The following is a 60,948-nucleotide window of genomic DNA, read 5'->3' as shown; positions in this document are numbered from 1 at the left end:
TTACAAAAATACTATCACATGGGGGTGTGGGGGGAGGAGATGGGAAGGGATGGGAAGGGGAAACCAAGGAGGAGGCAACAATGCTTGATGAGAAATGTACTCATTACCTTGCTCAGGCAATTGTAACCCCTCTGTACGGTATTTTCACAATTAAAATAAAATACTATCACAGAACAGGAAAAAGAACCAAAATAACGTATCACACAAATAATTCTGCATGAACAGCTATTTCCCTCTCCTCTCTTAGTGCCTCAGAAATACACACTACAGAAAGTGGATGCACAAAAAGAGAACTTTTGAACAAAAAATTAGTTTGTGGACTTTCGTGTTGGCTTCAGCAATTCCTCCTTACCTTTCCCAAGTGAGATCAACACAGCCAGTATGAGCTGTCAATATGCCTCTAGAGCATATCATTAATGCAGATCATTTCCTAAAATGCTACAAAGATACGTTTAACACACAAATGCCAATATAACATGTCCAACATATGTATCTTTACCAAGAATAATGTGGGTGTGACTATGGGGGGGCAGGTAACATCAGCCATCATTCTTTAATACTGACACAACAAGAAGCTCACAAGCTAACATTTTACAACAACTATTATCATCTAAACCTTAGGACAGCCACTACAAAACACAAAACAAAATATGAAATATTTTAATGCAGATATACTCCTATACCAAGATGCTTTGGGGTATTAATCTTTTTTTTTAATGAATGACCATTTCAATGTAATATTCAGCTAGTATATGACATATTACAATTAACAGTAGGATCTATGTCACTGTTTTCTATGCCCTCAAGTAACCATACATCCACTAAGGAAATTAGAATAAAATGACTGCACCCCACTCTCAGATACTGGGCAATCTCCCAGCAAATATGTAAAGTTCTGCCTTGTGGATTCCCTTTCAAAATGCCCAATGAGACACAATATCATTTAGGAGGTGTTCAACAGGTATACAACCTGGGGCAGAGCCAGTGAACTAGTCACAAAAACAAAAGCTGTCAGCATGAAGAATGAGGTATCAACACAGTTACACACCATGAGAGGTGATAACCAGCTCTTCCAAAATAAAGGTTAAAAATAAAAAACTCTGATTAACAAAATAAACTGGCTTTGCATTTCACTTCTGTACAAAGCTGGGAACACTAAACAAGATTGGTTAATCCATATCTGTTCCCTAGTAAACAGTCCAAAGTTCAGTCAGACAAACGTGGAAAGCTGGCAAGAGTCATTCCGACCCGTTCAGCAGGTGTTCTTGCCTGCTGTTTTTTTGTTTTTTAAGTATCCAATACCTTGGAGGGCTTATCACTGAACTATTATTTGTGAAGACCAACTGTTTCTCCAGAACGCATTCCTGGGGCATGAAGTCCTCACATACAAAAGGAGTGACCAGACTTAAGTCTTCCTAAAGCAGTAGATAATATTACTAACACTAAAGTTACGACACCTCAAATCCTGAACAGCTTGCCCCCAAAATGTATTTCAGAGAAGGTAGCTACTTTAACATTATTACCAGGGATAGAATTCAGTTCCCCAATAAATAACTGCTACCTTGAAAAGAAAAATAAACTTACAAACTATCATGTTTTACCTAATCTAAGAGGCAATTCATTGTTAAGATGCACCATTGTACATTGCTAAGAAAAAATGCTGCCTGTTAACTACAACACATGCCTTGTATCACAGAAATTGTTTCTTTGATACTTATTGAAAGGGTGCTCCTAAAGTTAAACAGATGCTCACCACATCAATTTTGTGTATACCTAAAGAAAAGGGAAAAGCAATTGGTTAAGTTATAACTTCATATTCTGAGTCCAACTCTTCTGAATCACTTTTTAAATGCAGTGGCTGCTTTTCCCACACATAGTCCTTGGTGTCAAGAGTACTGAGACGCAGCATTTCCTGAAGAAGGGCTCCAACCCTGTCTTCCACTGAATGGAAGCAAGAAGCTTTGGATAAAATACTAATACCGTAATGGCAATCCTGCTTGATGCTGCATTGGTCACACCAGCTTTCTGTTGCTTTCAATTTTGCTTCATGGATTCCAAGGGCTTTGGCAATTTCTCCTGCCTTCAGTTGCACCATTTGGCCTGTGACGGGCATTCCTTTTATACCTGCCTCATTGCCAAAACATGGTACAATTTCATTTATTTGTGGGGATCTTCCTTTTAGGTCCTGTAATGCATTTTCTTGTTGTTGCCTCGTAAGAAAATAAGGAATGCTGGTCATTCCTTCAACGATGAATATTTGCTTCGCTAATATCAAATGTACACCCTGCTGTTGCATTTGTATGCATTCCCATGCTGAATCATAGTGTAGGCATTTCTAAACGCCTTTGATGACAAGCACACACACACAGGTGAAGGCGATGACAATGGGACGAGCTGTGACTTCACGCATGCATGGCTAGGAAATAACATGAACCACCACTGATAGTCATGAAATGCATCCCAAATTCAGACACATTACAATGTCAGCCAAACAGTACATTTTCTGTCCAATAAAATGTTTCTTCAAGCTTGAAATGTTTACCAGATTCATATCAGTGCAAAAATAAAAAAGATAGCCCAAGAGATAAGGAACAACTGCGTTAAGTAGAGAGCTAGGGAAGCAAAATATTCTTAAGATGAAATTTTCAGGGTCTAACTTGTTTCAATTCCCTTTATTTCGATATGGCTTATGTGTAAATCTGTTTTTGAACTGGACACAAAATCCAAGTAGAAATGCTGTTCGGTCATTTAGTAAATTTCAAAGTCACATCACTGAAGACAGAGGCTTATAACTGCCTTTTACCATTTACTCAGGAATAGAGCCCATGTCTGGGGTCAGTGGCCTTCATCAGCAGGTGCCCGGCGCTGACGAGCAGATCGTAACCTGTGTGCAGTGGCTGATGGGTCTTCTTCCGTTTCAGACCCTGAAGGCTCATGATCTCCCTCCTGGGATCCAGTATCTCCCACCAGTTCTCGAAGAAACTTGAATTTAGATAAAAATAGATGCCATACAAAATACCAACCTAGAAAAAAAAAAAAGACAAAAACATTAAGTAAAAGTATTGTACAGTGTTATCCATTCGGAACAATTTTGCTAAATGGACAGTAGGTGACAAAATAGTGCATGTAAAAGATATAAATGACTATAATTTATTTATATAACAAACATTGAGAAATTATGATATGCAAGGCATAAGCTTAGGATAAACTCTGAGATTATATAGTAAGGACAAAAATAACCTATTTCTTGGAATTCAAATATCCAAGCTTGGTGTTTCCACATTAAAATTATTCTGAAGGGCTGGGAAGGTGGCTCAGTGGTAGAGCGCTTGCCTTGCATGCCTGAGGCCCTGGGTTCGATTCCTCAGCACCACATAAGCAAAAAGAAAAAAAGCCGGAAGTGGCGCTGTGGCTCAGGTGGTAGAGCGCTAGCCTTGAGCTGAAGAGCTGAGGGACAGCGCCCAGGCCCAGAGTTCAGGCCCCACGACCAGACCCAAAAATAAATAAATAAAATAAAATAAAATTATTCTGAAATACAGCTTAGCAACCATGTACTACTATCAAGTACTGCAAGACTCTTGTCTCAAAAGAAAAAAAACTCAAAAAAAATCAAACAAGATTATGATACCTGAGTAAAAATAATTACTATATTAAAGTTGAATTTTGAGAGCATTTTTCTGGGGAAGAAAAAATAAATACTTGATTTGGACATTCATACTTCAGTGCTACCGAGAACTGAACCAGAACGGCTTTTCAGCCAAGGCCAAGATACAAGAATCTTCATTGGAAATTAATAAGTTTTCTTTAATTATATGATAAAAGAATACAACCAGAAAATAAATACCTCAAGATGAAGATTTTTAAAAACATTTCATTTTCACATTTGAGTCATTAAGAAACAAACACCAGGGCTGGGAAGGTGGCTCAGTGGTAGAGTGCTTGCTTTGCATGCATGAGGCCCTGGGTTCGATTCCTCAGCACCACATAAACAGAAAAAGCCAGAAGTGGTGCTGTGGCTCAGGTATTAGAGCGCCAGCCTTGAGCTGCAGAGCTGAGGGACAACACCCAGGCACAGAGTTCAAGCCCCATGATGGGAGGAAAAAAAAAAAAAACAGAAAGAAACACCAATAAAGGAACAAATAGGATAAAACCTCTAAACTTATGCTCTCCTGCTTTGAAATGTGAAGAGGTAAACAGCAAATCTAGCCATTATAAGGTATTTTCCAGGCTGATGTTTTACTGTATACACTAGATTTGTTGGGTATCAATGGACCATGGCATCATGTGACAAAAGCAGTTGCACTTTTTATTGTCCAGTTCTTTTTTTTTTTTTTGGTCAGTCTTGGGGCTTGAACTCTGGGCCTGGACACTGTCCCTCCCTCAGCTGTTAAGCTGAGGGACACCTAGGCTCTAACACTTGTGCCAGAGTGCCACTTCTGGCCCTTTCTGTTTATGTGGTACTGAAGAATCAAATCCAGGGACTCATGCATGCGAGGCAAGCATTCTACCACTGAGCCACCTTCCCAGCCCTATCGTCCAGTTCTTTTGTGTGTGTTTGGGGGAAGGGGCAGCATGAAGAAGTAGTACTAAAGTTTGAACTCAGAGCTTTGTGTTTGCTAGACAGGCCCTCTTTCATAAGCCACAGCCAAGCCCTTTTTTGCTTTATTTTTCAAGTACAGTTTCCAATGTTGGCTTGGGGCTGGCCATGGCCAGATTCTACCTACTCTCTTCCACATAGCTGGGATCACAGGAGTGCACCCATCTGGCTTATTCACTGATCTACTGCTAACTTCTTTGTTTTTGGTCAGTCATGGGGCTTCAATTCAGGGCCTGGGTGCTGTTCTTGAGCTCTTCTTGCTCAAGTATAGCACTCTACCACTTTAACCCAAAACTCCACTTCCAGTTTTTTGGTGGTTAATTGGAGATAAGAGTCTCAAGGACTTTCCTGCCCATGCTGGCTTAGAACTATGATCCTCAGATCTCATCCTCCTGAGTGGCTAGAATTACAAGTGTGACCACCAGCAACTGGCTATTGCTAACTTTTTATGCCCAACTTTAACTACCGTGGGATCTTGCTAAGTTTTTGCCCACGCTGGCCTGGAACCACAATCCTCGCAATCTCTGCCACTTAAGTAACTGGAATTACAGGTATGAGCCACCATGCCTGGCTTATTACAGTCAACATCAGGAAGGAAATGGTATGTCATCAAGACTTCTATTATTTTTATTATCTTTAAATTGTTGTTCAAGGGGTTTCAATTCAACTTGACAGTTATACTTACAATGCATCTTGATCAACATCACCCTTCCATCCTTCTCCCCCATTGTGATTTTTATTTGCATTGGCCTCATAATAATGCTGACAAGCTTTTTATGTATTTGCCATTTTTGTATACTTTCTTTGGCAAACTGTTCAGTTCCTTACTCATTTTAAAAATGATATTGTCTTCTTACTATAGTTACAAGAGTTCTTTATATGCTCTTATTACTGGATACTTAGCAGATATGCTTTACAAAATATTCTCACCCATTTTTGAGTTGTCCTTCACTGTTTTAATAATTTAATCTTGAGGAAGCTTTTTGAGCTTTTGGTATTTTAAAAAAAAAAAAAAAAAACAAAAAAACACAGAGGCTGGGAAGGTGGCTCAGTGGTAGAGTGCTTGCCTTGCATGCATGAGGCCCTGGGTTTGATTCCTTAGCATCACATAAGCAGAAAAGGCTGGAAGTGGTGTCATACCTCAATGGTAGAGTGCCAGCCTTGAGCTGAAGAGCTGAGGAACAACACCCAGGCCCAGAGTTCAGACCCCATGCCCCCTCTCCCCACACACTCACAAAACTGTCCCAGATCATTTGCTGATGACTATTCTTTCCTCCAGTATGCTCTCTTGACACATTTGTTTAAATCAATCATAAATAGTAATTTATTTCTAGATTTTTCAATTCTATTTCACTGTTTGCCTAGGCTAACACTATCCGTCTACAGTAGCTGTAACGAAGTCATATGTGTCCATTAGCTTTTTCTTTTCAAGATTATTGGACTAGTTTGTCTCTTGCATTTCTAGGTGAGTTTTAAAATCACCTTGGCAGTCTGAACTTGGGGCCTCAAACTCACTCTCTCTCAGCCTTTTCACTCACAGCTGCTACTCTTAACACTTGAGCCGTGCCTTCAAGTCCTGCTTTTTGCTGATTAATTAGAAATAAGTCTATTGGATTTATCTGACCCAGACTCGCTTTAAACCATATTCAGCAATACTCAGATCTTCGCCTCCTGAGTAGCTAGCATTACAGGCATGAGCCATCAGTATCAGATTCAACTTGTCAATTTTTACAGAGAAGGTAGCAGTATTGTGATAGTGATTGCACTGATTCTGTAGGTCAATGTGGGAACCAATTCTGTTTTGTTTTTGTTTTTTAATTTTATTTTATTTTATTTGAGAACATACTGTACAGAGGGGTTACAATTACATGGGCAGGATAATGCATACATTTCTTATCAAGCACTGCAGCCTCCTCCTTTGTTTACCCTTCACCTCCCTTCCCAGCCTCCCCCCTCCCCCCGACCCCAATTCTGTTTTTTCATAACTCTCTGAACTCACAAAATTTTCCTACCATGAATACATGTTGAGATAAGGAAATGAGAAAAAATAAAAAATGAAAAGAAGATCATAAATACTATGTAGAATCACATGTATTTAAAACATTTCTCCAATGCCATTAATTGGCCTAAATTAACAAGGCCAGGTAATTTCAACATATACTTAGGAAAATTTTTCCTCTTAGGTTTTGAGAATATAAAAGCTGAACCAGGGCTGGGAAGGTGGCTCAGTGGTAGAGCGCTTGCCTTGCATGCTCAAGGCCCTGGGTTCGATTCCTCAGCACCACATAAGAAAAAAGCCGGAAGTGGCGCTGTGGCTCAAGTGGTAGAGCACTAGCCTTGAGCTGAAGAGCTGAGGGACAGTGCCCAGGCCCTGAGTTCAGGCCCCACGACTGGACCCCAAAAAAAAAAAAGCTGAACCAACTCTTTTGACCAAGCTATCATGTTAATCAGAGATTTTAGGTGTATTTACTATCAGGAAATTGTATTATTCAGTTAGTTATTCAGGAAATTAATTGCTTTAACTTTGATAAGACCAAAGGCTCTAAGAGTGTCTACACGGTATAAAGGTTATAAAGGGGGGTAGTTGTGGAGGTGGAAGGGAAGCATAGTAGGGAGAAAACAAAGGAGGCAGCAACAATGCTCAATAGGAAATGTACTCATTACCTTGCTCATGTAACTGTAACCCCTCTGTACAGCATTTTTACAATAAAAAAAAATACAAAAAAAAAAATGACAGGCTGGGCGCTGGTGGCTCACGCCTGTAATCCTAGCTACTCAGGAGGCTGAGATCTGAGGATCGCAGTTCAGCCCGGGCAGGAAAGACTGTGAGACTCCTATCTCCAATAAACCACCAGAAAACTGGAAGTGGCGCTGTAGCTCAAGTGATAGAGCGCTCACCTTGAGCTGAAGAGCTGAGGGACAGCACTCAGGCCCAGAGTTCAAGCCCCACGACCGACAAAAAAAAAAAAAAAAAATGAGTTATAAAGAAGCTGGGTGTCAGTGGCTCATGCATGTAATCCTGACATCCAAAGGAACGTGGTTCCCAGCCAGTCCAGGCAAAGTCCAAAAGACTCCATCTCCAAAGTAATTAGTGAAAACCTGGGCTAGGGGCATGGTTCAAATGTTCCAGCTGAGCAAGCGCAAGGCCATGAGTTCAAATTCTGGGACTAGCCAAAAAATGAGTGTGTGTCTGTGTGTCTGTGTGTGTGTGTCTGTGTGTCTGTGTGTGTGTCTGTGTCTGTACAAACCATAAAGAAGACTGACTGGAAAGAGACTATAATACAGGCCATCACCACTAGGGTTCCCATCATACAATATTCCCATCATACAGGATGATTAGCAGAACGCAGGCTGTCAGCACAAATCTGTAACATACAGAACTGAGGGGAGTGCAGTAGTCAGAGGCTTGGGATAGGAGAACATATTGCTAGATTACATCTTTTCTCCAATTTTATTTGGCTTAGTCTGTCTGTTTTTGAGAGAAGATCTCATTATGTCCTCAAAATGACCCTGAACTTATTTTGTAGCCCCCAACTGATCTCAAACTCAAGACCCTCCCCTCCTGCTTTGTGGCCTCCCGAGTGCTGAGATTACAGACACGCAACACTTTACCCAACTCTCTTCTTCAATTTTATTAACATGAACCTCCTTAATTTTTTTTAGTCACTGTCAGTTACCAAACAGTGAAAGACACTCAATCCCAAGTCAAAATTCCAGAAGTGGTGCCAAAGAGAAAACACCAGGTTTGAGAGCAGCAGGCCATGGCTGTGCCCACATTCACCATCCCCTCCCTGAAACACCAGCTGAACTACTCAGCCTTCATGGTCCTATGATTTTTATCCAGATTCTGGAAATAAGCAAACTTAAATAGTATACTTCTCCCTATTCTGTGTGGAGGCGATGTAAGACTTTCAGGAAGGATGTGGACAGTCACACTGCTTCCTATAAAAACACTGTAAGGCAGAGAATTCTCCTGATATAAATACGAAGTTCATCTGCTGGGCAGCCAAAAAGAACAAACAATCCACCATGCCTGTTTTTTCACAGTGACTCCTATAATGATAGGGTAGGAAGTGCAAAGGGAAGGGAGAAATTGTAGTGTTACTATGAAATGTAATGGTATTCACTAAAGCAAGGGTAGTTCAACAAGCTGTCCTCAAGTAAAGTGACAAGTTCTTACCAACCTGTCATTTGGGGAGAGTGTCTGGAATAGGCTTGGCACAGGGTGTCTTTTACATTATAGTATTGAGGTAAGATCTCACCTTGGCAAGATCTGATCCTCCTACATAAAAGACAGTTTAGCAAAGAATTGAACAAAGGAATGGGACTATAAAATGCCAAGAAGTTTAAGGAAAAACTACCACCTAAGACATTTTTTTTGAAAATAAGAACAAATTATAAAATCCCAATAGGTATATACCAAGAAAATCATAACTTAGCAAAGACACTGAGAGATCCTACAATACCAGATAAAACTGCTAGTAACCTATTTAAGAGTTATGTTGCCAGGTGCCAGTGGCTCACACCTGTAATCCTAGCTACTCAAGAAGCTGAGATTTGAGGATCATGGTTCAGAGCCATTCCTGGCAGGAAAGTAAAAGTCCGTGAGACTCTTATCTCCAATAAACCACCAGAAAACTGGAAGTGGTGCTGTGGCTCAAGTGGTAGAGCACTAGCCTTGAGCTGAAGAGCTGAGAGACAGTGCCTAGGCCCAGAGTTCAAGCCCCATGACCGACAAAAAAAAGAGTTGTGTTAATCGGAAACAAAAATAGCTAATACTTTTTTAAAACTTTTAGGACAAGTATTCTGGAGAAAAGGTTTGCACATATCACCTAACAGCCAAATAGTTCAAATCAATTAAACTGTCATATTCCTGGTATGTCACACTTCTTATGGCTCATAGGGCTCTGGTCTATTCATCTGTAATATTTCATTTGTACTGAATTCAGGAAAAATATAATACAAAATAGAAAACCATATATACAGTTAATCTGTTTTTTTTTTGGGGGGGGGGTCCGGTCGTGGGGCCTGAACTCTGGGCCTGGGCGCTGTCCCTCAGCTCTTCAGCTCAAGGCTAGCGCTCTACCACTTGAGCCACAGCGCCACTTCCAGCTTTTTTCTTTTTGCTTATATGGTGCTGAGGAATCGAACCCAGAGCCTCATGCATGCAAGGCAAGCGCTCTACCACTGAGCCACCTTCCCAGCCCCTAATCTGCTATTTTTAACAAAGTAGTTATTAGTTCATGTAACAGAAACTCTTTATATCACTTGGCTAAGCCCAGAATGGGGGTTCTGTTAGAAGCCTACAAGGATGGCTCACAGTCCATGGGAGGAAGCACCCTGACCAGGGACAGAAGACAATTGTCCTGAATGAAGGCCATTCTCCGTCTTCTCTCTGCATACTTACTTCACTCTTCTGTGCCTCTCTGTGCCCACTGCTGCTCCTTCCCCAGCTTTGTATGACTTCTCAGCTCACACCCTAACAGCCTAGAAACTCTGCTCCAGGTCTGATAACACATCTGCCAACAGGATCTGAGTGCATCACCTTGGGGTAGGGGAAGTATTGTGAAGACAGCTATAAGCTCACCCCTAAGAAGGCAAGGGTGGTTTCAGACATAAGAGGGGAGTGGATAGGATCCTCAGTAAAAGGTCTCTCTACCTTTAGTAGGTAATATATTCTCCCCTACCCCCCACCCCCGCCACCCTCTGGTTCTAGGGCCTGAACTCAGAGCCCTGTCCTGAGCTTCAGTGTATAAGGCTAGCACTTCAGCACTCTACCACTTGAGCCACAGTTCCACTTCGGCTTTATAAGGATCTCATGGTCTTTCCTGCCAGGCTGGCTTTGAACCATGATCCTCAGATTCCAGCCTCCTGAGTAGTTTGGATTACAGGCATGAGCCACCAGTGTGTGGTTGGCAATATACTCACTCTTAGAACATGGTATCTGCTGTACAAACCACCCAAAACACCCAACAAGCAATTATTTTGCTAAAATCTAACCAACTCTTCCAATCCAGGATAAGAATGAGAGGAGGTATGATACTGGTCAAGATGCATTATGCTCATAAGTTAACATGTTGAAGTGACATTCCTTTGCACAACTATTTTGCACAACTACTTAAGAATTTTTTTTAATCTTCCATTCCTTTAGTGAATGTCCATACTTCAAGGAAGTTCTCAACTTTTGGAGCAAAGGAACCACTTGGGATAAGGACAAGGGGGAGCTTAGATATAACATAATCTCCCTTTCAGGAAAAAGCACAGCTTTAGAATTAACTTCAAAAGCATCCATTACTCAATAGAACTGGCCACAGTTTAAAAGTATGTGATTACCCTACTGCAGTCATCCAAAAAAAGGATCAAAGTGGCTACTCTTCAAAACCTACAAAGTTCTTAGAATTCTGCTTCCCAAGGGTATATCCAGGTGTCTGTTATCAATCCCCAGGGTTTCTGTTTAATGTTTTTAAGCTCCTTAAATGATTCTAATGCACATGCAGGTTTGGAAAAGAAATGGAAATGAAGATGTGTGCTTCTCTTACTTATCAATAATGGAGATAGGCTAAGAAAAAGGAGAAAGGTGTTTACAGTAGAGTGCTCATGAGGAAGAGACAGAATGAATCACCAGAGGACCGACTTGAGGAGTCTCCATTTAAATTCTTGTTAAGGCCACGCACCCAAGGCTCAAGCCTGTAATCCTAGCTACTCAGGAGGCTGAGATCTGAGGATCATGATTCAAAGCCAGCTGGAAAGGAAAGTCCGTGAGACTCATCTCCAATTAACCACCGAAAGTGGCACTGTGGCTCAAGTGGTAGAGTGATAGCCTTGAGCTGAGGGACAGCGTCCAGGCCCCAGAGTTCAAGCCCCGTGACCAAAAAAAAAAAAAAAAAGTCATGTTATAATCAATCAGCCAGGTGCCAGTGGCTCATGCCTATAATCCTAGCTACTCAGGCAGCTGACATTTAAGGATTGCGATCTGAAGCAAGCCCAAGCAGGAAAGTCCTGTGAGACTCATCTCCAATTAACCACCAGAAAATGGGAAGTTGGAGTTATGGCTCAAAGTGGTAGAGCACTATCCTTGAGGGAAAAAGCTCAGGAATAGTACCCATTCCCTGAGTTCAAGCCCCACAACCAACAAAAAAAAACAAAAAGGTCACATTAGAGACTTTCTAGATGTCACTAATGTGACACCACAGGAGGCCATAAATCTGAAGCATGATGTAATGGGCAGTGCAATGTTTAAATATCCCTCCAAAACTCATGTTGAAATTTAATTGCCATTTAACAGTGTTAAGAAATGACAAGGCTGATGGCTCACTCCTGTAATCCTAGCTACTCAGAAGGTTGAGCTGGCTCAAAGCCAGCCCAGGCAGGAAAGTCCATGAGACTCATCTCCAATTAACTACCAGAAAACCAGAAGGAGTGCTGGGCACAAGTACTAGCCTTAAGCAGCAAAGCTCAGGGACAGCACCCAGTCTCTGAGTTCAAGCCCCATGACCAACCAAAAAGCCCAAGAAGTGATTAAATCATGAAAACTCTGTCCTCAACTATGAATCAATGATGTTGTGTTACAATAGGTTTGGGGCTGGGAATGTGGCTTAGTGGTAGAGTGCTTGCCTTATATGCATGAAGCCCTGGGTTCAATTCCTCAGTACCACATGAACAGAAAAAGCTGGAAGTGGTGCTGTGGCTCAAGTGGGCAAAAGAAGGTTAGGGACAGTGCCCAGACCTTGAGTTCAAGCACCAGGACTGAGGGGAAAGAAAAAGGATGGGTTTGTTATAAGCTCACCCCTAGGTCTCACGCAGGTTTGCTGCTCTGCATCACAGAGGACTTCCACATGCCATGGAATGGACTTCCCAGCTTCTACAAATGTGAGCCACACAAATTTTTTTCTTCTGTTTTTAGGATTAAAAGTATGCACCATTCTACTTGACTATTGTTTATTATTTACTCAGTCTGTTATTCTGTTTTAATAGGAAAAAATGGAATAAGGCTAATAATCAGAAGTTAGACATAAGGAATGATTATGTCAGCCTGGTGCTGTGGCTCACCTGTAATCCCAACTACTTGTGAAACAGAGATTAAAGCCAGCCTATGTAAAAAATTAGGGAGAAGACCCATCTCTATTAATAAAAACTGGGCAAGGTCTAGCGCTTGAATTTTTGCAATGTAAGACCCTATATGAAAAGCACTAAAACAATAAGGGACTAGATGTATGGTTCAAGTGGACAAATGGAAGAGCACCTTCCTAGCAATCCCACAGTCCTAAGTTCAAGCCCCAATACTGTCTAAAACATAAAAATAAAAATAAAAGATTTTTGTCTTTGCTCTAAATAGAACTGTATCATTAATACAACAACTTATGTGGTTAATAGAATGATTTATATAGCCTTTATATATTCAGAACCCAGTGTATTGTAAGAGAAAACAAATTACCAATATAAACTAGATTATCACTCTTTACATATTATTGGCTATAGGAGAGAAGCAAGTAACAGAAGAGTGGTGTAGATGTGGGTGTGTGAGATTCAGAGAAAGCACCACAGACAAGAGGGACAGAATTATAGCTGAGATTTGTAACTTCAGCTTACCACTAGAATAGCCAATTTGGACTCCAAGCCCTAGAGTAACACACTCCTCCCATGGGGGAGGAGAGAAGAAATACCAATGAAACCCAGCAAAAAGGACTTAGCCCCTTGCCAGAGTGCCTGCAGCAAAAGGGCCTCTTACAGAAGCACAGTTCACGAGATCTCCCCCAAAACGTGATACTCACACAATGAAATTTCTTATTCCATTTGCTTGGGTCTTGTACCAGGAACAGCATAATCACAAATTCTTATCTTTGTAAGCTATGGCATCTTCTCCGTAGAGTTGCATAATCCATCTTTGTGACAGTAGTGGCTCATTTCAAACCTCGTATTTGCTTAAAGCTCTTTTTCATTTTTCAATACAATTATCTTATTTCTGAAGCCATCAGGCTTCAGAAAATATAAGAAAATATGGGCAAGTCCATCAGTGAAGGCTATATCAAAGAGAACCAAGTGCTTCCACCCCTACCAGGAGGATTCCTTGGAAAAAGTCAAAAGCCCCTGGAATTACCACTACTGAATCAACATATTCAAAAGTTTCACCAAGAAATAAGACTTTTTTTTTAAGCTGCCTTCTTTTTTTGGTCAGTCATGGGGCTTGAATACATGGGTCTGAATATATGTGCTGTTCCTGAGCTCTTACTCAAAGCTAGCCCTGTACTACTTTGACCCACAGCACCACTTCCTGTTTCTAACTGGTTAATTGGAGATAAGAGTCTCCTGGGACTTTTCTGCTCGGGTTGGCTTCAAACTATGATCCTCAGATCTCAGCCTCCTGAGTAGCTAGCATGAGCCCCTGGCACCTGACTTCTCTACCTTTTTTAAACCCCTGGAGAAAAATTCTACATGGTTAGCTTGACATCTCAGAGAGAGAGAGAGAGAGAGGGATAGAGAGAGAGAGAGTCCAAAAGCTCCTTAAGGGAACATATCTTCTTCTGCAATGTATCTTCCTCTCCCTCACCTTCTAGAAATGTTACAAATTTTACCTTAATATTCCCTTGCTTTCTCCTCTACATTCCTAGCACCACTCTATCTGAGACCAAACTGTATTACTTATCAGCTAGATTCTCACCACTCTCTCATGTCTCTCCTATGTCTCTGAAGCATGTACTAGCACACTACTCAGCAATCTCCTTGCACCTTGGGCTTTTTAAATCTTTCTATATTATTTCTCCAATGTAAGCTTTCTTGGACAATTACTTCAGCACCTCAAACACACTTCCATTTACTCTATTAATATTGTCTTCTACATGAGATACAAGCTTCTTAAAGGAAAATGTAGGGTTCAACCATGTTTCACTGTGTTCTCTATGTCTTAAAATATACCACAAAATTCAACCAACTTCCATCTTCCCCAAACAAAAATGACCTGGGAATTTAAGGATTTAGGGATGTTTACCTCCTCACCATCTCAGAAAAGAATGTTGGATTTGAATGAAAATGAAGAAGGCAGGTAAAATCCAGAAGGTTCTGTGCACTAAACTGACAAGAAGGACAGCTTGTAGGTGATGATTCTGAGACAGCCAGAAAAAGTAGCAGAAGCCTCTAAAAGAAGCAGAAGTTTCCTATTGCATGAGTGTCTTCCTACTGGAGTACAAGGTCCTCAAAGGCACAGACTATACATTATAAATCTTAGGATATTCATGCCCAACATTTACAGCAAATGTATATGAAGATTTATTAAGTGTATTTTACTCAATAAAGAAAAGGCCATTCATCTTAAAGCAGCCCTGCTTTGAACCACACTATGTTTAAGAGTAATTTATAATTTATACTAAAGAATTATTCTTCATTGTTCAAATATGATCCTATGTAGCTAGGCACTGGTGGCTCATGCCTGTAATCCTAGCTACTCAGGAGGCTGAGATCAGAAGATGGTGGTTCAAAGCCAGCATATAGCTTAGTGGTAGAATGCTTGCCTAGCATTCATGAGGCCATGGGTTCAATTCCTTGGTTCCACATAAACAACAAAATAAGTCTGTGAGACTCCAAAAAGCCACAAGTGGAGCTGTGGCTCAAGTGGTAGTGCACTAGTCTTGGGCAGAAAAGTTCCCAGGCCCGGAGTTCAAGCCCCAGGACTGGCACACAGACAAAAAAAACAAAAACACTACTATGTTACATGCTATGTTACCGACACTCTTCTTGGATCTACAGATAGATTGGTTACAAAACAGATGAGGTCCCTGACTTCAGAAAGCTTACATTCTAATGAGCAGTGTTAAATAAAAATTACAAAAGTCATTGTTTTAAACTAACCTCAACAGACCAGCCTGAAAACCAAGAGGCACTCCTGCTAAAGTTCCATAACACCAAACTGAAACTAAGCTGTTTATCTTGCCTTTCAAGAAATAAAGATTAGAGATATACCAGCTTAAGTCCCCAACAGGCCACTTTCAATTGGCATGATAGTGATGTTCATTCTCCCTTAACCTTTACACACACACACAAAGGAGAATTACCTGACATTAGCCAATCAATTATTTTTCTATTGTTCTCCTTATCCTCCATCTTACAAGGAAAATAACTCAAGTGAACAATGTGCTATTTCCTTTTTCATCACCTTTTGGTCCATAAAACCAACCTCTTCTGTTCCGCCCATCAGAACATTTGCTCTATTTTATAAGGAATAAAGTTCCACCTGATTCTAGCATCAAAAGAAAACCAGCTGAGATCTGGTAAGTCTTTGGGAGGGAAATAAGCTATGGGTGCAGCAGAGCTCTGTCCTATACACTCTGCTCCAACTTCAATGAGTTCTCACACAGAGGAACAAGTCAATCAGAAAACATTACCATTGTTATGGCTTTTAAAGATACTGGACAGGTACCTATAGAACCAGAAGTGGCAAGTCACTGAATCAGTATTACCCTAACTGCTATCATAGAGGGGTAGGTCACCAGAGAAGGTGCTGTGTTGACTTGATCTGAGACATAAAAAGAGCCAAAAAGTACAAGGTCTGTTGCAATGGCTAGAGGAGTTTGAGGATCATTACAATTAAAACACCTATGAAGGTATCACTACTAGGATCTGAAATTGCTAAGCAATTCCTTCCACTATTACAAAAATATCACAGCAGATGCTTGCTGATTTTTAATAAATTAAAGTTGTTTGGAAAAAAAGTCTGATATAAGGAATATTCTGAGATGCCCTAAATGTATTCACAAAAACTGAGGATAGAGAAGGGAAATTAATGTTAGCAGCAACTATGGGCTGAAACCAGTAAAACTATCCTACATTTATGAATGTAAGTTAAGTCCTTGACTTCTTAAAACTATGACAGGGCCAGGCACCAGTGGCTCACACCTGTAATCCTAGCTACTCAGGAGGCTGAGATCTGAGGATCACGGTTCAAAGCCAGCCCAGCCAGGAAAGTCCGTAAGACTTTTATCTCCAATTCACCACCAGAAAACCAGAGGTGGCGCTGTGGCTCAAGTGGTAGAGCATTAGCCTTGAGCTGAAGAGCTGAGGGACAGAGCCCAGGCCCAGCGTTCAAGCCCCATAAAAAAAAAAAAAAAAAAAAGAAAGAAAGAAAAGAAAAGAAAACTAAGACAAATAGAAGCACTGGATTTCACAAAATCAGACCTGGAAGCTAGATCAATGGAACAGTAATTTTATTATTTTGGGTGAAAGTTATTTGCAAGACAAATCTATTGACGTTAGTGACCATAGAAAGGTAGAAAATATACATCTTGCCAGGCACTTGTGGCTCATACTCATAATCCTAGTTACTAAGGAGGCTGATCTGAGGATCACAGTTCAAAGCAAGCCTAGGCAGGAGAGTTCATGAGAATTTTATGTCCAATAAACTACTCAAAAAAGGTCAGAAGTGGCACTGTGGCTTAAGTGGTTGAGTGCCAGCCTAGAGCAAAAGCAGCAAAGGGACAGTGCCCAGGCCTGAGCTCAAGCCCCAGAACAGTACAAAGAAAATAACTATATCTTAAAGTGTTCATTAGCTCAAAATATTTGTCATGCATTTTTTCATAGAAACCTACCAAAAAAAAAAAAAAAATGTGTTCCTACAGAACAAAACCTAAAGGCCTGTGTTCAAATGATAAAGCAATTGCCAAGCAAGTGGGACACCTGGCTTCAAACCCCAGTACTGTCAAAACATAAAACACAACTATAAATTGACAACAATGAGGACATGAGATCCAAAAAGCAGCACACAGAGCCAGCAGCAGGGGATGTATACTTTCTGTCTGAAAATGATAGCTGTTGAGAAGGACTGAGCAGGGGAAAAAGGGGAAGCATAACTGATTTTAAAATGTGGAAAAAATTACTCATGAGCATGTGGTAAGAGATTTTGGAACACTAAAGAGAACAGTAACAACGGGTTCATGCAAAAAAAGTAATATTAGGGAAATTGAAAAGGCAATTATTATTAACTTCCAAAAAAATGAAGAACCATACAAGAAGCTGTCATATGACTCAATTTGACCAGTCAAGTACAATATACACATATATATGTCTGCATGTATATATGCAGTCTAAATAACTACTAAGTTAGCCAAAATTTGTGTTATTAATTTAAGCAGGAAAAACTGAAGTTTACCTAAGCTAATGTCTATATTTGCAAAATCAGGTCACAACAATTTTTTTTAGAAATGTAGTAGTGGTGATGATCACAGAGAAAAGAATATATGTAAGTTTATTTAAAGAGACAGAAGACCGGCACAGGGAATTAAGGTGTCTCAGCAGGCAAAATGGGAAATAAACAGAAAGGCAAAATCAAGACTGACACCTAAGTCCCTGGCTTGAACCACTGAGGCAAAGTGGGTAATGTTTCAAATGGGCAAGACTGAAGAGAGAAACAAGTGTAGAAATCAAGAAACCCGTTTTAGATGTATTAAATTGCAGATACTCACTCCAAGTGGGGGCTACCATCAAGTTTGACACATGACCCTGGAGCTCAAGGAAAATAAGAATTTGAGATAAAAGTTTTAATTTTTAATTTTAATTTTCTCAGCTACAGTTGGTATCTACATGGCTAATTCTCTATTATAGGGAAGGAATAAGTAGAAAATGTAAGTATATATTTAGGGACTAAGAGAGGGGGACTCAGTGGGCCTTAAGTTTGATTTCTAGCACCACAATCATATACACACACATATGTGTATGTATACACATGTATATATACATGTGTATATATATATACATATATACACACACTATACACACATAGTGAGCCTGATTTATATATATATATACATTTATACATACACACATACATATATATATTACACACATATTACACAAAGAGAAAATAACATCCATCTTCTAATGGTATGTCTATAAACTATTTTTTGTTTTTCTGGGATATTATCTGTTTGTTTTGAGACAGGGTCTTGAGACAAACTCCAGATTCAGCTTCCTGAGGGCTGGGATTATAGACCTTTATCACACTACAAAGGATTAATAATATTTTATTGCAGATGATACAGAAACGAATTGACATACGTAATTTATTTATAGATTATCAGGGATAATGAATTTACTAATATAAATTGTGTTTAGAAAAAAATCAACCTACAACATTCTAAGAAGTGAGAAGCAGGAAAAGATAATTAACCTCTTTGGCAACAACACCATAAAGGGCATTCACCAAAAAAAAATAGAAAAGAAAAGAAATGGCTCACAGAGAAAGCTCAGGACATACAATGAGTAAGACAATTATGTTCTACAGAACTCATCAGTAGTCACCAGTTTGATTAAAAAAAAAAGTCCATTTGTTACAGACCTTGAGAGGCCAACTTCAGTGAATGGTAGAGGGTGGAAAACACTAGAATGAATGAAGTGAGAAATCAGAAACAAGCAATGTAGACAGAAAGAAAATTGCCTTAGAAACCTGTATTTTACAACCCAGATTCTCTACATTAAAGAGCTTGTTAGGGTTCTAAAACAAACTAAGCTATGATTCCTTGAGGGCAGACCCAATCATATATTCTGTTTCTAATGCTTAGTTGTCAGCCTACACCAAGTTCGCTGAACTGAATGAAATCAGTAAATAAGAGCCCTGCCCTAAGGGCAGAGATTCAATCCAAACTACATTTGGGTTTAAAGAAGATTACATGAAATCTTTGAAATGGAGGAAGGGCAATATGTTCACTTTTTTCTAAAAATAATAAATACATACAAGTGTTTATAGCATCTACTAGATTCTTTTTTGTGACCACCAGAAAGGTAATAGCAATTATATGAAGGGTACATGCCTAAATCATTGCTTGCTCACAGCTCTCTGGCATCTCTTCAGCCAGTGTTGAAGATAAAAGTGCTTGCTACAAACTGTGTCTTTTCCCCTGCCAAATTCATATAAAGGCGGCCTAGCTCCCAAAGTGACAGCATTTGGAGATAAGGACTTTAAAAAGGTAATTCAGGTTAAATGAGGTCACAAGGGTAGGGACTTTAATTCAAAGAGAAAGGGCTCTTCATCCGGACAGACACAGGGGAGACAGCACAAGAACACACAGGAAGAAGACAGACATCTACAAGCCAAGGAGAACCCTCAGAAGAAAATCAACCTTGTTGACACCTCAGTCTTAGAATTCAGGCTCCCAGGACTTCACATAGAATTTCTGTTGATTAAAAATGGGTTGGGGGGGAGGGGGAGGGGAAGATGGGAAGAGATGGGAGAGATGGGAAGGGGAAACAAAGGAGGAGGTAACAATGCTTGATAAGAAAAGTACTCATCATCAGGCCTGGAGACTTTCTCCAATCTATCTGGAGGCTATATTGGGAGTTGCTCCCCGATATACCAAAGGTGAATCTTCTCCCATTTTTAAATACAATTATATTTACTAACATTAAAAAAAAAAAAAAGAAGAGGCTGGGAAGGTGGCTCAGTGGTAGAGCACTTGCCTTGCATGCATGAGGCCCTGGGTTCAATTCCTCAGCACCACATAAGCAGAAAAAGCTAGAAATGGTGCTGTGGCTCAAGTGGTAGAGCACTAGCCTTGAGCTGAAGAGCTGAGGGACAGTGCCCACACCGAGTTTAGGCACCATGACTGGCAAAAAAAAAAAAAAGAAAGAAAGAAATGTACTCACTACCTTGCCCATCTAATTGTAACCCCTCTGTATGGTATTTTCACAATAAAAAAAAAAAATCAAAAAAAAAAAAAAAAAAGGTGGGGGGGGACTGGGAAGGTGGCTCAGTGGTAGAGTGCTTGCCTCACATGCATGAGGCCCTGGGTTCGATTCCTCAGCACCACATAAATAGAAAAAGCTGGAAGTGGCACTGTGGCTCAAGTGGTAGACGCTTGCCTTGGGCTGAAGAATTGAGGGACAGTGCCCAGGTCCAGAGTTCAAGCCCCATGACCAAAAAAAAAAAAAACCCATTCTGTAATTCTGTGCAATAGTAACCCTAACAAAAAACGCATTCCAGTTGCTCAAGTCTAGTCTGGTCCTTCCTCTTCTCTTAAGCTTCAGTTCCGCCGCCATAGTCAAAATACGCTAAAGCTGGGCACGGTGGCTCATGCCTGTAATTCTAGCTACTAAAGAGGATGAGATCTGAGGATCATGGTTCCAAGCCAGCCAGGGCAGCAAAATCAATGAGTCTCATTTTCAATTAACCTCCACAAAACTGGAAGTGGAGATGTGGCTCAAAGTGGTAGAGCATTAGCCTTGAGCACAAAAAAGCTCAGGGACAGCTCCCAGGCCCTGAGTTCAAGCCCCATGACCAATTAAAATTAAAATTAAAAAGCTGGGTACCTGTGGTTCAAGTCTGTAATCCTAGCTTCTTAGGGAGGCTGAGATGTGAGGATCAAGGTTTGAAGCCAACCTGGGCAAGAATTTTTCCCCCTTCAGTCCTAGGGCTTAATTCAGGATCTGGGCACCATCCCTGAGCCTTCTTTGTGCTCAAGCTTAGCACTCTACCACTTGAGCCACAGAACTACTTCCACCTTTTTCTGCCTGAGCTAGCATAAAGCCAGAAGTGGTATGGCGGCTCAAGTGGTAGAGGGCTAGCCTTGAGCAAAAGCAGCTCAGGGTAGTGCCCAGGTCCTGAGTTCAAGCCCCAGGACTGGCAAAAAATAAAAATATCTTGCCCCATCCTTAGATTTCCCAACAAGAAAAAGATGAACAATTTCATGAAGCTATTCTTGACCACTACAATCAAAATAAGATGTTACAGTTTGCTTTGTTCCCTGAAATTAAAGGCAAGGCAATTTTGGAGAAAAAAAATGAGTATAAATAAAAATAGCTATGGAGAGATTAAGAAATCCATCAGACATTTTGCTACCTCAAAGGAAGTCTAGTGAACATTCAATCCAAGACATCTGTTGATCACATCCCCACATTTAGGTAGCTGGAATGTTAAATTAGATAGGAAAAAGACTAACAATAGTTTAAAAAAAAACTTAAAACCTCTACAATGGGTCCAAAATGCTGACATCACAAGTGGAAAAGTGACAGAAGTTATTCAATTGTTTTTATGTCATCAGAAAAATTATGAGAAGTTTTAGCTCTGGTATCACCAAAAAAAAAAAAAAAAAAAAAGTGCTGTGGATTAGCTCAGTGGTACAGCACATGCTTAGCATATGTGAGCCTGGGCTCCACCCCAGAACCACTAACAAAAAAATGTATCAAGTATACATACAAGTACATAAATACATATATGTGCATATGCACAATGACGCAGTATTTCTCTCAAGCATAGCTGAAATACTGAGCATTTACTATGCAACTGATAAACTCTATACCATGGAGTATGTATTCTGACCCCTCATGGCATCAAGTTGAACCCAAACTTGGCCTTGTGAGTATGAATAAACTCACTGATGTCTATCTGAAAATACTTTTCAAATTTTCACTCCTCGCTGAGACCTGTGGCTATCGGTTACTGTGTAAAAAGAAATAAAAAGGATCTAAAATTCCACTGGCTTTGCTTTGAAAAGAGAATTTAATGTCTTCTCATTCCAAGAAGGAAAATACCTATCGCAAACAAAATAGCACCATTATTGAAGAACTTAAGAATTAGGTTATCTGACCCTGGAAGTTTAAAATAGCTAGTGTTTTTAAGTTCTGCCTGTTCTCAACATCTCTGCTTGGAATTTGGCTGAAGCCCGAACTCAAGTAAACAATTTCACGTGTGCTGAAAACCCAAGCATGCCCTAAAGCCTGGGATAAATGAAGATGGAGACCCCCTCCCATTGTTGTCACTTGGGTCAGAATCTTATTTTGTAAAACAAAAAGGTGAAAACAAATCATGTCACCTGCGAATACAGGCCAAGACTAAAAAATCTGAGCAGAGTGCGGCACTGTTCATGCAATCCAGGGCAGACTCTTGGCTCTGAAGCATTTTCTGGTTTAACCTAGAAGATACCCAGCCCTGCACCCTGACATTTTTTTTTTCTTTTCCTTTTTCTTTTCTCCCCTCCTCCAGGTGGGAAGCGGGGCCCGTCTGGCATGGGGGGGGTGGGGGGGCATCATCTGCGCTCACTCCAGAGCTCTCAGGGGAAGACCGAGGGTCTCGGGGCACCTGTGCCCCCGCACGCCTCAGTGCCGGTGGGTTGGTCTGAAGATGAGACCCCCCGCAGGTCAACCCTCCCGAGTCGAGCTGGGGAGCGGGGCTGCCCCGCACCGCCCGCGCCCCGCCGGCCGCCCCCACTCACCGCACACCATCAGCAGCAGGACGATCAGCAGCGTGGCCACGAACACCAGCAGGGTCAGCCCCACGTTGTGCCACATCTTGGGCGCGGCGATGGCCTCCGGGCGGCGGGCGCGGGACTCAGCGGGAGGTGCGGGGAACGACGGAGCTCCGGAGCGGCATGGGCGGAGTGGGCGGCGGGCGCCCCGAGGGCTGCGCCTCCGGGGGCGGGGCGAGGCGGGGCGGCGCGGGGAGGGGGCGGCACCCGGGCGCGGGGCGGCCCGCCCGAGGGCCCCTCCTCACCGGAGCTAAGGGTGGGCCGCGGGGCGCCCCTCTAGCCCCTCATCGCTCCGGAGAGCCGGCATCGCGGTGCCCCGACACCCCGGCGGTGGCCGGAGGAGCTTCCATGGCGGACGCCGCACGTCAATGGAGAGAGCGAAGAACACGGGGGACACGCAGTGGCCACTCGGAGCCACTCGCCCGGGGACCACTCGGCCCCTCCGGAGACGCCAGACGTCAACGTCCCCCCGGTAGCGACCGCAGCGACTCTGCGCCCCAGGCCCCCACCCCCGCAGCAGCTCATCACCAAGCGCCCCCTCCGCGCGTCTCCGCCGCGGCGCGCGGATGTCTGGGAAATGTAGTGTGGAGCGTGGTGGAAACCGAAGACACTGCATCCACAAAGACTACAATTCCCAGGGTGCACCGCCGCGCCTGGGCTCTGCTGTAGGCTCCTTGGCGTACCCCTGTGCCTTTGGTCTTTCTGCGTGTGGAGGGCAGGCTGGATTTTGTTGTTTCAAACTCTGTCAGTTTAGCTCTTCTTTCTTGCACTAGGCCTAGTCGCCAGTGGGATTCCAACTATTGCTCCAGAACAAAGACGGTTTTAATACACAGAGAGAGGAAAAGGGAGGTGGCTGCCTGAAAAACTGGTTGCACTTGAAAGGAGTCCTATTGCCAGGGGCGAAGGTTGGATACTGGGGACTTTTGAGGAAGTATCTAATACCAGGTAGAGAAGGATCGGGGACAGGGAGTCTCCTTTTATCCAGAACCATTATGTGTTCTGTGGTTTTACAGGTAATATAGTTCAGAAATAACTGGTGTAAGACTTAAGGACATCTGCTGTGTCCTTATTTCACCTAACCTGAGTTGAACGTTTTATTTAACTGATTCCTTGAAACCAAGTGACATGTGACCCACAGCTGAAGCTTGTCTCTCTGGCTTGAGCAGGCTTTTTTGTAACAAGGTATTTTAGTAATCTCAAGTAATTTACCTCTACTTGGAATTAAATCTCCCCAGTTTTGCCAGATTACATTCATTCGTGAAAGACATGCCCCCAGAAGATAATTTTATCCCTGTTTTAGCAGGAAATCGGGAGCATTCACACTTCGCTGTGATTGTTGCTCCCTGCAAAACCGTTCTACTTGTCTGTAAATTACTGTGAGGAAAACGCTTTTTTCTGTCAAAGTGTATTGCTTAAAAGTTCCTGCTTTGGCATGGTGACTTGACTCTTGTTAAGGAAAAGAGAAACTGCTTTGGGATCAGGAAGGATTTTTAAGGTTTTGTCTTAAAATGGCTTTTTTTTTTTTTTGCAAGATGGAATTAAGACACACCTCAGACTGTTCAAAATATTTCTTGAGGGTGTGAATATGTTTTTGAGAATACTTGTATATTGTTAATCTTATTCCAAAGTCTTTTAATGGTCAATTTATGTAAATACATCATACCTTATTCATTCATACTAGCCAGTGGAGACTAGATTGTGAACCTGAATTCAGCCAACTTGAGCAGAGGGGCCAGGCCTGATATATTAGGGATAAATAGGGGAGCAGTCTGCCTACTCTGTGTGCTTGCTTGCCACATTTCTGGCTGATAGTGTAAGGGTCTCTTAGGATTTAAAAAAAAAAAAAAAAGCCCTAGACCAAGCAAGGAAACTGAGTCAGGAATTAAACCTCTTACCAGGAACTGAGGAATGCTATAACCTCTTACTGGGAAACTGAGTCAGGAATTTAACCGCTTTCCAGGAACTGAGGAATGCAATAACAGGTAACTGCCATTGTAAAAGTCCCCTGTTTCAAAAACGTTGATATTATCATAATACTGGAACTTTACAGCTTGTACCTGAAGTAGGCCATGAGAGTAGACTTGAGCTGGTACAGCTTCTTTCCAGACTTTGCCTTTGTTTTGGGGATTTTAGAAGAAAAAAAAAAAAAAAAAACCTTTAAGCAAAATTAACTTGACCTTGGCTCCGACCAGCCCAGTTCATAGAATGGAACGAAAGCCTCTAGGTCCCCCTCCCCTGAACAACCTAATCCATCTTGATCATCGACAAAACAGATAGGTTGTAATCTGGCTCATCACAAGGTTACCTCTACCTTTTTCACGTGCTTATGGTAAACTCCACTAAACTCCTCCTTTGTGTATGCTTACCGTAAGCTCCGCCTTACCGGTTGAATTTGTGAGTCATTTAAACCAAAAGTGATAGGCTGCTTTAAACAGCCATTGTTTGACAAACTGTAACCTCATTGGCCACCTGCGTGTGGTCTTGTATGACTGCAATCTTTTGGGTGTGTGACCAGGCTCCACCTCATGGATTTTGCCTTTAAAAACCAAAGTACATGGGCACTGGGGGTCACACTCTCAGCTCCCGAGCCTGTGCTGCAACCCTAGCCAGTCAGTGTAGGAACCTTCTCAATAAAGTTGCTTCCTTATTAACAACTTTGTTGCATTGGGCTCTGTCACTCCAGACAAATAGGTGGGCTTTCCTGCCTGAGTAGGGGTCTTCCTACTACAGTACCTGCTTGCGGTTTTTGCCTTCATAAGCCTAGCTTGTGTCCATGCTTGGAGTCACAGTGCTAGCTCCCTAGTCTACACCGTGTCCCTGGCTGGTCAGCTTCCATAACACCTCAATAAACTTCAAACTATACGCCCGTGTTGGTGGACTTATTCTCGGACCCCACAATAGCACACCTTTCTACATAAGTAAATTTTGTCTTGCTAAGACAATTCTTTATTTTCATGTCTAACATTGTGACTCCAGTGGTTCTTGGAGAGCGTGTTAACATTATTATTCCTTGTCTTCTTGTTAAAAACTAATAATAAGCAATCCCTTGATTTAGTAAATACATTATACTCATTCCCAGCCACCCTACCCTGTAGGAGTTGTGTTCCATAAGACAGCAACCCACATTGTAAACAACATTGCAAACATTACGTGATAATTATTTACAGAAGAATTAATGTTGAGTTCCTGTTTTTAGAAAAATGAACAAGTGTGATTAAGACATTTAGGAAAATATCAATATATGATTTTTATTTTATTTTATTTTTTTGTCGGTGGTAGGGCCTGAACTCTGGGCCTGGGCACTGTCCCTCAGCCCTTCAGCTCAAGGCTAGCGCTCTACCACTTGAGTCACAGCGCCACTTCCTGCTTTTTCTGCTTATATGGTGCTGAGGAATCGAACCCAGGCCTCATGCATACAAGGCAAGCACTCTACCACTGAGCCACCTTCCCAGGCCTCAATATATGATTTTTTCCATGGATGATTCAACTCTGCTGTACAATAGAACACATTTTATTAAAATGTATTGAACTGAAGTAGTTAAGGCTTTTATCTTTTATTCACATATATTGAATACTTGCCCATACTAAGCACTGTTCTAGATGCTGAGGATAAAGCAGTGGATGAGACAAAGAAGGTGCCTATGCTCTAGATGTGTAGAATGTAGTTGGAAGACACAGACAATATACATCAATAGGAAAATTTCAGCAACTGCAAATTCCCATAATGAAAAGAAGTAGGGACGGTGTGATGAAGACAAGACTGTATGGATTGGGAGCAACACAGAAGAGCACACTAGTTAATAAGGACAACTTGTGCAAAAGCCACAGGGAGTAAGCATGAACATGGCTCTTTCTCTAAGCCTTGGCAGTATTTCTCAATCCTTGGTACATATTGTAAACCACCTAGGGAGATGTAAAAGTTATAAATGGCCAGATCTCATCCCCATACTGAATCAATCTGAACCTCAAGCAGTTCAGTCTTAAAGGGCCCCTTCAAGAGTGTAGCTATGAACTCCAAAGCTGTGGTTCTTGGAGATCACTCTCTAGATCAGCAAAACCACTTGGTTACTTGTTAGAAACATTTCAGAGTGACTAAGTCTGAAACCTTTATGGTAATCTAAAGACGGTGGGTTGGATTAGAGCAGTCATTGAGAAAATTAGTGGAAAAGAGATATAAACATGTTTGGAAAGAAAATCACACCCCCATCTGAATTAGCTGAGTGTTAGATACAGAGCACTGATGCAAAAACAGTAGTCACTAAAAGACATGGATGTGGCCAGACACTGGTGACTCACATTTGTTATCCGAACTGCTCTGGAGGCTGAGGATCATGGTTCAAAGCCAATCCAAGCAGAAAAGTCTATGAGTAGTGTGTGTGTGTGTGTGTGTGTGTGTGTGTGTGTGTGTGTGTGTGTGTGGATCGTGGGGCCTGAACTCTGGGCTTGGGTGCTGTCCCTCAGCTCTTCAGCTCAAGGCCTTTGAGCCACAGCACCACTTCCGGCTTTTTCTGCTTATGTGTGCTGAGGAATCGAACCCAGGGCCTCATGCGTGCAAGTCAAGCACTCTCCCACTGAGCCCAAGTCTATGAAATTCTTATCTTTAACTGCCAAAAAAAAAGCGGAAAGTGAAATTGTGGCTCAAGTGACAGAGAGCTAGCCTTGAACAAAAACGCTCAGTCCCCAGGTTCAAGCTCCAAAGCCAGCACCAAAAAAAAAACAAAAAAACTCGCAGATGTGGAGGAAAGGGAATCTTTACACAGTTGTTAAAAATGTACATATAGCCATATGGAAAACAATATGGAGATCCTCAAAAATATAAAATTGAACTACTGCTGAATGCTGGTGGTGTTTGAAGTAATTAAGGATGAAGGATATTGTAACTGGGCAAAATCACACACTCAGGAAACAAAATCACCTAACTCTTGAAAGTCCATCATCTTTTCTGCTAAACTATGCGGCCACATACATGCTATCATTTGGATCTTGACTGTCCTCACAAAAGGCCTATGTTTAAAGAACGGTTCTTCATTATGGTACTATTGGTAGTTGATAGAGATTTTGAGCTTAGGTGTTAGGAGAGGTCTTTAGGTCATTGAAGACATCCCCTCATAAGGATCATAAAACCCTAGTTCTCTCCTTCTTTCCTTTCCCCTTCCCTCTCCTTCTTTCTCCCTTCATCCCTTTCTCCCACCTTTAGGTCTAGATGTGACTACACCTTCACACTCTACCATATAGGGCCACATTTTTCTGTCTCGTTACAACTGAGCCAATACAGCCTCCATGTCTTTCAGTCTTCAAAATGTGACCTAAGTAAACCTACTTTTACAACTTAATTGTTGCCTTAGGTATTTTGTTGTGGTGATGTGAAGCTATATAATACAACACCTCTTTATAACTATATTTTCAAAGATCATTTTTCCAAGGATAAATTTAATGAATATTTTCAAGAATAAAGTCTCACCATGTGTGTTGGCATATCCGTGCAATTCCAGCACCTGGGAGGCTGAAATAGGAGGAAGATGAATTTAAGGCCAACCTGGGCCTTATAATAAGACCCTATCTAAAAAAGAAGCAGAGGGAGGCTTGAGTATTTTTTGTCAGTTGTGGGACTTGAACTCATGGCCTAGGCACTATTCCTGAGCCTCTTTATGCTCAAGGACAGTGCTCTGCCATTTGAGTGGTTAATTGGAGAAAAGAGTCTCATGGAGACTTTTATGCCCTGCGTTGCTTTGAACCACAATCCTCAGATCTCAGCCTGCTGAGTAGCCGGGTTTACAGGTGTGAGCCGTCTGGCACTTAGCCAGAGTGTTGTTTTTGTTTTTCATTTTTGTTGCTTCTGTGTTGAGCTAAAGATGTCAAGCCAGCAATTGGGAAGGAATGTTGGACAGATATGAGAAAAAGCCTTTTCTATCAAAATGTGTTGCTTAAAAGGGGGTTTTGAAATGTAAGGTTTTATCTTAAACTGGTTTCTTTTCAAAATGGAATTAAGACAAGCCTCAGACTGTTTAAGAAATAGCAGAGGATGCAGGTGCATTTTGAAATTAAACTTATTAAACCTTATGTAATGCATTTACCCTATTCAAACTAGCCAGGCATAAGCAAATTGTGAACCTGAGCTCAACCAATCTGAGCAAAAGGGAAGGGCCTGCTGTGTTAGGGATAAATAGGGGAGCAGACTGCCTGCTCTGTGTGCTTGCTTGCCAGATGTTTGGCTGATGTCCCACCCTTCTGTGGAAGTAGATTTTGTGTTGCTAAGACAATGACAGTTGTCTGTCACTATGACTCCAGTGGTTCTTGGAGAGCATATTTATAACACATGGAGGAGTAACCTAAGACTAAAGAAAGCTATATCCTGAAAAGTCTAAATGAAACCCATGTCTACCTCTCCACATCTCCAACTCTTATCCCCTGCTGATGGGAAAGATTCACAGAAACTCCAGTATATCCATTTCCTAAGGCTGCTGTAACAGAGTACCAGGAAGTTGGTAGCTTAAAACAACTGAGATACATTTCCTTATGGCTCCATAAGTTAGAAGTCCCAAATCAGGGTGCTGACAGGGGCATGGCCTTGTTGAAGGCTCTGAAGGAAAAGCCCTCCCAGCTTCCAGTGGTGGTTTGATATGCTGTTTGGTCCTTGGTCTGTGCCACCTGTGCCCTCAAATTGCATTTTTCTTCCTTTATGTCTGTGTCTTACATGGCCTTCTTAGGAGGACAACCATCTAAATCCAGATCATTTTACTTTTAAAAACCCTGTCCCATAAGAGGCACCATTCCAAAGTTGCTGATGGAGGAGAAATTGGGATAATAATACTGTTTATTCTGGTTCCTGGAGGAATGATAAACTGAATGCTTTCACACACCAATTAAGAGAGCTGGCTAGAGATCATAAAATGTGCCTGGTAGCCCACACCAGCTGTTATATAAATATTGTTATTGTTGTTTTGAACTGTCAGCTGCTTCATTACTACCTCTTGCATATCATCCAACCTACCCCTATTGGTCAACACTGATCCTGAAAAACATAGGAAAGTGATTAGGGGAAAAGTTCAACTTCACGACTTTGACGTAGTTAAGTGGCCACAGTGAGTCAGTGAGTGAGGTTTGTTTTTTTTTTGAAAGCAAGGAAACAACTTATCTGGGCTAGGTATAGCAATATATGCCTATAATCCCAGCCCTGAGGAGGCTGAGGAAAGAGGAGATCCTCCAGACTGAGTTACAAGTGAGTCGGAGGCCAGTTTGGGCTACAGAGTGAGACCCTGCCACAAAATAACAACTGAGATAATTGATCAGGAAAAATAAGCAGAGTGGTTCCTCAAAAAAGTGAACATAACCATATGATTCAGTAATCCTACTTTTGGATATATTTCCAAGGGTTTGAAATTAGTGCATGGAAGAGACACCTAAACTTGTGTTTTTGTAATACAAAACAAAAGTCAAGATATGGAAATTTTCTACAGTTCGATCAACAGATTAAGGAATAAATAATGTGACATATACACACACTGAAGTATTATTGGGCCTTATAAAAGAAGGAAATCCTAGGATTGATAGCAATACCAATGTGTCTGGAAACTTTTGTGTTAAAAGAAATAGCCAGAAACAGAAAAGTAAACAATGTCTGACCTCACTTGCATATAGAATCTAAAAAAGGTACTCTTTAATGAAAGCACCCATCCCAGAAGACCATATGGACATGGTTACGTACAGCAAAGGGTTTTATTGTCAGCCAGGGCTGACAAGGCCAACTCCCTCATGAGAGAGGGAGAAATAGAGCCTGTCCTTTTTCAGGAGCATCCTTTACACTTATAAGACTAGAGACGGGAAGTACTCTACCTCTTGCACAGCTGGTCACTGAAGACAGCTGTAGGAAGGGTGGATTTTAAGTCTTGGCAGAGAGTGGGAATGCAAACCAATACTTGAGAAACCAGGAGCCTTGGGGAGAGTTCTCTTTTCTTTGTGAGGGGCAGGGTAGAGTTCAGGTCTGGATGGAGGGCTTTCAACTAATGCAGCGGGGGGGGGGGGGGGGGGGGGGGCTAGAAATACATGCTGAGGGCCTAGGATGAAGACTGTAAAGCCCCAAATGGAAGTGGATATCCTAACATTCCCCCCCTTTGTTTTTATTTATTTTTTTTTTTTTGGGGTCCGGTCGTGGGGCCTGAACTCTGGGCCTGGGCGCTGTCCCTCAGCTCTTCAGCTCAAGGCAAGCGCTCTACCACTTGAGCCACAGCACTACTTCCGGCTTTTTTCTTGTTGCTTATGTGGTGCTGAGGAATCGAACCCAGGGCCTCAGGCATGCAAGGCAAGCGCCCTACCACTGAGCCACCTTCCCAGCCCCCCCCCCTTTGTTTTTTAAGAGGTACCAGGCTGGGTGTAGGAATAGCTTGGGAGTAGGTAGTTTCTTCCCGAGCACTCAATAGAGTGTTCTAAATTGTTGCTTGACCAGGTACTATCCAAGAAGTACTTGTTTGATAGTTTGATAGGTAAAGGTCCTCATCTTTTCTGTGAGAATATTTTGTAAGTATCTAAAATGCAAAACACAATTAGTAAAAGGCAAAATATGGCTACCAGTAGACCCAAGAAAGGCAAAAGCCAGGGAGTGATTGATTCTCAGAAGGGATCAAAGACCTGAGATTGACAACTGTGTTTTTAGGCTAGCAAGTATCTTCTTATAGCTTTTGTGCTTTGTTTTACTCTGCCAGTCATGTTAATACAGTAGCAACATTCTTTTCCCAAGAAAAGGCAGATTCAGCCATTAACAAATCTAGGGCCCTTCAGTTTTGGAGGGCCACATCTGCCAAAGAGTTTGGCTGAGTCTGCAGCAGGTTAGAGGCCACTGTGTTCTCCTCAGCATTAACTTGTAGCACTTCATGTCTGGTTGTTGGAAGTCATTGAGTGATACAGGCCTCCTGTATCACTATTCTTATAGAGGCTACCATAGTTACCAGGCTTATTCCTCCAAAAGAGGAAGGAAGAAGGCTTGCTTCTGTCAGTTCAGGATCCTAAGGAGGTCTTTATTGACTAACACCTGAAATTTAGTGAAAGTTTACAGCATGTACTGGGAATGAGGGTTACCACAATGTATGAGGAGGGTGTTAGGTCCCAAACAAAATGATAAGGAGGATCTATACCCAAACAGCATTCCAATGGGGGCCATGATAACTGATTTAACCAAAACCTTGGTTGAGCACAGGAAAGAAATAGAGATGCCTTCTCTGTCTTGGAGATATCGCATGGTAACTCATTCCCTATATCTCGAAGGGGAAAGTAAAACTTTTCTAGCTTTATCTTAGGATTACATGAGCCTGAGGAGGAGGTAGCAGAAATATTTAAAGGTATCAGAGCCAATGGATGCCATGATCTTTTCTGGCTACTCCCTGATGACATGGGAGCATTGAGGAGTCACTGGAGCTGGGGTCTTCAGGGTCCATGTCTGCACTATATAGGGCAGTGTAAGTGAGGCCTCTGGTTGCCTGTCATAATAGGATGGCCTTGATGGGTTTCCCAGGTGGTGTTCTGAGTAAGGGCTATTATCCTGTTAAAGAGAAACTTTTGAAAAGGTGAGATCAGGCAAAAAGCTGACAAGGCGACAGGACCAGTTAACATGAATGACACAGGGGAACATACCTTGGCCTCAAGCCAAAAAAGTTCTATTTGAAGCATAACCCCAGTTGTTGCCCATCACAGGGAAGGAAGAATTTCCTTGTAACTGGACTGGGGGCAAGAAGGGAGTGTCTAGGGTTTTTAGTAACTGGATAGGGGAGAGCATAGAATAACTAGTCATCGACTAGGGCTGGATTGGAGTGGTTCAGGGCCCAATAGGAGACCTTGATAGAAGTCTGGATTATAGAGTATGTATGGGAGACCCAGGGAGCTGCCAAGGCTAACTGTCCTGAGTCTAAGACTTACTATAAATACAAATAGCAGGTAACAAAGGCAAGATTGTAAGGTACTGTCCAGTTAGAAGGTAGACAGATATGGACATTAGATGGGCAAGCTTATTAACTATTTCTCTTGATCTCTCAGCTCTAATTAATTTTTTTTTTTGGGTCCGGTCGTGGGCCTGAACTCTGGGCCTGGGCACTGTTCCTCAGCTCTTTACCTCAAGGCTAGCGCTCTATCACTTGAGCCACAGTGTCACTTCCGGCTTTTTTTTTTCTGCTTATGTGGTGCTAAGGAATCGAACCCAGGGCCTCATGCATGCAAGGCAAGCACTCTACCACTGAGCCACCTTCCCAGCCCTCTGATTAATTTTGAAAGGGTGAATATAAAGTGACTCCATTTAGGATGTGACATCTTCTCCTCTTACTCCTCCTCTCCCTGGTTCCAGGACTGGCCTTGTTCTGGGGGTCTAGGTGCTTGTTGCTGGGATGCTTGTCCCAGTGGGCATCTCTTTTGTCAGTCATGGAGTTTGAACTCAAGGCCTAGGCACTGTCCCTGAGCACTTCTGCTCAAGGCTAGGGCTCTACCACCTTAAGCTATAGTATCAGTTCCAGTATTTGGCTGGTTAATTAGAGATAAGAAAGAGTCTCTGTTTTTCTTTTTTTTTTGGTCAGTCATGGGGCTTGAACTCTGGGCCTGGGTGCTGTCCTCAGCTCTTCAGCTCAAGGTGAGTGCTCTACCATTTGAGCCACAGCATCACTTCCCATTTTCTAGAGGTTAATTGGAGATGAGTCTCACAGACTTTCCTGCCTGGGTTGGCTTTGAACTGCATCCTCAGATCTCAGACTCCTGAGTAGGTAGGATTACAGGCATGAGCCACCAGTGCCCGGCAAGAAAGAATCTCTTAAGCCATGCTTCCAGCCTCGCTCTTTACTGATTAACTGGAAGATGGAGTCTCAGAGAGATTTTTCTGCCTAGGTTGGCTTTGAACTGTAATCCTCAGATCAAATGAGTCTTTGAAACAAAACCCTTTTTATTTCCAATTAAAGCAACAAAGGAACCAATAGAAATAGTGAGCAGAGCTTACCTGTAATTTGTTAAGAATTGAACAATTATTTGTCAGAGTTACTCTTCTGTGGGTCTGGCTAAATTCTGCATAGGGTAAAATTTCTAATGACAAAACTCAATAGACATGATGAGAGTTTTAAAATAGCAATTTCTTAACTGAATATAGCACTTTAGGATACTACTGAGGATTGAAATGAACCATTGTCAGCTCTGTATCCAAGGTGGCTTACATACTTGGAAAACATATATTAAAAACTTGGCAAACTTAATACTATAGATGGACATAAAGGATGACATGCTGTTTTTTGTTTTGTTTTGTTTTGTCAGTCCTGGGGCTTGAATTCTGGACCTGGGTGCTGTCCCTGAGATCTTTACCTCAAGGTGAGTGCTCTACTACTTGAGCCACAGCACCACTTCTGGTCTTCTAGTGGTTTAATAGACTTTCCTGCCCAAGCTGGCTTTGAACCATGATCCTCAGATCTCAGCCTTCTGAGTAGCTAGGATTATAGGCGTGAGCCACTGGTTCCCAGCTTACAAGCTAGTTTTATATCCTTGTATTAATCTTGACCTTATTTAAATACAGCCAACGTAACTACATACCAACTTTACTCATAAGCTTTCTTTTAAGATATACTCATATCATCTGCTATGTACTCAAATCTTTTAGGGTTTGTAAGACAATTTTTACTTTCCAAATCCTTTTTTATCCAGAAGAAACCACTTTTTTGTTCCTTTTACAAGGCTTTCTAAACAGAACTTTTGAACTCAAATAACATTTTTAATATAGTATCATAACACTTAGACACATTTGTTTTTATCCAAATCTGATAACCTCTTTGTGGTTTGAGTTTAAAACTGCCCTCTTATTTCCTTTGGCCTGTGGGGTTCGTTACTTTAGAACTGCCTCAAGGCAATTAACTGGGACTCCACCCACAGTTAGGCTGTAGAGGAAGAGCAGTTTGTTAGACTTTAGGCTCACATTGCAGTTCTTATTGATAAAGATTGTTTCTTTTAATAGTTAGCCCACTTGATAATTAACTCTCTTAACACAAGGGTTACATTAGTTACAACTGTAGTCGATATTAACAAATAATTTTATACTATTATGATAGTTCTTTTTGTCGGTCGTGGGGCCTGAACTCTGGGCCTCAGCACTGTCCCTCAGCTCTTCAGATCAAGGCTAGTACTCTACCACTTGAGCCATAGCCCCACATCTGGCTTTTTCTGCTTATGTGGTGCTGAGGAATTGAACCCAAGGACTCATGCATTCAAGGCAAGCACTCTACCACTGAGCCACCTTCCCAGCCCCTGATGACAGTTTTTACATGTTATAATGAGATTACTTTGAACATGTTTACATACACACTTGTGCACAAAAGTTTTAAGGTGCACTTTAAGGTTTGTTTGTTTGTTTTTAAAAGAAAATTGTCTGTGTAAGTTCTCTGGAATTCCAGTGTTAAATGGGATTATTTCACCCAATATGATAGAACCATGTGGGCAGTTCGAAAAAAGCAAAAACACTTTTGCCATCAAAAAATTTTTTTTCACAGATTACCAAGACTTAGCTAGCCAGGAACAGAATATGTGTAAGCATGTTTGTTAGCAAGACACATTAGCATACAAATGGACCTTTGAATAATTGACTTGAATATTTTCCTCAAATACACTTAATACTGTTAAGAAACAGGTGGATGGTAAAGAAAGAGCAGAAAAACTATCTCAACAAACCAGATCAATTCTAATGGAGAGCTAAAGAAGCACATCATGGTGACCTGAAATGCCAGAAAACATGAAGCATGGTGCAAACTGGTGACTGAGCTGCTTGGAGCCTAAACAAAGACATGGTCAGGTTACAGGGGGCTTAAGTTCAAAGAATCTCCTGAGCTCATGGTATAGGTCTGGCAAGGTCCAGTAACCTATTGGTCACATCCCGGCCCTGCCTCTAGGGATTCAGGTGTGCCCAATACCTGGGGGGCAGCGGGGTGGCAAACTCCACCTCCAAGAGTTTTTGGAAATTTCCTATCATCTACCACATTGCCAAAATGGAGACTGTTAAACCCAATTCTCTATTATTGACCATATGGTCAATGCTAGAAAAACAGGCAATATCAAACAAAATACAAGACGAAACTTAAGATTCAGCCAACAACAAGCAGAATTTAACAGAATCTCCATGCTTAAACAAACATTGCTAAAAAAAAAATTGACAGAAAATCTTTAAAACAACTTGGTAATGATATACCTAAGCATATAAATAAACCTTTGAGGAATGAAGATGAGTAAGCATGGTGGAAGAGTGGAGATTTTAGAAAAAACCCACCATGTGGCCTTAGTCTCTTCCTAGGCTGGTGTTAATCTCCAGGACCTGTAGAGATAATTGAGGGAGGGGTTTCTCTAGGGGGCCTACAGCGTTCTCCTAGAGGATTTTGGCTTAAGGGAGAGATTAAGGATCCAGATTCTGAAGTGAAATAGGCTCAGGAAAGAAAAGGACTGGTTTTAGGAATGTTATCTAACTGCTCCCATTATGGGATTTTGGGGGTGGGAAAAGGAGAGAGAAGTCACAAGACAAAGAAAAAAGTTAATCTTAGCTAAGAGAATTTTAAGCCAGGATGGCTAGGCTTGAGAGAGAATCTAGAGGAGGAATCACCAGAACCCCACCTGCATCTCAATTTTTCAAGGGCACAGAGAGGTAGAGAGAGAGAGAGAAAAAAGAGAGGTAGAGAAGAGAGGGAGGAGCCTGTACATAGATAACCTTTTCCCTTAGCTCTAGCAAATTATGTAAGTTCTGTAAAATATTGGGGTCCAGTGTATGGAGTTATTTTCCAGTGAATAATGGGGCACAATTTGACTACGTAAGTTTATGAAGTTGAAGATCGAGCTCAATCTTGAGCAGTTTTAGGTTGTATCCTGAGGAATTTTAATTTTTTAATTTTTATTCTTTCTTTATTCTTTTGGTTGGTGATGGGGCTTGAACTCTGGGCCTGGGAGCTATCTCTGAGCTCTTCAGCTCAAGGCTAGTGCTCTACCATTTGAGCCACAGTGCCACATCTGGTTTTCTGGTGGTTAACTGGAGATAAGAGTCTCATAGATTTCCTGCCCTGGCTCTGAGGAATTTTACAGACTGTGCCCCTCCCATAATGAGAAACCAATGGAACTGAAGCTAAAGCTTCCAAGGGCATCCCCCAAGGCACGCTAGTCTGCTAGCATGGAGGGAGCAGGCAGCAACAGGGATTGATACCCACAATTCCTGGGTCCCTTGGCCTGTTCTGGTCTGGTGGCTTGGACCAAGGGGTAGGGCTAGGAAGTTGGCGCCAAGATTTTTCTCCCCGTAAAGCAGTATGGTAAATGGACCCTAAGCCCCTAGATGGGGAACATAGTCACTTGCCCGAGAAGGAGGGCAAATCAGTCACTGGTGGATGTACAAAATGGGCTGGGTCAGGAGAAAGTTACCTTGGAGGTCCTCTGGGTGGGCCTGAGGCAGCTTGAATTCCCAGGGAAGAAATGCAAAATCACTGGAGGAGCCTAGATTCAAGTCATGGCACTAATGAAAGTGTCCATCCCAGATGACCACATGGATACAGTTACATACATCAAAGGGGTGTGTTGTGGGGGCGGGGAGGGGGGCTGACAAGTCCACCTCCCTCATGGGAAAGGCAGAAATGGTGCCTGTCCTTTTTCAGGGGCATCCTTATACAGAGACAGGAGGTACTCCATGGGCACAGCTGATCACTAAAGACCGTGAGTAGGCAGGGCAGTGTTCAGGTAGGGGCAGAGAGCGGGAATGGGGATCGAGCCCTAGAAAGCAGCGGGAGGGCTGGGAAGGTTGCTTGCCTTGCATGCATGAGGCCCTGGGTTCAATTCCTCAGCACCACATAAGCAGAAAAGCAGAACTGGTGCTCAAGTGGTAGAGTGCTCGCCTTAAGCTGAAGAGCTGGAGGACAGCACCCAGGCCCAGAGTTCAAGCCCCAGGACCGACAAGAAAGGAAGGAAGGAAGGAAAGAATGAAGGAAGGAAGAAAGAAAGAAACCAGTGGGAGCCCTGGGAAGAGTTCTATTTTCTTTTTGAGGGGCAGAGTGTACTTCAGGTCGGGGTGGGAGGCTTTCTTTTGATACGTCTAGGGGCTAGAGATACATACTGAGGGCCTAGACTGGATATTGTAAACCAAATGGAAGAGGACATACTAAAATTTAGAATATAGGAGAAGAAAAACCAGGGACTATGATTTGGTAGGTACAAGATCTACAAGATCTACAGTGTCCTCAAAGCAGAGGGAACTCTACCCAACAGTACGGTGTTATATACTTAAAAATAGTTGACAAAGATATTAAGTGTTCTATCACAAAGGATCGATAAACATGTAAGGTGATTGATATGTTAATTACCTCGATTTTATCTCTGTGAATGTACTTCGGTATCAAAACCTCACAGCTACCCCATAAATATGTAGGATTATGTGGCAATCAAAAATAGAGCTGGGAATGCAGCTCCATGAAAGAACAATCTCTCATCAGCAAGGTCCTGGGTTAGATTTGCAGCTCCAAAATAATTATAAATAAATAGGTGAAGAAAAAGTTTAAAGTACTGATGTGGAAGCAAAGTGCAGTGGATTGGGAATAAGGAAGACTGGAGATTATTTGAGAGATTACTACATAGTCCTCTAAATTTTGATTAAATGCTGTGTGTGTACCTGTGTGTATGTGTGTGCATGCACGTGCACGTGAGCCAGTCCTCAGGCTTGTACTCAAGATCTGGTTGCTGTCCCTGACCTTTTTAGCTCAACTCTAGCTCTACCAAGTAAGCCACAGCTCCACTTCTGGCTTTTTTGGGTAGTTAATTGGAGAGAAGAGCCATTTCCTGCCCAGGATGTCTTTAAACCTCCATCCTCAGACCTCAACCTCTTGAGTTCCTGGGATTACAGACATAAGCCACCAGTGTTTGTATAAATTGATCCAATCCTCTGGCTGAACGTATGTTTTGTTTGTGTGCCAGCACTGCGTTTTGAACTCAGAGCCTAAGTTCTGTCCCTGAGATTTTTTTTTACTCAAGTCTGGCACCTACCACTTCAGCCACAGCTTCATTAGGCTGAAATCATTTTAAAAAAATCAAAACTTAGAAAAAATCTACTGATACCCAACAGCCAATAAGAAAATTAAGAACAACTGGATCAAGGTTAGGGGAGAAGATAGAAATGTAGAGATGGGCCGGGCGCTGGTGGCTCACGCCTGTAATCCTAGCTACTCAGAAGGCTGAGATCTGAGGATCGCGGTTCAAAGCCAGCCCGGGCAGGAGAGACCGTGAGACTCCCATCTCCAATAAACCACCAGAAAACCGGAAGTGGCGCTGTAGCTCAAGTGGTAGAGCGCTCGCCTTGAGCTGAAGAGCTGAGGGACAGCGCCCAGGCCCAGAGTTCAAGCCCCACGGCCGACAAAAGAAAAAAAGAAATGTAGAGATGGGAGCCAGAGATTAAGGCTCTGTTATGCAGGAAGGAGACGCTGAGCAGGGAGGTGCTCTGCTCTGGGGTAGAGGACAAAGCAGGAAATCTGGGCTAGGGTACCAGGAAACTCCTGGCAGAGACAACACAGTGAAACAAGGCCACCAAAAATAACTTAGCAACTTGGATTGGCTTTGTCTGATTCCATGACCCAGATAAATTCAAATTCTGAAATTGGATTAAGGAAATCCTAGATGAGCACAGTCCTTGTGCCTGCCAGAGACAAATGAGGAGGCTCATTGCGCTAGGCTTCAGATTCTTCCTACGAAGAACTTAAAGACTGATTTACAACACACACTCAAATATTTCTAGTTTTGAGGCAGAGCGTCACTGTGTAGGCAACACTGGCTTTGAATTCCCAATTCTTCTTCCTTTGCCTCTCAAATGCTGGGATTATAGCAGAGCACTCACGCCCAGTTTCAAATACAATTTTAACTGTGTGCCAATATTTTTTATTCAAAACAAAATTCCTTTTGAACTTGCACACTTATACATGTCGGTTCATAAATTATTACTTGATGTTGTGAAATACACAGACATAGAAATATAAAATGATAAAACGTTTAACCGTATAAGATCGATTTAATTTTTTTCCTACATTGTTTATTAACATTGATTTGTTGTACAGGGGGCTTCAGTCAGACTTATCTCCTAATTGGTTTGAGAAGGGGAAGATTCTCAAACCAATTAAAACTGATTTATAAAGATAAGGAAAATGTTTAAAATCACTGTATTAATTTGCTAACATGGCAAAACATCAAGACCTAGGTAGCTTAAGGCAACAGAAGTTTATCAGTACTGTTGTGGAATGTACATCTGTATCACAGTCCAAATTGAAGCTGCTGCCTGGGCCTGGGCCTCCTCCAAAGTCTCTAGAGGAGGCTCCTTTCTGCCTCTTCCAGCCCCAGTAGCCCCAAGCATTGCTGGGATTCCAAGCTCGGGGCTTTCAAACCCAATCCCCACCCCCATAGAGTGAGAGAAGGGCTAGACATGGAGTTAATAACCAGCCGTGTCTATAGGATGAAAGCTCCAAAGAAATCCCTAAACTGAGGAGTAGACTTGGACCCAGCCCTTAACTTAAGAGGTCAGAGTGAAATTGTGGGATGCCCAACTGGGGTCTAGAGACTGGAGAAATAGCTGGTGTGGAAACACGGCACACACACACACACACACACACACACACACACACACACACACACACACACAAATATTGGCAGTGTGGTAAGTAGAAAAACAGTTCTTTCTTGTGTTGTATGGGAACTCAGTGGGGAGAAACAGAGAAGACACATCTTGAGAAGTCAAATTGGGAGTCCTTATTAGAAAGCCACAGACTGCAGGAGGACTCCTGTCCCAAAGACCTGCAGTCCCTTGAATACACTTAACACTGCTAGAAAACTTTTAGAGCCCTGAGAGTAGGAGAGGAAACAAAGAGCAGAAAAACAATGCCAACACACCAGATCAACTCCAGAAACAAAGAGCAGAAAAACAATGCCAACACACCAGATCAACTCCAGAAACAAAGAGCAGAAAAACAATGCCAACACACCAGATCAACTCCAGAAACAAAGAGCAGAAAAACAATGCCAACACACCAGATCAACTCCAGAAACAAAGAGCAGAAAAACAATGCCAACACACCAGATCAACTCCAGAAACAAAGAGCAGAAAAACAATGCCAACACACCAGATCAACTCCAGAAACAAAGAGCAGAAAAACAATACCAACACACCAGATCAACTCCAGAAACAAAGAGCAGAAAAACAATGCCAACACACCAGATCAACTCCAAAGGAGAGCTGAAGTGGGATACCATGGTGGCTAGAGGAGAGCCAGGAGACACGAGGCATGCTGTAAAGGCATTTGAGATGGTCCTGGCCTAAATAGGGGCAGGGACAAGGTGCAGGGTCACAAGGCACAGAACTGACAGGTCCAGTAACCTATCATCCAAGTTCCTGCCCCTGCCTTTAGGAATTCAGGTATGTCCATCACCTGAGGGTGGGACTTCCTGCCTCTACCATGAAGACAAGATGGTGCCAATGCCCTGTCATCCACCATGTGGCCAAGTTGGCACGAGTTAGACCCAGTATCCTTATTCCACTTCTATACCTCAAATAGATGCCAGATCCAAATGGCTTTGGAGTTTTGTGGTACTAGGCAATGAAACCTAGGGACTCATATACTAGGCAAGTGCTGTACCAGTGAGTCATACCCTCAGCTTCTGGCTGCCTTTTGAACTGAGGCACACATTGTTTTCAATCCCATCCACTCACTTAGACAAAAATTTTTGCTAAAATTCCAGTAAGAATTTTCCATCTTTTTGGTGTAAATTAGCTGTTCTTGAACACTAATGGTAAGATTACATGTTATTTTGTTAAACGGGTTAAAACTCCACAGAAACTCTTTGTTTAGAAAATGTTTAAACAATGAAAGTAATTATGTAAACACACGTGGGCCGACAGTTGAAATTATTGTATAAGGTTTTTTTTTTTGGTCCGGTTATGGGGCCTGAACTCTGGGCCTGAGCACTGTCCCTCAGCTCTTCAGCTCAAGGCTAGCGCTCTACCACTTGAGTCACAGCGCCACTTCCAGCTTTTTTCTTTTTGCTTATGTGGTGCTGAGGAATCGAACCCAGGGCCTCAGGCATGCAAGGCAAGCGCTCTACCACTGAGCCAACTTCCCAGCCCTATTGTATAAGTTTTGACAGGTAAGTTACATAGGGTTACAGTTACATAAGAAAAAAACTGTCTTTTCTATCAAAGTGTGGTGCTTAAAAGTTCCTGCTTTGGCTTGGTGGCTAGGCTTTTATTAAGGAAAACAAGAACTGCTTTGGGATAAGGAATGATTTTGGAATGTAAGGGGTTTTTTTTCCCTCTTAAACTGGTTTATTTTCAAGGTAAAGTTAAGACACAACTCAGATTGTTCAAGAAATAGCAGAGGGTGCGGGCACATTTTGAGACTACTTGTGTAGCATTCACCTTTCTTCAGTCACCTCATGTAAATGCATTTTATCCCATTCAAACCAATCACAAGAAGATTGTTGAACCTTAGCTCAGCTAATTTGAGCAAAGGAGCAGGGCCTGCAGTGTTAGGGAAAAATAGCCGGTAGCCTGCCTGCTCTGTGAAGTTGCTTGCCAGATTTTTGGCTCATGGTGCACCCTTCTGCAGAAGTAAATTTTGTGTTGCTGTGACAATGACAAGTCCTTATTTTTGTGTCTATCATGACTCCAATGGTTCTTAGAGAGTATATTTATAAGCATTCCCAGAACATGTTACATTCTCAGTTATATAGTATGCAAAGAATTCATGAAATAGCAGAGGCATTGCTTTAAGAAGTTTTATTTATGTGTAGAACAGTATAAGTACAACCTGATATATATTATTTTTATTTGTGATTGTTTTTTTCTTTTTTGATTTTTATTTTTCAATATCTTTTTTGAAAATGTATTTTTTTACTGTGATCACAAGCAAAAGAATCTTATCTGTTAACTGACTCTTTATCTTCCTGTAAGATGAGACTAACCTTTGACTCAAAAATGGTTGTCTATGTGATTTTTACTGCACTTTAAAAATTGCAGACATAGGGTGTTACGGGGTCTGGGGGAGGCGATTTCACATCCCACCAGAGTCTCATGCAGAAAGATGAATTTATTGGGGAAGTGGATCGCTAACGGGCCAGGGACGCAGCCCAGACTTGGGAGCTGTGACTGGGACCCCAAGTAGTCCTCAAGCTGAGTTTTTTAAGGGGTAGGTTACATAGAGCTACATAGACGAGCCATGCAAGGCAGGTTTGGCACATTTTCATTGGTTACAGTTATATGACCTTTAAATTCATTTGTTCTTTATGGTAAATATTGTATGTAATAATTTGCAATAGGCAGCCCATAGTGGGACCACTCGGTGGTGGTCTTCAATTGGTGGGCTTAAGGCCCTGTAACTGAGGCAAGCCAGCGAGGTTACAGAAGCAAAACATAGCTTAGAGTCACGGGAACATAGGCAAAACATAATCTTGACTTGGTCAGCATGACCAGTACTATCAATACTATTGACACTATTACAGAAATTATTTTTATTGTAAGCTTCTGACTAATACAGCAACTCAATGCAGCTGGTGATAAGCTTCAAGGTTGTCAGTAGCCTTCAATAAAACTTCCAGCTTGGTAAACCTGACTGAAGGAGAGATGTTCTTTTGCTTTTTAGCAAGGATGGAGAAGGGATAAAGGCAGACTACTGGTCAGTAGTCTGAGGTTTTTTTTTACCAAGATGTTTTTGCCCTTTATCAATAATCTTGTTCTGTTTTCTGATTTCACATTTCTGTTCCCATGGATATTCTTTTCCCAGGGAAAAGGGGGTTGAAGGGAGAGAGTACATTTCCAACAGCAAGAAGGACTGAGGCCAGACATAGGAGGAACTTTCTGCCAGTGAATAGCAACTCAGATTTTACATAGGGTTGGGCATGGTGGTACATACCTGTAATCCTAGCACTGAAGAGGATTGTGAATTGGAATAAGATTGTGAATTGGATGCTAGACTGGGCTATAAAGAGAAATCCTGTCTAAGAAAAGGCAAGGCCGGACAGAAGGAAGGAAGGAAGGAAGGAAGGAAGGAAGGAAGGAAGGAAGGAAGGAAGAAAGGAAAGAAGGAAAGGAAGGAGGGAGGAAAGGAGGGAAAAGTGGAAGGGAGGAAGGAAAGAGAGAGGGAGGGAGGGAAGGAAAAGAAGTAGTTACATTAGCAGATTATCCCTATTATTCAAGGCATTATTTGTGTTTATAAGTTATACATACTTTTTCCAGCAGGTGGGGATATAATATAATTTTGGCCCAGTAGACCTTGGCTTAGTTTGTAGACTCAGTTCTACCAATATCAGCCCAAATTGTCTGTCAGGTTTTTGTAGCAAATATGCTCAGAAAGGTCTGGTCTTGTAAAATATGAGCATTGGAAGTGTTGAACTAAAGCTAAAAAAGAAAGAATGTTTTCATGTTAAATACAAGAGTGATTTACTCCATGCTGACTTGACACTTTATACAATTTAATGTTCTTGGAACAAAACAAGAAAAATTGTTGGCTTAGTATGATATAGCAAATATTATATATATATATATATATATATATATATATATATATATATATATATATATATATATATATTGCATGTGAGCTATAAAAAGTGTATGTGTATGGGGGAGGGAAGGGATAATAGGAGAAAAACAAAGTGGGAGTAACAATGTTCAATAAGAAATGTACTCAAGCCGGGCGCTGGTGGCTCACGCCTGTAATCCTAGCTATTCAGGAAGCTGAGATCTGAGGATCGCGGTTCAAAGCCAGCCCGGGCAGGAGAGACCGTGAGACTCCTATCTCCAATAAACCACCTGAAAACTGGAAGTGGCACTGTAGCTCAAGTGGTAGAGCGCTCGGCTTGAGCTGAAGAGCTGAGGGACAGCGCCCAGGCCCAGAGTTCAAGCCCCATGACCGACAAAAAAAAAGAGAAATGTACTCATTACCTAATTTGTGTAACTGTAACCCCTCTATACAGCATCTTTACAATAAAATAAAATTTTTAAAAAAGTGTATGTGTGTACACACATAATACTATATAATGTAAGCCATCAGAGGATTGAAAAATGAAAAATGTTAGAAAGTTTATTGGTTTCTGCTTATAGCGGGTTGAGTGGGTTTTGCTGTGTTGTTTTGTCTTGTTTAAAGATCATTGGGTTTCATGGCAGGGCAGGCCTGCTACCATGTGAGTCACATGCATAGCCATAGCCCTTTCCTGATTTAGTTATTTTTCAGATAGTATCACATTATTTTCACTTAGGGCTGGTCCACCATCTTCCTACCTCTCCCTCCTATGTAACTAGGACCCAGATGCATGCCACCTGCCCAACCTATTTGTTTGGTCTTGCTTTTTTTGTTTGTACTGGCCTCTAACAGTGATCCTACGGATCTCTACCTTCTAGGTAGCCGGGCCTGTAAGCATGGACCACCATACTTGACCAACCAATGGTATTTTCTCAATAATCAATATACCAACTTGTCTTCTACTGTTCTTTTGAAGGTTTTCCACAGACTTACTTCAATCACAACATGTTTGTTCCCTCTCTTTTTTGGTGCATTGGACGGAACTCAGAAACTTGTACATGATAAGCACATATTCTACCTCTGAGCTGCACTCCAGCCTTCAGCAGCTACATAGTTTTGGAAACTTTTGAAATGAAATGAATATCATATTGTGTTCCTAGCTCCTGTAGCTCATCCATCACATTATAGGTACTGAGGGGCTCTGCCCAGTGTCATCATGGTTAAGGGAATTAGTCTAAGGGAGCAGACCGCACTAACGTAGCAGTGCAGGAAAAGCATGTATGACTAGGTGCTGGCTCTTGAAGCCTGCGTATACCTCCAAGTGTTTGTCTCCCTTACTATTGTCTTAACTAAAGCAGACCAGTGGGCCTCACCTAACTTCCAGAGTTAAGAAACACAATCTACTGTGCATGTAGGAGAAAACCTAGCAATACCTGAGGGCAGATCCTCACCACTGCCACGTGCTAGATATGTAATAATAGAAAACATCAAAATGCTACGTTTTTATCCAAGATAATAGAGAACTGTTGACTTTGAAGTTATCCTAATAGGGCCTTATTATAGGCTGCATTATTAAATCAACTTTCTTGCTTAATGACAAAGGCAGCTAGCATGGACAATTAAAACCATTTTTTTTTCAATACTGTCTGAACTCTACCATTTGAGCCATACCACTAACCCTTCTGGCTTTATTTATTCCAGATAGGGTCTCACAATTTTTCCCAGGTCCTCAGATTAAAGTTCACCTCCTCTAGTGTAACAGGGATAATATTCTTGTACCATATGGCTTATTCCTTGAAATAGAGTCTTGCTAGCCTTTAGTTTGGGATGGCCTTAAACTCTGATCCTTCTGTTTCTGACTTCTAAGTAGGCACTGTTTCTGACTGCTTTGGGCTTTTATTTTATTTTTTTATATTTTTTTGTCCGGTCCTGGGGCCTGAACTCGGGGCTTGGGTGCTGTCCCTCAGCTCTTCAGCTCAAGGCTAGTGCTCTACCACTTGAGCCACAACACCACTTCCGGCTTTTTTCTTTTTGTTTATGTGGTGCTGAGGAATGGAACCCAGGGCCTCAGGCATGCAAAGCAAGCGCTCTACCACTGAGCCACCTTCCCAGCCCCTGCTTTGGGCTTTTAAAGTGATAGTTATATGCCACTTGGGGGTCCAGAGCAAGGAGTAGATTCACTTCTCAACTTAGGTTTTATAGATTCTGAGAACACAGTAACTGCTGGAAGTGTGAGGATGCAGGGAGGGGAATGCAAGGCAGTCTGTGCTACTGCTGATGGGTGAAAAAATAGAAAGGAAAACTTTGGAGCCCAGCTTACCGTTTTTTTCTTAGCCTCCTACAGCCAGAGTGTTAGATATTTCTAATGAAGATGAAAGGAGAAGTGGTCCTTAGGTGTTGGAAAAGAGAACTTCTTTCTTGAGAACTTCTTTCTTATGTAACATGCCTTCCTAGGATCTCCTCCAGGTCTGCATGGAGCCATGGAGTCTCCTGCCATGAGCCACTCACCAAGAACAACCCAGTGCTGTAATCAGGGTGTAATTAGAGAGGCATAAAACGGGTTATCTTGGGAACTGGGGTTCTCCTGCCAAGGCAGAGCTGGCAAGTTGCCTGACCTAAACAAAGCCAGGGATGTGTTATGTCAGCATGCTAGTGAGATAGAAGGCAGCTGAGGTCAATGGGACTGTGACTACTAGTGATCAAATACTTTTTCAAAGGGACCAGTGAAGAGATAATGGCAGTTTACACAGATGGGCAGTAGATAGCTCTCAACCTGGGTATGGCCTGGATAAGCACTGAAAGAAGAGTCAGAGCCAGCTTCCCATTGACTTGTGCAAGAAAGCTGCACTGTGTGTTTCCATATAAGCAGAAGGGGAAAGCATCAGCCCCAGTGAAATTCATTCCAGGCTGGTCCCCATCCACCTAAATATTTTTATGCATGTGTGTCACCATGAGGGCTTGAACTGTAGTCCTCATATCCTTACTTGGCTTTTTTTGCTCAAGGCCAGTGCTATACCACTGTGAGCCGCAGCTCCACTTCCGGTTTTCTGGTGCTTAATTGGAGATAAGTCTCACAGACTTTCCTGCCAGGACTGTTTTTGAACCTTGGTCCTTAGATCTCAACCTCCTGAGTAGTTAGGATTTCATGCATGAGCCACTGGCACCCAACAAATCCATCCACTTAATCTTTAATGGCTAATCTACTTGTCATTCAAGACACTTGTTGCTCCCACATTCTCAAAAAGGAAGTCTTCCAACCCAACACTCCAATTATAATTACCTTTGTTCTGCTTATAGGGCCATTCTAGCACTTCCCACAGCCTACTTTAGTGGTTTGGCGTATCTCTCTGTCATTTTCTTCCTCGTTTTCTCATCTTGTGAGTATTTGGAGACAATGATCATCTATGATTTACCCATTGATTTTTATCCAGTCCTGTGTACACAGAAGTTGCATAATAAATGCCTGTTGATTTAGCTTACCTACGTGGCCATTTTGTGATGCCACTAGATTTCCTTTGTTATCCTGAGAAATATTTCTATAAATCAGCAAGAATTATTTAGTGCCCTCTCAGCACTGTGAGAATTTCCCCCAGTGCATTTACCCAGGTGGGAGAGCCTGGGAGAGCCTGGAGGTTAAGGACATGGACTTTGGAATCAGGGTGACGTGGCTTTCCACTTCAGCTCTTTCTCATTAACTACATGTTCCCAGGAAAGTTGCTTCATCTCGCAAACCCTCAGTTTTCTGTCTATAACATGGAGCTCATAGTACCAAGCTCAGTGAGTTGCTTGGCAGAATTAAATGTGATAGGAAGGGTTGGGGGTATTAACTAAATGGTTGAACGCATACTTAACAAGTGTTAGGGCTTGGGTTCAATCCCCATCACTGGAAAACATAATGAAAATGTGATAAAGTATGCAAAACACTTGTCACATTGCTGAATCATAAAAATGCCCCAAAAAAGTGCTAGCAATATATCATATGTGCCATTATAAACTCATGGGACTGGGACTCTAAGCACATAAACATGGAAAAGTTCAGTTTAAAAATTGTCTAAAGAAAGGGTCAAAAGCTACATACATATAACCATATAAGATGACGTTAAGCGAAATGAACCCCGTTAGGGACACAAGTGGTTTTTTTCTTGCTTGCTATTTTTTTTAATGTATTTATAATGTACTATGTGATTTTTTGTTTCTTTGGTATGTTTTTCCCCCACAGTATAACCCTGTTTTCACTGTATTTGATTCCGGTGCCCTGCATCTTGTACATACATTTTTCTACTTTGGTGGGGGGGAAGGGAAATAACAAAATGCTTAAATAAGGATACAGGTTGACCCATTGTAACAATGAGATGTACAAGGCACTATGTTGAAAACAAACTTTACATCTTCTGTAGCAGGGAGGGGAGCGGGAGGAGTTGGGGAGAAGGGGAGGGGGATGGTAGGGGAAAAACAAAGGAGGAGGTAAAAATGCTTGGTAGGAAATGTACTCATTACCTTACTTGTGTAACTGTAACCCCTCTGTACAGTATTTTTACAATAAAAAACATAAAAAGTTGTCTAAGGTGCTGAGCACCAGTGGTTCATGCCTGTAATCCTAGCTACTCAGGGGGCTGAGATCTGAGGATTATGGTTCAAAGCCAGCCTGGGCAGGAAAGTCCATGCAGGAGACTATCTCCAATAAACCACTCAGAAAACCGGAAGTAAGGTTGTGGCTCAAGTGGTAGAGTTCTAGCTTTGAGCTGAAGAGCTCAGGTCAGCACCCAGGCCCAGAGTTCAAGCCCCATAACCAACAAAAAGAAAAAAGAAATAAAAATAGTATTGTGGTTACAGGTGTTTTTGTTTTGTTTTTGCCAGTCCTGGGGCTTGAACTCAGGGCCTGGCCATTGTCCCTGAGATTCTTTTGCTCGTGTTTAGCACTCTATCACTTGAGCCACAGCACCACTTCTGGCCTTTTCTGTTTATGGAATCAAACCCAGGGCTTCATGCATGCTAGGCATGCTCTGTACCACTAAGCCACAGTCCCATCCCCTGGTTATCGTTTTTAAGAAGAGTGCCTACCTTTGACAGAAATATCCTGATATATTTATAGGTTAACATTTATAACAATGGGTTTGCTTCAAGAAATCCAGGATGGGAAGGAGATTGGGAAAAGAGGTTAAAACAAATCAAGGTTGGCCATTGTGTTGGGGTTTGAGTCCCTTGAGCTGCTATAATAGAACATCATAAACTGGGTGGCTTAGAAACAACAGAAATTTCTTTCACACCGTTCTGAAGGCTGAGACAAAGCCAGAACCAAGGTGTCAGTAAATGTGGTATGCAGTAGTGGCCTTCCTTTAGGTTCTTAGACCGTACTTTCTCACTGTATCCTCTTGGGTAGAAGCAAGAAAGTTCTTTGAGGTTAATCAGGGCGCCAGCTCCAAATGTGAGAGCCAGAGTCCTCATAACCTAAACACCTCCCAAAACCCCACCTGCTAATATTATGACCTTGAGTATTAAGACTTTAACATATGACTTTAGGAGTAAACCTACCTTACTATATTTGTTGTTGGCTGTCTTCTCTTGAAGAAGCCATCTCTGAGATGAAGTATAGCTACTAGGGGGAACGCTGTAGGAATCAATGTCTGTGGAGAGAGAGGGAACACTGGGCAGTGGACAGGGACTCATTCCTTTCTACAGAGTGAAGAGCATGGTCCTTTAGAGCCATCTGACTAGGGCAAGAGCTGTGGAACATTGTGCTCATTTCACCAGTCTCAGGGAATAATGTACACAAAAGAGGGAGTGTGACCTTTTATCAGTGTAGCCAGGCAAGTCCACCAACACACTTGGTTATCTAAGCTAAGAATTGCAGCAACTATAGCAATAAGTAAACAGTGAATAAGGATGAACATTGGTTGTATTGTATTTGTACAAGGAACAATGGATTTCCTGATAGCAAATTTATTATTTTTGTGTGTATTTTCAGAAGGTCTATTTTTCCACTCAATTATTCTACCTGTTTCTAGCTTTAGGAGAATATTTCTGTCATTCTACAAAATACGTGCAAGGGACTTGGAAAAAATTATATTAAGTGAAGTAAGCCAGGCCCAAAGAAACATAGGTCCCATGGTTTCCCTTATTTGCAATAACTAGTATATGTCTGAGACAAGCAGAAACGGTCAGATAAGTTGATGTTAGGCAAAATGAACCCCAAGATAAGGACTCAAATGTTTTTTCTTTCTTGCTATTGTTTCTAACATATTTATAAGATGATTTCTTTGTTGCTTTGTATGTCCCTCCCCCACAGTATAACCCCTGTTTTCACTGTATTTGATGTTGGTATAATTTGGAGAGGGGAGGGGAAAAACAAATTGTTTAAATAGGGATACAGGTGGACCCATTGCAACAATGAGATACAAGATGTTATGTCGAAAAATGAACTTTACAACTTTGGTGGGGGGAGGGAGAGATGGGGGAAAGAGTGACAGGGCAGGGAGGAGAGGGAGATGGGAAGGAATGTTAAGGGGAAACAAAGGAGGAGGCATCAATGCTTGGTAAAAAAAATATACTCATTACCTTGCTCATGTAATTGTAACCCCTCTGTACGGTATTTTCACAATTTAAAAAAATACGTGCAAGGGACTGAACCATGTATGTTTATACTTCCTGAGGTTGTGCTTGGGTGGCCTCCAAATTCCTATGTGTTAGAAGCTTGGTCCTCAGCTTGGTGTTATTGAAAGATGGTGGGACCTTTAAGAGATGGGGCCTAGTGGGGGAAAGTGATGTCATTGGAAGCTGGCTCTTGATGGGCATTGTAGGATCCTAGTCTCTTCCTCTCTCTTGTATTTCCTGAAGTGCTTCCCTTTCTTGCCTACATGGACAGTTTTGCTCTACCATGCATTCTCTAGAATGATGTGCTATTTCAGCACAGACCCAGAAGCAATAAAGCCAAGTCATTTACTATACTCTATCAAACTTTTCTTCCTTAGAAATTGATTGTCAAAGGTATTTTGTCACAGTGATGGAAAACTAGCACAAGTCATGAATGAGTCTCTCTCTCTCTCTCTCTCATGTCAGTCATGGGGGCTTGGACTCTTGGTCTGGGCGCTGTCCCTGAGCTCTTCAGCTCAAGGCTAGTGCTCTACCACTTGAGCCACAGGGCCACTTCCTGTTTTCTGGTGGTTTATTGGAGATGAGAGTGTCACAGAGTTTCCTGCCCAAGCTGGCTTTCAACAGAGATTCTCAGATCTCAGCCGCATGAGTAGCTAGGATTACAGGTGTGAGCCACCAACACCCAGCTAGTACCTTTCTCTTTAAACTTGCTTTGTGGAAATAAGTAAAATTTGCTAGTGGAAATAAATAAAAACATCACCAAAAATTCCTCCGTGGACATGTTAATTAACACATTATCTGACACAGGTTTGTTTCCGCCTAAGGCTGAACAGCAGTTTTCCAATTTCATCTCACAAGAGAGTCTCAGTCTATTAAAAATGGAATTGGTGCTTTGACCATCTGTGTGCATACCCAACTAATGGCTTGCAGCCAAAGAGTAAAGATTCAGTTTCAGATGAGGATAAAACAGCATTTATTCTTTGCTACAGTACACAATCATTTCAAAATTTGAATGAGGAAAAAAAAAACACATTTTTTCCCACAGAATAAAAATGCTAGTAGATCTGAAATAACTGAGGTTTTGACAAGAGTACCTGAATAAGGATTTATAAACTGTATTCAATTATGCTCTGCTATTTGAATGTACATAGAAAGAATTATTATTGCTAGTCTACACATTCAGCTAGTGGAGATCTAATATTCCTGAATTACTAGAAAGTACAAGTACCAGCCAAATGTAATGTCAAATTGCTCACTCTTATCTAGTGGCACATTGCTGGAGTAGGAAGCTTGGATGGATGCTAAGATGTTTATGGTCTGTAAAGTATGTGGAAAAATGCTTAAAATAGGCTAAATGTTTCCCTCAATTTCCTATTGCCATGTCATTGTGTCAAGGGTCTGTGTAGGGGTCAGCTAGGTGAATCTTCTGCTCCGTGTAGAATCAGCTAATGCTACTCAACTGAATATACCAGGTATCTGGGCTGGGGTGGAAGGCCCAAGAAGGTTTCATCCATGTCTTTTTCCTGGTGTTCCTTTCATGAAGCTTTCTTCTCTTCATACTGTGATTCATAATTCAGAGCACCCATGAATTCCTTACATCACTTCCTCAAGCAGTTCTCCTCAAATGAACCTGCAAATTCAGTAGAATCTTAGTACAACTGTTGGATTTGGAGGACATTTAAAACCCAATATATAATACCAACTTTCAGCAAGAATTTTTTGAATGTTAACAAGCTTATTTTAAAATGTATACAGGAAAGCCAGAGAGCTAGAATGCAAAGTAGATTTTTAAAATATTTTTATTGTCTTTAGGTAGCTGTATAAAGGAGGTGTCATTGAACAAAGCAGTTTGTAAATACAATGCACCTTGATCAGTGTCACCTCCTTCAACATTCTCACTCCCTTTCAAAGCATCCTTTCTCTTACTTTTGTTAATTTTGTGGTGTATACAATAAATTCTTGACTGCTCTCTTCCTTCTTGCCCCTTTTCAGCAGACACAATTTTGAAAACGAAAATGAATAGGGTACAAAACTTGATTTTCAGAATTACCAAAGCCAGACACTGGTGGCTCACGCCTGTAATCCTATGTTCTCAGGAGGCTGACTGAGGATCACAGTTCAAAATCAGCCCAGACAGAAAAGTTTGTGAGAATCTTATCTCCACTTAAACCACCAAAAATCCAGGAGTGGAATTTTGGCTCAAGTTGTAGAGTTCTAGTCTTGAGCAAAAAAGCTCTAGAACAGTGCTGAGCCTCAGGACTGGCACGTGTGCACATGCATGCACACTACTACTACTACTACTGCTACTACTACCATAAATGGTACACATCAGTGGAACACAATAAGTATTCCAGAAATAAACTCCTACCTATATGGTGAATTGATATTTTGTTTTCAGAACTGGAATTTGAACTAAGGGTCTTGTGCTTAGTAGATAAGCACTCTTCCACTGGAAACAAATTTCTGGTAGCTTTTGTTGTCGTTGTTGTTCTGTTTTGTTTTTGTCCATCCTGAGGCTTGAACTTGTGCACTGTCCTGAGCCTCTTTTTTTGCTCAAGGCTAGTGCTCTAACACTGAGCCACAGTGCCACTTCCAGTTTTTGACTTCCAGTTTGGAGATAAGTGTCTCACCTGGACATTTCTGCCTGCGCTTGCTTCTAACGGTGATCCTCAGGTCTCAGCCTCCTGAATAACTAGGATTATAGGCATGAGCCACTGGCATCTGGCTTCTAGTAGCTTTTGCCTTTCAGTTTGATTTTCACATAGAGTATTAAATTAATTTTTGTTCAAAATGGCCTCCAACCATGATTTTCCTTCCTCCTGAGTAGCTGGGACCATGGGTATATGCCATCATGCATGGCTTATTTTTAAAATAAGGTATCATTAACGTTTCCCTAGGCTTGCCTCAAACAGCAGTCCTCCTGTCTTCATCTCCCAAGTTGAGCAGAGATATCAGGTGTGTTTTTTGTTTGTTTTCTTTTGTTTTGTCAGTTTGGGGGCTTGAACTCAGGGCCCAGCACTGTTCCTGAGCTATTTTTCTCAAGGCTAGCACTCTGCAGCTTTGAGCCACCAGAGTCACGGCCCAATTGTTTTCCCACAAAGGTGCAAAGTCAATTCCAAAGAAAAGTGATCATTTTTTTTGGGCTGTGGGGCTTGAACTCAAGGCCTGGGCACTTTCCCTGAGTTCTTTTGCTCAAAGCTAGCGTTCTACCACTTTAAGCCACAGCCCTACTACCAGTTTTTGACTGGTTAATTGGAGATAAGAGTCTCATGGTGACTTTTCTGCTCAGGATAGCTTTGAACTATGATCCTCAGATTTTAGCTAGGATTGAAGATGTGAGCTCTGGTACCTGGAAAAAAATGATAATCTTTTCAACGAATAGTAATAACATAGCTACAATACATATATTTAAAGAGAATAACTTCAAAGAAAAGGAAAGCAGAAGAGAAAGAGAAAAAGAAAGAAAAAAGCAAAAGAGAAAAAGAATTTTGGCTCATCCCTTGTACAAACTTTGGCCCAATACTATGTGAAAAGTAAATGAAAATGTACCACATAAGCCTAAATGTAAAACATAGCATTATAAAATTTCTAGAAGGTACCACAGTAAGAAAATTTCAATACCTTGGAAAGGCAAATATTTCTAGATACAATACTATAAGAAGGAAAGTATAATTTGTGCTTCTCTTTGAAAGGTGCCGTGTTAAGAAAGAAAAAATAAACCACAGATTAGAAGAAAATATTCTCACAAAATATACCTGATAAAGGATTTTTACCCAGAGTACAGGAAAATCTCTCAAAACCAAATGGGGGAGGGGGGGCTAGGAATGTGGTTTAGTGGTAAAGTGCTTGCCTAGCATGCATGAAGCCCTGGACTGGATTCCTCCGTACCACATAAACAGAAAAATCCAGAAGTGGTGCCATGGCTCAAGTGGTAGAGCGCTAGCCTTGAGTAAAAGGAGCTCAGGGAGAGTGCCCGGGCCCTGAGTTTAAGCCTCAGGATTCTAAAACAAAACAAAACAAAAAACCCCACAAAAAACAACAAAAACTAAATAGTAAAACTAAATAGAAGAGAGACTATCAGAGATTGAAGACAAGGTTGAAGAATTATTTCATTCAGATTGCAGTTAAACCTCTGGGACAGGATGGGGGGCAGGAGGAGTTGGGGAGGTAGGGAAGGAAGGGATGGTAGGGGGGAAACAAAGGAGGAGGTAACAATGCTCACTACGAAATGTACTCATTACCCTACGCATGTAACTGTAACCCTTCTGTACAACATTTTTACAATAAATATATACATATTTTAAAAAGAGGCCAACTTTATGAATCTATGGTGTAAAATAGGAAGCTGAAATACACTAAAAGTATAGAAAACTTATTCAATAAAATTATACAAGGAAAATTTCCCCAAATCTAAAGATTTAAACATTTAAATATTCACATATAGGAGGCATTTAGGATCCCAAATAGACAGGACAAGAGAATCATGTATAATCTTAACTATTTTATAGTGAAAATGCCAGGAATAAAATTAAGAATATTGCCTGGCTCCCTAAGTTTTTCAAATAGTTAAATATATTAAAATTAACATAATACAAAACCAGGTGCCAGCGGCTCATGCCTACAATCCTAGTTGCTCAGAAGGCTGAGATCTGAGAATCACTGTTCAAAGCCAGCCTAGGCAGGAAAGTCTATGAGATCTTTATCTCCAATTAACCACTAAAATGCTAGAAGTGAAGCTGTGGCTCAAGTAGTAAAGCACTAGCCTTGAGCACAAAAATTTAGAGACAGTGCCCAGACTCTGAGTTCACACTCCAGGACTAGCATTCACACACAAAAAAATTAACATAGGACATTATTTCATAGGGCTGCTTCTTTTTCCTCCCTATTTGCTTTTGATCTTTTTGTCTGGAGTAAAGGTATTGACCCATCCAAAGGGTACATGTTTGTTTTAAATGGTTTATGTAAGGAATTCTGGAGGTAGAGTTAGATCTTTACATATAGGATGTGCTCTGAGCAATATTAGGAGGCAACATGTCCGAACTGGATACAGCTTAGCCTGGGTATGAGAACTGGGCATAGTCAGAAACAGCAGTTCATTTAGCGAAGTCTGAAGCTAGAAAGCCAGGAGGTGAGATGAGAATTGGGGAAGTAGGGTGAATTCTAAATTGCATGGTAAAAGAGGTTATCTCCCAAATGTGGGGCCCCTAATGACTTCAAAGATCAAGGATTTAGTGACCCCAGTTCAATAGAAATGATGGATTATATACTGTATATAGTGCATTACACACTAAGGTAAAAAAGCAAGTGAGCACAAATTCAATAGGAAGTATCACCAAGCTCTTTCCAGTTTTTACAAGGGCAGTATGTCCTTGTATGCATGAATTGGAGTACGGGTCCTTTGGAGGATAGAAAACATAGAAAAAAATCGCAAATGAACTAAATCTGATTTTTAAAAATTGGTAATAGAAATAATTTACTTGGCCAAACACGTGCTAGCTGACCTTATCTCAGATACTATGAAGCCCTACCTCTGTGAACTGCAGGCAGTGTGGGATTCCACAGATCCTCTAGGCAGTGGGCAGGAAACACATGATTTCCTTACTGCTGGAATCTTGTTTGGTACCTTTATCAGAAACATGGGTCAATATACAGGCTGAATGAAGTGGCTCTCATCTAGAATCCCAGCAACTCAGGAGGTGAAGATAGGAGGATCATGGTTCCAGGCTGGCCCAGGTAAAAAGTTAGTGAGACCTCTATCTCATCAAACAAGCTAGGCATGATAGCTTGTACTTCTACTCTAAGCAACTCTAAGCCAGGGTGGTCTAGGAAAAAAAAAAGACTCTATGTAAAAACTAATACGTTTAAATAGGGATACAGGTGGACCCATTGCTACTAGTAGATGTACAAGTCATTATGTCGAAAAATGAACTTTACAACTTTGGTGGGGGGGGAGGATCGGGTGAGGGGAGGTGGGGGAAGTATGGGAAGGGATAGGAAGGGGAAACAAAGAGGAGGCAACAATGCTTGATAAGAAATGTACTCTTTATCTTGTCCATGTAATTGTAACTCCTCTGTACAGTATTTTCACAATAAAAAAAAAAAAAACTAATGCAAAAAGGGCTGAAGACATGGCTCAAGTGATAGAGCACTTAACCTAATAAGTCCCTGAGTTTAAATCCTGGTACCACCAAAAAAAGAAAACAAAGAGAAGATGCTAGAATGGGTGAAACTCAAATGCAGCCATGTACTGAAAAAGTATGGCTGCCATTTTTATTTATTTTTGTTGTTTCAGTGTTCTGTGCATATCTTTTATCTGAGATGGCTGAGACTATAAGCCCTGCTTTCACTGTATTTGATGTTGGTATAATTTGTGGAGGGGAAGGGGAAAAACAAATTGTTTAGTTTTCTGCATACATCACAGCTCTTCCATTGGGCAGGCCTCCAAAGAGTAGCGACCATGTTTATATAAGCAATGAAAACCTTTATTTCATGATATTGTTTATATAAGTAATATCCTTAAGTTAGGATTCACTCAGGAAATGGACATTGCCATTAACTTAAAAAATATAGCTTTCAAAGACCCTTGAGTCTAATGAAAATATTTTTAGATTGTCACAGAAAACTTAAGTGGCATGGGACAAAAAGGTGCCAGTCTCAGGCTGGGAAGGTGGCTCAGTGGTAGAGCGCTTGCCTTGCACGCATGAGGCCCTGGGTTCGATTCCCTAGCACCACATAAGCAAAAAGGAAAAAAGCCGAAGTGGTTCTGTGGCTCAAGTGGTAGAGTGCTAGCCTTGAGCTGAAGAGCTCAGGGACAGCGCCCAGGCCCAGAGTTCAGGCCCACGACCAGACCCAAAACAAAACAAAACAAAACAAAAAAAGGTGCCAGTCTCCCTTAATTATTAATCAAATATCTACAATGTACAGAAGCTACAAAAACAGTTGACATGTCGTTAAATATTGAACTAAACTGAAGTTGCATTAATTAATTTAAAGGTAATTAAATTTCCTTTTAACAGAACTAGTATAGATTGAAGTTAGACTATATTATGCCTCAAGATTACTCTTATCCATACTTTTCCATCTAACTTGGTTAGTGAGGTCACCAGACAAAATTTTTATCCAGAATCCTCTTCATGACTTGTATGTACTCAAGCACTGATCTATCCTCATGTAAAGGACCAATCGCATTACAGTCTTCTGTTAATGTTTTTCTTTCTCAGAGCTTATATAAATAAAAAAAAAAAAATCCTCTACTTTCAGACAGAATTTGAGATGTTAAAAACAAGTTGAGCAATGTCAGTCAACGTGGCATTGTTGATATTGGCAGCTAGAATATTTCCAAATTGTTTACCCTTTTCTTATGCTTGTTTGAGTCAGTCTCTCCGGCTCCTGAAGACTTCTAACTCAAGAATCTTCCTGCTTCAGCCTCCTGAGTGCTGGGATTAAAGATGTATATTACCATGCCCAGTGAATCTATCTACTTTTGAAGAGTTCCATAATTAGAATTAAATCACTTGAAGGCTCATACTGTCTCTGCTTGTCTAGTCTTTAACAAAGTTCAAGGAGGAAGAGCCACATGAGTTTATATTTTGGACCTTCAGCCAAAACTTCAGATTTCCTTCTTCACTGTAAGTGCAGAATGAATCTACAGATCTGTCATGTTCATCTTTAAGTCATCTCGATATAACTGTCCAGTTTGTTCACCCTAGTACTTGTACCAATGCAGTGAGAGCCTGTCAGAGTCACTGTGGGCTTATGTCATATTAGAAATGGACCCCTATTAAGTGAGCCCATGCTCTGAAGAAAGTAGATTTCTCTGCAAAGTGTGTAAGGATTGTTAAAGATAAGATTATTTAGAACAGCATGGAGTTCCTGTCTAAAAAAATTGCACAAAAACAAAATTCCCAAGGATGTAGCTCAGCGGTAGAACACTTACAGAGCATGCACAAAGTCCTGGGTTCAATCGCTATTGCTGTAAAACAGAGACAAACAAGCTCCCTCCAGCATAGAAAACTAAATGAACTACTGTTGGCAATCACTTACCAGGACGTGGCTTATATTAGATAATCAAAAGATCAAGATATTAGTTCCCTGTGAATATTGTGTGTGTGTGTGTGTGTGTGTGTGTGTGTGTGTGTGTGTGTGTGTGTGTGTGTGTCTGTGCTGATATTACACAGCTTGAACTCAGGGCCCCATGCTTTCGCTTGGGTTTTTCACTCAAGACAGCAGCTATACTTCTGGCTTCTTTTTCTTTTGTCAGAAGTTTCACAGACTCTTCTGCAGGGGTGGCTCAAACCACAATCCTCAGATCTCAGCCTCCTGAATAGCTAGGATTACAGGCATGAACCACCAGTGCCCAACATTTGAGGGAAAAGAATGATCAGGCAGGTGGTGAGGCTGCCTGATGTGACTTCTGGATTAATTTTAGAAACCCTGCATCTCCATTGACATCACGTAGAAGTTGCTTAGGGTGAAGCAATGCATGAGGTTGACAGGTACGCTGAGTAACTGGCTCTTCAAACTCTTCCACACTGTTTAGTTCCTTTTTTCTGGAAAAATTAAATTTACTGGAAAATTTACTGGAAAAATTAAATGTTGCCAGGTGCTGGTGGCTCGTGCCTTTAATCCTAGCTACTCAGAATCACAGTTCAAAGTCAGCCTGGCCAGAAAAGTCTGTGAGACTTTATCTTCAATAAACTACCAAAAAGCTAGAAGTGGAGCTATGGGTCAAGTGGTAGAGCTCTTGCCTTGAGCTAAACAAGCTCAGAGATAGTGCGTACACCTTAAGTTCAAGCCCCAGGACTGGCATGTGTGTGCACATGCACACACACACACACACACACACACACACACACACACACACACCAAGTTAATTACTGAAATTGGTAGTTTTTTTTTTTTTTTTTTTTTTTTTGGTGCCAGTCCTGGGGCTTGAACTCAGAACTTAGGTGCTGTCCCTGAGCTTCTTAGGTGAAGCTGACATTTTCAATCGAGTTATAATTTTGGTGTTTCCTAATTTCCCAGTGTTAATGTGCTGGAGGTTCAGTTTCCAACATGGTGATGTTGAACAAAGTGGTAATGTTAAGAGGCCTGGTGGGAAGTCTTGAGGTTTTACTGGGGTCTCTACTCTTTCAAGACATGGCAGTAGCTCTTGGGGCTCCTGAGTTTACTTCTTTTGGGAGGGTTCTTTCAAAAGAGCCAGCCTGTCTCTTTTCCAGTCACTCTGGCTTCCTGTCATGGCATCATGCTCTGTGTTCCTTCCTCTCCATCCCCTGCCACCATGTGACATGAGGCCTGCAGGGGCACTCTGTAGCGCTGGTGACATGCACTTGAACCTCTAGAACTGTGAGGTAAGCAAGCCCCTGGCATCTCAGTCAGAGCTTCAGGCACTTTGTTACAATAATGGAAAATAGGCTAATATATGTTGTTTGTTTGTAGATATGGTTTCAATATTCAACACCATTTTGTCCCCTGATGAGAAAGAAAAGAAAATTCATGATCCAAGTGTTGCAGGCGAAGTAAAAAGTCAGAGGAGAGCTCTACTAAATTGTATGTATCCGTGTAAATTTTACCACTCTCTATATTCACTAAACATCCTCAACAATTTATAATAGTGTTGTGAGAATTATTAGTTATTGATCAGCTTATTACAAACCAAGTTTTGACTATAATCCAGAAAACCAGCATATTTAAAGTGACTTATTACAAGGCACTAGTCTAGTTGCTTGCTTATTTCTTTTGTTTTTTTTTTTTTTTCTCAGGCATGAGTACTAGCCACAGGGCCAGATGTGTGGCCAGATGTGTGTCCCTCCCCCCCCCCCCCCACACTGAGACTACTCCTCTTATGGTGGGGAGTGTGTTACGTAGCATGCCTTCTGGACAACTGAACTGTTGGGGTCTATCAATGTCTTCCTTTATTTTCTCAGTTAATTTCCAGGTTTCAAGTTTGTCATAAAATAGGTTTATAGCAAGAAGAGATGATAGACCTCTTGCCTGGACTCAATCTTGGTGGGCGGTCCACCTG

General features: G+C 41.6%; 1 protein-coding gene across 1 annotated transcript; it reads right to left on the bottom strand.

The window, feature by feature from the left end:
• Positions 1 to 211: 211 nt before the first annotated feature.
• Positions 212 to 22,928, bottom strand: Smim13 (small integral membrane protein 13). Its single transcript, XM_042678589.1, has 2 exons — positions 22,786 to 22,928; positions 212 to 3,023 (listed from the first exon to the last, which is right to left on the bottom strand). Exons 1-2 carry the CDS (start codon positions 22,859 to 22,861, stop codon positions 2,836 to 2,838), a joined length of 264 nt encoding a protein of 87 aa, XP_042534523.1. The 5' UTR covers positions 22,862 to 22,928; the 3' UTR covers positions 212 to 2,835.
• Between the last annotated feature and the right edge of the window lie 38,020 nt (positions 22,929 to 60,948).

The sequence above is a fragment of the Dipodomys spectabilis genome, unplaced genomic scaffold (genome assembly GCF_019054845.1).
Source record: "Dipodomys spectabilis isolate Male_0828 unplaced genomic scaffold, ASM1905484v1 ptg000045l, whole genome shotgun sequence".
Taxonomy (NCBI): domain Eukaryota; kingdom Metazoa; phylum Chordata; class Mammalia; order Rodentia; family Heteromyidae; genus Dipodomys; species Dipodomys spectabilis.
The sequence above is the reverse complement of the archived record's forward strand: the minus strand, read 5'-3'. Positions and strand labels throughout refer to the sequence as shown.

What these genes read in the sequence shown, in the direction of transcription:
- Smim13 (XM_042678589.1), bottom strand. Translation starts at nt 22,861, where the DNA reads ATGTGGCACAACGTGGGGCTGACCCTGCTGGTGTTCGTGGCCACGCTG. An exon ending in CCTGCTGCTGATGGTGTGCG is followed by an intron (nt 3,024 to 22,785) that starts GTGAGTGGGGGC and finishes TTTTTTTTCTAG; the next exon opens with GTTGGTATTTTGTATGGCAT.